At 35.5% G+C, this 72,089-nt stretch overlaps 2 protein-coding genes across 2 annotated transcripts in view; both read left to right on the top strand.

Moving 5' to 3' along the window:
- The first annotated feature begins 9,198 nt into the window (after positions 1 to 9,198).
- LOC141392318 (carbonic anhydrase 9-like) lies at positions 9,199 to 47,090 on the top strand. Its single transcript, XM_073965272.1, has 8 exons — positions 9,199 to 9,322; positions 21,556 to 21,668; positions 22,266 to 22,356; positions 22,414 to 22,676; positions 23,780 to 24,107; positions 42,098 to 42,210; positions 46,394 to 46,669; positions 46,743 to 47,090. The coding sequence occupies exons 1-8, from the start codon at positions 9,247 to 9,249 to the stop codon at positions 47,088 to 47,090; spliced, it is 1,608 nt and encodes a 535-aa protein (XP_073821373.1). The 5' UTR covers positions 9,199 to 9,246.
- Positions 47,091 to 65,293: 18,203 nt separating this feature from the next.
- LOC141392325 (carbonic anhydrase 2-like) overlaps positions 65,294 to 72,089 on the top strand; it is a 19,468-nt gene continuing 12,672 nt past the window's right edge. The window contains exons 1-2 of the mRNA XM_073965278.1: positions 65,294 to 65,330; positions 67,802 to 67,902. Coding sequence (XP_073821379.1) covers positions 65,294 to 65,330; positions 67,802 to 67,902 — 138 coding nt within the window. The remainder of the gene's footprint in view (positions 65,331 to 67,801; positions 67,903 to 72,089) is intronic.

A 72,089-nucleotide genomic window follows, 5' to 3' on the forward strand; every position in this document is an offset into this window, starting at 1 on the left:
TTTAGCATGTTTTACAAAGCATGCATCATTTAAGTTGTCAATTCCATACAATATCTGTTAGATAAATGACGTAAACTTCCAAAACACATGTTTAAAGCGCATGTGTGAAATGCGTTTAAAAATTCGTTGGAAAACATACAGTTTCTCAAAAAATTGCTTTCGAAACATGTAAAACAACATTTCTTTTGTATGTATGAAAAACTAATAAATTATCCTTGTGTTTTGCCGACGGAGATATACATACCTCCAACTGTGGCATAACGAAAAGAATCAAACCCAGTATGGGCTGTTTTTCCAAAAAAATACTATACTCCTAATATACATATAAGCGTGAATTTATACACGAAAATGTCTCAACCTGCTTTTAAACCTAATTTTTGAACTATCCATCTTTGAATATGGCGTAAGTTTGGAAGAACCGTTGTGATGTGCAAAGTTTGGACCAAATCTGGTTCTCCCTTCTGGCGAAAGTACTTTATTAGTATGAGTACAATACAGATGCCACTGCCATACAAGAAATACGACGTACAAAGTAAAAAAAAAAAAAACAATACCAAAGACCAGACTCGAATTTGGCTGTGGATTTATGTGGATTTATTCTCTAAATCCACTCCGGTGGATGAAATACTAGCGACTATTCGTGATTTAAATGCAAAAATTGGAAAGGAGTTTTAAGCCGCATTATCCATACGAAATGACTGAAATTTGGTGCTCAGTCTTCAGTCTTTTATATCCAAAACAACCTTAAAAACAGTTTTATAATGGCCGTTAATTTGAATATTCAAATATTTGAAGATAATAAATGTTGTTAATTTTGGAAAAATATGGAGAAAAATGCACATCGCCAACAATTATCCGATTTCAACTCTCATATAGAAAAAAACTACTTGACGTATCAATGCCAAAATTCAAAATCCTTCTAATCGGAATGTTTTCCATCGACTCCCATCAATATATTTGTACTCCGAGGTACTTGGTTTTGACCATTTTAGGCTGATGTCGTGCGATCATTTCGAGGAACAAATATCGACTCGAATCACAACATTGTTGCACCTAAGATACGCACCCGACTGAACGTAGCAAATAAAATACGGTCCAACAGAGCACGAAAGCTGGGCATGGGAAAGATGTAATCTCAGGTGACAGTCAACCAACTAAGCACTCCCTGTCCCGATAACATAACAGCAAAATGGCAAAGAATTACCCATTGCACGCAAACCGTCGCGAGAACATTGCTTAGATTCAAAAAACCTTCCCCACTAAAGAGAAGATTGCACCACACATAGGTACCTAACAATCGGGCAACATAATAATAACAAGAAGCGGAGGAGGAGGACTTGCCTTCCTAATACACTAGTCTGTCCAGTACAGACCTATCTCGCTTGAGCTTGGCTCTAGTGACCCATACATGGAGTGTATGGGGGTAGCAGTAAAGTGTGGTACTGCCGGGGTAGAGCTGCTTAATGTGTACATACCGCCGATGAATAGCTGTGCCCGACGTTATATGCCCAATATTAGTTCGCTGTTAGAGGGCGATAACCGTCTGGTGCTAGGGGACTTCAATGCTCATCATGAGCTTTGGCACTCCGTCCTAGGTAATGACCAGCGGGGTCCAGCGCTGGCAGAGCAAATCGATAGCTCCACGTTTTGCACGGTGAATGAAGACGCTCCTACGAGGATTAGAGGAAACTGCCACAGCTCGCCAGATATCACCATTGTGGCACCAGGTCTGATAAATGACGTAACCTGGCAATCCGTCATTTCCCTTAGTTCGGACCACCTTCCTATCATCGTCTCCGTAAACAGACCACCCGACTTCATAACCTCTGAACGCCGTATTTTCCTGAACCATTGGAAAGCTGATTGGCAAGGTTTCAGAGAATTTACCAATCACCGCTTCAGTCAATTGCCCACCACCTCAGATCCTCGGGTAGCTGAGAGAACTTTCTGAGACATCATCACTAAAGCAGCCGCTCGCTACATACCTGCTGGTCGAATACCCGAAATAAGACCAAATTTCCCAGCAGAGGCGACGGGACTAGCAAATGAACGTGATGAGCTTCGTCGTACGAATCCCGAAGACCCAAGAGTTAGAGAACTTACTCTTGAAGTCAACAGGCTAGTGGGCGAACATAAGCGGAAAAAGTGGCTAGACCATCTGAAGCAGTGCAACATTGGTGCAGGAATAAGTAAATTGTGGGCAACGGTTAAATCACTCTCGAGTCCGGAAAAGAAGGATGACAGAACGGTTGTTACTTTCAACGGCGTGACAGTAACTGACCCAAAGAGGTGCGCGTGTTATTTTAACCGGCAGTTCATAGAGCACCCCGAGAGTGATAGGGCGAAGAGAAGTGTGCTACGCCGTATAAGAAGAACTCTTCCAGCCGAGGAGGTACCACCACAATTTACGATGAGCGATGTTGCAGATGCCATCCGAAACGCTAAATCATCCAAAGCGTTGGGCCCGCACCGAATATCGATGGTAATGCTTAAGCAGCTGGATGAACCTGGAGTTGAGTATTTAACAAGTGTTCTCAACCTATCGTTAGCCACCCATGTTGTACCGGATGCCTGGAAAGTTGGCAGGGTGGTCCCGCTACTGAAGCCTGGCAAGGATGCCAGCGAGGTGAATCGTACAGGCCGATTTCACTCCTGTCGCCAGTAGCAAAGATCCTAGAGGCGCTACTCCTCCCCACGATGAGAAGGTGTTTTCCAGTTGCCCAACATCAACATGGATTTCGGAAAATGCATAGTACTACAACAGCATTAGACGTCATATCCACACATATCAGTAGAGGACTGAACCAGAAAAGGCCGTGCGACCGAACAGTCATGGTGGCTCTTGACCTATCGAAGGCCTTCGATACCGTCAACCATGCCAAGCTGTTCGAGGATATAGAGAAAACTAATCTCCAGCCATGTTTGAAACGTTTTGTAATCAACTATATGTGTGGACGCCAGTCGTTTGTAGAATTCAGAAACAAGAAGTCCAAAACCCGTAGAGTGAAACAGGGAGTTCCCCAAGGAGGGGTGATATCTCCGGAACTGTTTAACCTCTACCTTTCTGAAATTCCACACCCTCCAGACGGCATAGAGATCGTGTTGTATGCGGATGATTGTACGATCTTGGCGTCGGGTCCTATCGTCGATGACATATGTGATAGGTTAAATATCTACATAGCTGACCTAGTGCAGTTCTTCCATCTGAGGAATATGAAAATATCCGCCGCTAAATCCACAGCCACGCTGTTCACCACATGGACGGCTGAGATGAGGCTCCCACTGAACATATTGGTCGATGTTGCACTGATTCCGACCACTAACTACCCTAAAATACTGGGTGTAACGTTCGATAGCATGTTCAAGTCGTCCGCGCATGCCACAGCTATTTACAATAAGATCAGAAGTAGGAACAAGGTTCTCAAGTCGCTGGCCGGCAGCACTTGGGGTGCTGATAAAGAAACCTTGTTGACTACCTACAATGCAATAGGCCGGTCTGTGGTAAGCTATGCGGCGCCAGCGTGGTCCGCAAAGGTTAGCGCATCGCAGTGGAAGAAGATTCAAACCTGCCAGAAAGCCGCCCTGAGGACTGCAACAGGGTGCCTCCTCATGACACCAGTGGACCATCTTCATGAGGAGGCGAAGGTTTTACCGGTGCGTCAGCACAATAAGATGTTGTTGATGCAGTACCTGCTTGGGTGTTACCGCAGTGAGCATCCCTGTCACGATTTAATGGACAGGCGCCCCCCACCCAGGCACGTCAGGAGAGACCTTCATGATCTAGAGAGAGAGGTCCAAAGGTATAAAAGAGAACCGCTAGATCAACGAGCCTATCAGGCAGGCTTGAATCGCATTCACACCAACATGGTTGCGCAAGCAGTACGAAGATACAGTGTGAATGCCGTACTTGGAAACCATCGCCCATCCATCGCAGCAGAAGAACGACAGCTGCCAAGGCAAACACGAGTGGTTTTAGCTCAGTTAAGATCCGGACGATGCAGCCGCCTCAATTCGTATTGGGCCAGAATTGACGCCACGATACCCAACATATGCCCAGCATGTGGATTGGGACCACACGATACTCTGCATTTATTCAACTGCCCAGCTAACCCCACTCACCTGCCTCCTCATTCTTTATGGACGCAACCAGTCCAGGTTGCAGAATTCTTGAGTCTGGATACAGAGGAACTTGATAACTGAAATAATACACGAACGAACATATATGCGTTGCTACAACAACAACAACCTAACAATCGGGAGAAAAGAAGAGAGGAGAACCGTATTTTCTGCAGGAAAAAAGAGGAATCGAAAAGCGTGAATGTGAAGAAATATAGACGTACGGCACACAGTGGTTCAGAATCGTTTTTTCCTGGTCAAAATTCTGTAACTTTTGAGCGGATAGATTGATCTAAATATGAGTGTTTTTGTGTTTTTATACCTGGTGAAATATAAATAAATAATAACAAGTAAAAAGTATTAAGTTTGGCCTAGCCGAACTTTTTATACCCTCCACCATTAAACATTCTGGTCACTAGAAACCTCAACTGTCAAATTTTAGGTAGTTCGGTTAAAAATTGTAGCTAAAATCCTGAAAGTACCGAAAATCGGGAGGTACTGTTATATGGGGGCTATACCAAAACATGGAACTATGCTGACGGATTTTCATGTAGATGTCTGGGAACCCCAATAGTCAAATTACAGCTAGTAAGGTAAAAAAAATGTTGCTAAAATCCCCAAAATCGGAATGTACCGTTATATTGGGGCTATACAAAACGTGGGCTGATATATATATCCTGACCAAGAATATATATTCTTTATAGGGTCGCAAATTTATATTTCAATGCATTACAAAAATAAAAACAAACTTAAAAATCTGCTCAAAAATTAAAAAATACTCCTTAGGTTTTCATAAAACTCATATACCATTGGGGTAATACTCCAGACTTAGAAACAATCAAAACTCATATACTTAAAAAGTCGATTTGTGTAAAAAGCTGTAATTAATATGGAAAACGGTATGGGAAAAATACACATTTTTATCCATATAATTTCAATAAATTTAAAACAAGTTTTAAAAGGACGGAACGGAACGTGTATACATGGCTGAAATAGGACATCTTTCTGTGAATACCAAACCTTGTTCCATGTTGTTTCCTAAAGGTTCTACTCCACTAAATTTAAAATTTCAAAAAATTTAGTATCTGGGGAAAACTAAAATAGCAAGTTCGGTATATAACGTTATTTTTTCGTAAACTAGCGACCAAAAATTCTACCGATAGCAGGAGTTCTGTCAACTTTTATTTGAACTTTTCATTCATAATAGTGCGTTTTAATTTTACCCATGTTTGTCGGTAACTGAAAAAATGAGTTAGAGAATCGCACTACTGAAACTTATTGCTTGGTTGCTTCTGCACTTCTAGACTCAATTGCTTCAATAAAGCGAACGTTGTCGGACTTAAGTATGTTGTAGTCAAATCGACTCGGTTTGTCTACTATTATTTTTCCGACATATTTAATTCCATAATAACACTTTGCAACAAAATTCAATTTTTTTCAAAATGATGGGTAAAACCGAGTACATTATAAAAGTAGAGCTAAAAATATGAGACACGTATATCGGCGTTTTTAAAGTTTACGTCGGAAAGTAACCAAAATAGGCGGGGCAAGTTCCGCCCATTTTTAAATTTTTCGAAATATACGAGCTTAGATATCTTAGAATCCTTACATTTCAGGTATATAGTGTCTTTGGCAACTTTACTTAGGAGGGTGTTGGAAATATTTTTGTTAAAAATTTTAACCCACATGCGGTTCATCAAAGGGGTCTTTTTTCCCTTTTTTCGAAAATCTTTCAAAAACTCATTAAAAATGTGATAGTATCAAATCCGAATATTCTACAAAATTGTTCGCCATAAAATTTTTCTGTAGGTCTCAGAATACACCAAATCTGTAACTCTTGTCTAATCGCCAGGAATCTCTAAAAATGAAAAACACGTTTTAGGGTTAAAGTCGGACTTCATCTGAGTTTATTCAAAATTGTCCCACAAAACATAATTTTAGAGAGATGATGTCAGAGACAAAAATACTTTTCGTCAAATTTAATCATAGGTCACCAAAGAAATGAAATGTCTATTTACATTCTATAGCATGAAAATATCAGTATCAATTTTACTGAAAAAACATGAAAATATTTTCCAATTTTTTTGATGAAAATTTGTTCCTTCTTTTTTCTAGTTGATACATGGAAGTAATATAAAACTTGGTTATAGGTGAAAAGTGTCAAAGGATAAAAAATTCTACACAAAATTTCACTATGAGTTTCAAAATAAACCATAAATCTATGTACACTATTTCCTTAAAAAAATTAGATTACAAATTTATATATATTAGGATGAAATTATATGTTTTAATTTTGGACTGTTAATTTTACATAATTCCATACTGGATCAAAATCTAGCAAAATCCTTTACTTTTTGGGAATATTGTTAAAGAAAGAAATGTTCCAAATAAAATTTCATTATGAGTCTCTGAATAAAAGAAATCTGTAACCATAACATATAACATTCTTAGCAGCACTTGTTTTTGATATGTAAATAACATAAATAGCTGTATCATGAATGGCCATAACGAACCCAGTTTGGATATAGTCATTTATGTCAATTTCTAAGGTTTATTCCCTAAATGCCACCAAAGTAGGAGTGAGCCCCATCATTGCAGTTTTTTTGGACCACACCACATTGTGCATGTGAGAGCCCATATGACACCTATATTTTCACTGGACCATAGCCGTAGACCTATAATGTATTTTCGCATGCAATATAAGTAACCAATGGTTTATCCTAACTACGGAATTTAAGTTGAAAGTATTAAAAATACGCAATTTTAGCAGGTCCGATATGGGTTTTTTATATTTTTCAAATATATATTCACCAAAAATATTTTTAAAGCTGTTCAAATTGAACGCACAACATCTTTTGTATGAATTTATAACGAAAAACCATCAATAAGATATTTATATTTTTCAATCACAACTACAATCTGTATGAAAATTGGAAAATATGGTCCTAAAACCTACATATCAAAAACAAGTGCTGCTAAGAAAGTTATATGTTATGGTTACAGATTTCTTTTATTCAGAGACTCATAATGAAATTTTATTTGGAACATTTCTTTCTTTAACAATATTCCCAAAAAGTAAAGGATTTTGCTAGATTTTGATCCAGTATGGAATTATGTAAAATTAACAGTCCAAAATTAAAACATATAATTTCATCCTAATATATACAAATTTGTAATCTAATTTTTTTAAGGAAATAGTGTACATAGATTTATGGTTTATTTTGAAACTCATAGTGAAATTTTGTGTAGAATTTTTCATCCTTTGACACTTTTCACCTATAACCATGTTTTATATCACTTCCACGTATCAACTAGAAAAAGAAGGAACAAATTTTCATCAAAAAAATTGGGAAATATTTTCATGTTTTTTCAGTAAAATTGATATTTTCATGTTATAGAATGTAAATAGACAATTCATTTCTTTGGTGACCTATGGTGAAATTTGACGAAAAATTTTTGTCTCTGACATCATCTCTCTAAAATTATGTTTTGTGTGACAATTTTGAATAAACTCAGATGAAGTCCGACTGTTTTGTTTTTTCGTGTTTTTCATTTTTAGAGATTCCTGGCGATTAGACAAGAGTTACAGATTTGGTGTATTCTGAGGCCTACAGTAAAATTTTATGGCGAACAATTTTGTAGAATATTCGGATTTGATACGTTCACATTTTTAATGAGTTTTTGAAAGATTTTCGAAAAAAGGGCAAAAAAGACCCCTTTGATGAACCGCATGAGGGTTAAAATTTTTAACAAAAATATTTCCCACACCCTCCTAAGTAAAGTTGCCAAAGACACTATATACCTGAAATGCAAGGATTCCAAGATATCTAAGCTCGAATATTTCGAAAAATTTAAAAATGGGCGGAACTTGCCCCCCTATTTTGGTTACTTTCCGACGTAAACTTTAAAAACGCCGATACACGTGTCTCATATTTTTAGCTCCACTTTCATAATCTACTCGATTTTCCTTGCCATTTTTTTGCTGTCGCACAGTGTAATCGTAGTTAGTGTAGCGCCCCTTTCTTATATTTATTAAATATTTTTTTTATCAAATTTCCAGTATTACATATTACAATTTATTCTTCTGATCCAATTTGAAAAATGCATTTTACATTTATTTACAATCGATTCTACTTTTAATTGTGGAAAATAGAGAAAGTTATAGAACGGAATGTGAAAGCCCACATCGATACCATTCTCATGAAATCGTTAACAAAAAAACACAACATGTCACATTAACTACATACATACATATGTATGTAGATAAAAATAAATGTCTTGTCTAATTGATTCTAGTAATGCATTAAATTATGTCAGTCGGTCACATTAGTCGTTGGATTAATTTCCAAAGAGAGTAAAAGTCAATTAACTACGGCTTAATCATGACCTGAATTGAAAACAAAACAAATAAAACCTTATATATTTGTAACAAATACCAGAAAGCCATGATCAGTACGCACTGTAAATTAACCAATTCAATATGTTTCGGAACAGAAACTTGGAGTTTTATTTTGTTATTGCTGTAATTGCTGGTAAGTGAAATGAAATATTAAAAATAAAGTAAAATATTAAAAATTTCATTAAAATTATCTATTGATATGCATAAATATTTTGTAAGGCATTATGCATAAATAAAATATAAAAAATGCTAATTAAAATGTAAATGTCACTGTTAGATACGTCAAGCGTAAATTTGTGTATTTTCGGAATACAGACAAGCCCGAAATTCATACATTTTTAGATCACAAAAACTTGTTTTTTTTTTCTCTTCCGTATCATCGTAAATTGTCAATGGCCAATCGTAGGTATTATGTAAAGATATGCATTTCAAATACTTTCATATGTCAGTAACGCCTATTACTCGCATCCCATCTCGACATCTCTATGTCTGTCTATCAGCCCATATATCATTTATATATTATATGAAAATTTACATTAAAATCTAATAACTATTTTCAATTTTTGTTTGTTTGGGATGACATCAAAAATTATTGACCTGATCCAAAAATGTATAAAAAATGTAAATGGAGTACCGTTTTGAGTTCAGTCTTTAAAGTGATGTGCCAAGTAACAGTTAATACGGTGAATTTATTAAGAAAATAAAATAGTTTTTGATTTTTTTGCTCCAAAATGGTGTCATCCGGTGACTTACTTCAAAAAATATATTTCTTACTGCCATTTACCTATCCTGCCGTCAATCAAATAGGTAAACTATAACATAATTGAAATTAAAGTGAAAAACAAATATTTAGAAGTATTTGATAAATAGTCCATAAATATAAAGTGAGATTGAACCTCGAGGAATTATGACTAAAGTTTTATTTGGATTCTACGTTTTAGAAGATAACAAATGTTAAAGAAGTAGGCATAAAATCGGAGCAGAACAAAGAGTTCGAGGCTACATGAACCGAAAAATCCATTTTAAAGTAATGTAAACAAGCCATTTCCTGCATTATCAGTATTTGTCAATGGGTTATTAGAAAGCAGTGAGTAACTAACAGTGACAAAGAGTGCGCGTGTCCGCCTGCAAATTCAGAGGTTGGGAATTCGAAATTCTGCGTCGGAAAAAATATAAAAAAACGATAAATTGACTTCAATCCAACCATCGGATAAAACATGTAAAAAGTCGTTAAGTTCGGCCGGTCCCCAACTTTTTGGAATAATTAGTTTCATTTCCTTTTTTATTTTTGCTTTATTAAGGCGAATGTCATTTCATTTCCTTTCAACAATTTTAGGTGCAAGCATGTTTCGACCACGGATACTCCAAATGCCTAAATTATCTAATCTAATCTAAAGAATGTGTGCAATCAGGTGGTACCTTTATATGGCGGCTATATCAATGTGTGGACATATGTTGACAAATTCTGGTGGAAAAGTTTTGTGACTGCAGGGAAATTACGGGTAGCTAAACCCTCAAAATACCAAAAATCGGGTGGTACCATCGGGAACCTCAAATGTCACATTACAGCTAATTCAGTTAAAAAATTTTAGCTAAAACCCTTAAAATACCGAAAATCTGGAGATGGGATCATATTGGGACATACCAAAACATGGACATATGTTTCCAATTTTTGGTTTGGAAGTTTCGTGACTGCAGAGAACCTCAAATGTCGAATTGCGTGCATTTTCGTCAAAAATTGGCAACAAAATACTAGAAAACCGGAGGTACCATTATATGGGGACTATACCAAAACATGAACTATATTGACATCTTTTGCTTTAGCGGTGTTGTGCGCAATAGAAGCAAATTCGGTCATGAAATACAGCTAAAATTTTCAAAATACCGAAAATCGGGAAGTACGTTTAACTGGGGCCTATACCCAAAAGTGGATCTATATTGACAATTTTTGACGAGAAGTTTTTGGGAATCTCAAATGTCAAATTTGGGAATGTCAAATTACGGGTAAATCCGTCAAAAAAACCTCAAAATACCGAAAATTGGGAGGTGCCTAGTACCTATGTGCACGATTTTTGGTAGAGAAGGTTTCTTGGCCACTGGGAACCTCAAATGTCTAATTACATCTAGTTCGGTTAAAAACTATAGCTAAAACCCTCAAAATAGCGAAAATCGGTAGGTACCGGGGCTATACCAAAACTTAGAACTATGTTGACAATTTTTGGTAAAGAAGTTTCAAAAACATTGGGAACCTCAAATGTCAAATTACAACTAGTCCGGTTAAAAATTGTAGCTAAACCCTCAAAATACCGAAAATCGGGAGGTACCGTTATATGGGTGCTATAGCAAAACCGGCTTGGGGATTTTTGGTAGAGAAGTTTCGTGACAATTGATAGCCTAAAATGTCAAATTACAGCAAGTTCGGGTTTATACCAAAATATGGGCCTATTTACTTACTTAGCTGGCCCATTACAGAACATTTGTTCCATAGGCCGAACTAAGAAAAGATCTCCATTTCTCTCTATTTGTTGCTTCACACTCTGTTTGTTGCTTCGCGCCTTTTCATCTTTTCATCCTCTTGTTTGCGCCATCTATTCCTTGGCTTGCCAATTCTGCGTGCACCGACAAGCGGTCCGTATTTATACGCCTTTTTAGCGGGTTCATCTTCGCTCATTCTTATGATATGGCCTAGCCAACGCAATCGCTGCATCTCGATACGTTTAATAATATTGATGTCGTTGTATAGCAGATACAGCTCGTGGTTCATGCGACGTCGATATTCACCGTCAACGCAGATTGGCCCGTAGTTCTTTCGAAGAATTTTTCTCTCAAACACACCAAGCACTGCCATGTCTGCTTGCGCAAGTACCCAGGCTTCGGAGCCATACAACAGCACGGGTAGTATCAGTGTTTTGTAGAGCGTTATTTTTGTTTGACGAGATGTGGCTTTGTTTTTAAACTGCTTGCTTAAACCAAAGTAGCATCTATTGGCCAGTACAATTTTTCTTTTTATTTCACAACAGATGTCGTTTGTTTTGTTTACGGAGGCGCCGAGGTAGACGAAGTCTTTTACTACCTCAAAGTTATAGGAACCAACTTCCACAGTTAGTCCGATCTCAATGGACGCATTGCGCGTCGATTGTGACACTTTTTTGACGTCTCGTCTAGCAGGATGTTGAAAAGATCACACGAAAGGATGTCTCCTTGCCTGAAAGCTCTTTTGGTACAAAACTCTTCCGACAGGTTCTTTCCTATTTTAACTGAAGATCTTGCGTCAGTTAGAGTCATTATACAAAGGCGAATGAGCTTTGCGGGGATACCAAATTCAGACATGGCTTGGAATACCTTTGAACGTAGTGGGCTGTCGAAGACTGCTTTGTAATCGACATATAATTGTCGATCTGCATCTCTTGGGTCTTCTCCAAGATTTATCGCAAGGTAAATATCTGGTCAATGGTCTAAAGCTCGCCAGGTCTAAAGCCGCAATGGTATGGTCCAATTACTTCGTTGACCATGGGCTTAAGTCGTTCGCACAATATCCCTGACACTATCTTGTAGGCGATAGGGAGATGACTTATGCCCCTATAGTTGGAGCATAAAGTCGTATCTCCTTTCTTATGGACGTGACACAGGATGCTCAGGTTCCAATCGTCGGGTACGCGTTCTTCCTGCCAGATGGAGCTAACTAGCTGATGCATACACCTTATCAGCGTGTCGCCTCCGGTTTTAAACAGCTCGGCTGGTAGGAGGCCATCAGCTCCTGCTGCCTTATTATTCTTCAGCCGGTTTATTACTGTCTTTATCTCATCTTGGCCAGGTGGTATCCATTCAATACCATCTTCTGGGATTGGATCTGTGGTATCTTCGTCGACTTCGCTACTTTTGGATACCAACAGTTTGGAAAAATGCTCTTTCCATATCCCCTGCACACTATCTGTATCAGTTACCTTGCTGGTCTCTACAGGAGGATGTGCCAGTTCCAAAGCCATCTGTTTGATGTTTCACTCTTTGGTAGAATCTTCGGAGATCTCGATTTGTTCACACTCCCACTTTTCCATCTCTCTCTTTTTCCTGTGGAAAAGACGTTTCTCCTATCTCCTATTTTTCTCCCGATACCTCTCTCGTGCGCTACGTGTTGCTACTGATTGTAATGTAGCCCTATATGCCGCATTTTTTCTTCGGTAGCAGCACGACACTCCTGGTCATACCATGGATTCCTTGGAGGAGGTCTCTGGTATCCCAGTACTGGTTTTGCGGCTGTTTGCATGGAGTGGGCAATGTTTTCCCATTGTCCTTATATGTTATCAGGATGAGGAGTGCTTTGATTAAGCAATTGGGCTAGTTGAGTGGAATATGCTGTGGCTATCTGTTGTGATTGCAACTTACCGATGTCTAACTTTCGTGTTGGGTCTGTTCGTACTTTATTCGTTACGTTTAACCGGGTGCGTACCTTTGCTGCAACAAGGAAGTGGTCCGAGTCTATGTTTGCTCCTCGGAATGAACGCACATCCAACACGCTCGATAAATGTCTTCCATCTATCACAACGTGATCAATTTGATTTCTTGTTTTCTGATCTGGAGACATCCTGGTGCCCTTATGGATGTCGAGATGTTGAAATCTGGTGCTGCTAACTACCATGTTTTTTGCCGCTGCGAAGTCTATCAGCCTCATTCCATTGTCTGATGTTTCACTGTGGAGACTGAATTTCCCGACTGTTGGGCCAAAGATATTTTCTTTTCCAATTTTGGCATTAAAATCGCCTAGAACAATTTTAATGTCATGGGCAGGACAACGGTCATATATTTCTTCTAAGCGCTCATAAAATATATCTTTGGTCAGTTCGTCCTTGTCTTCAGTGGGTGCATGAACGCAAATAAAGCTGATGTTGAAGAATTTTGCTTTTATTCGAATTGTAGCAAGGCTTTCATTCACTGGTGTGAAGCTGGAGACCAGATGTTTTAACCTCTGACCAACTACAAATCCGCAACCAAACTCATGCTTTTTGTCATGGGAGCTATAATAAAGTGCGTCACCTTTAAGTGTTGTTGTGTCCTTAAAACGGGATTTGTTTTTCTTTTCTTTTGTTTTTTCATAGTATGTTGCTTTTTCTAGGGGAGGGTTACTAACCTTGCGCCCAAACCCGAGTTTTTAACGTTCTTATGGGCGAATGCGCGGCACATTTTAGCTCACTACCTTTAACGGGTGTTAAAGGCAGCTACCCCAGGTGACACCACGGGGAGGTCAGTGTCCACTTGAGATGAGAGAGGGACCAAGATAAATCCTGGACTTTGCCATGTTAAAGCCGATTAGGACCGTTCCTTGGTGTCTTTCATCCCCTACGTCACCCACAAATATGGACCTATGTCCATAATTTTTGGAATATTAATATTTGGGTCCCTAGGAAACCGTAATGTCAAAATATAGAAACCGAAATGTCAAATTATAGATAGTTCGGTCTGAAAATGTGACAGAAAACGTCAAATACCTGAAATCGGGTGGTACTGTTATATGGGGGCTATAACAAAACATTGGTTTATGCCTATAATTTTTGAAATATAAGTTTTTGGGTCACTAGGAACCCTTAATGCCAATTTTAACTAATTCGGTCTGAAAATATGACCAAAAACGTCAAAATACCTGAAATCGGGTGGTACCGTTATATGGGGGACATGGACAAAATATTACGGGAAACCAAATTTTTATTGTGCGTTGCAACCAGCTAGATGGACAGGTGGACGGGTATGGCTACATCGACTCCAATTTTTCTGAAACGGATTTCGTCTAAACATATTTGGCGCCTAAAACCATTCTTTCGATGAGACACAAAGTGTATCATTTCTTTTCGATTTACTTGGTCCACATTGTCCACATTCAAAAAATTCTGGCAGCATGGCCATTATCCATAAATATGGACTTGATACATAAAGAAGCAGGAGACGGGCTAGTGGAATTAGCTGGGCAGTAAAACAGATGGAGTGTATCGTACCAATCCACATCAAGGGCATGTGTTGGGCTTGGTGTTGTCAAAACGGGTCCGAATTAAGGCCGCTGCACAGTCCGGATCTCAATTGAACTAAAACCACTCATGTTTGCTTCCTTTGGCACCTGAAATTCTACTTCTGCGATTTATGGGAGGTGATCTCCGGGTAGGGCATTCACACTATACCTTTGAAATGTCGTTGCAACTGCATCAGTGTGAATGCACGTCGATCTTGAGTTTCTCGTTTGTACCTTTGAACCTGTCTCTCTATATATCGTGAGGGTCACTCCTGACGAGCCTGGGTGAGGGAAACCTGTTCACAGAATTGTGTGAAGGATTCTCACCTGCTTGGGTACTGCATTAAGCACTTCTTCTTTCCGTGTGATCTCCGTGTAAAAAGCCACAACGATTACGTACGTTAAAATTTTCAAAACGGTCCTCAAACAGCCTTTAAACTGCTCGAAGGTGTTGACCGAAATAAAGATTGATGGAACTTTATGTAATAAAGTTTCGGGCATATTCAATTTGTAAGTAATCGTGCTCATCGATATTTTTAGAAGATGCCGGCAGGGTTGTTACGGTGCTTTTGTCCATTATCTCAGGAAATATGGACTTGTCTTCGAAAAAATAGTACCGTTGCTATATGACCCGCGAAGGCAAACTGCTGCAAACAATTCTGCGTGGAAGGTACCCGAAAGAGTGAACCGATATGGTCCATCTTTGAACTCGATTGATGTATGTTTGGAGAAAATCAAACCATTCTTTCAATAAGCCACATTTTCATTGTATCAAAGTGTGTATAACCTCGATATATTACTCGACTCCTCCGCAGTCCACCCAACAGCAGCCGTACACGCAGCACTTAACCCCAGCCGTTGTTGTTTCCATCCCTGAAAATGCATCCTTTTTGCAATTTAATTACAATGAACTCCGAGGTAAGATTGAGGAAGTAGTGGACTTCATGAGTCGGTAGAGTATCATGGTCGTGGAGGTATAGGAAACCAAGTTCAACAACAACTGCTGCTTACAGCGTTGTGAAGGTTACAACGTACTGAGGAAGAATCGCACCAGAAGTGGAGATGGAGGTGATTAGCTTTGGAATGTATGAAGTTAGCAGTCAAGTGTGGAACTGCCGAGGTAGAGTTGCTGAACGTATACATCCCACCGATAAATAGTATATTCACGGTTGTAGGACCAACATAAGCCCACTTTTGGAAGGTCAAAACCGTCTGGTCTTGGGGAACTTTAATCCTCATCATGAGTTGTGGCATTCGGTCTTTGGAAACAACCAGAGGGGTATAGCTCTGTCTGAGTAGATAGATAGCTACACGTTTTGCAAGGTCAATGAGGACACCCCTACCAGAATTAGCGGATAATGTCACAGTTCGCCCTGGTCTGACAAATGACGTTACCTGAGAACTCGTCATTTCTCTTGATCTGGCCATATCCCCATAATTATCTACATCAGCAGACCGCCTTTTCATCACTTCTGAAAGCCGCACATTTGTCAATCATGGACCGTGTTTCACTAATCGCCGCTTCACAGTTCTGCCCAACCCTTCTCATGTTCGGGTAGCAGAACAGACGTTCCGAGACATCATCATCGCTGCAGCCGCTCGCCATATACCTGCTAGTCGAATACCCGATGTGAGACCAAACTGCCCGGCAGAAGCGACGGGATTAGCAAATGAGCATGATGAGTTTCGCCGTGCCAACCCCAGTGAACCCATAGTCAGGTAGCTAACACTGGATGTTAAGAGGTTGGTCGGTGAGAATAAGCGGAACAAGTGGTTAAATTGCAACATTGAAGACGGAATAAGTGAATTGTGGGTGAAGTCACTCGCAAACCCTAGACAATGGAAGACCGGACCTCAGTCACCTTTGGCGACGTTACGCTGACTGAACCGAATAGGTGCGCAAATTATTTCAGTCGACAGCTTGTCGAGCATCCGTGGAGTGACAGGGCGAAGCGAAGAGTAGTACTTCGCATTAGATCTCTCCCTGCCGAGGATGAACGACCACAATTTACAATGGATGATGTTGCGAATATCAAGAACGCTAAGTCATCCAAAGCGAGGTCTCAACCAGAGCAAGCCGAGCGATAGAAAAGTGGTGGTGGTGCTTGATTTATCAAAAGCCTTAGATACTTTTAAGCACTCTACGGTGTTTGAGGATATCGAGCACAGCCTAACCTCCGGCAAAGTTTGAAACGTTGGATAATCAATTATATGTTTGGACGCCAGTCGTACGTGGAATTCAGGAGTAAGAAGCCCAACCCAGTAGAGTGAAACAGGGTGATATCTCCGGAACGGTTTAACCTCTACCTCTCCCGTATTCTGGCACCTCCAGACGACACTGAGATCCTAACGTAACGGGGGCATACATTTTATTTTTTATGGAATAATCCGGCGCTAGATTTTCATCCCTATACTGGTTGTTTGGCTCGCTATCGTCATCATCGATGTTGTGTATATCGTCTGCTCCGTCGGAAAAGGTCGTAAGTCCCTCTCAACAAATTTTTCAGGAGAAAGAAAAAACATTCCAGCGCTTTCTGTATTAAAGATTTTATTATGGTGGTAAAGGCAGAATTCTTCGTTTATTTATTCCGCTTCAATACCTGTACTTTGTGTGATAAAATTGCGTCGCGTTTGGGAGATAATTGGATGTCTTTGGACTTACGACCTTTTCCTTGTACAGTTTTGTATTTTTGTAGGGACTTACGACCTTTTCCTACAATTTACGGACGTTTTTAAAATAAAATATTTATACTTTACAAAACAATGTGGAAAGGGTATTACAAGTTTGTTTTGTCCAATATTCGTGTAATATCGCGAAATATTCGTCGTAGACCCTCTCCCTTTGCCATTTTTTCATATCTTGACGAGATAAAGCGATCTAGCTATGTGCGTCCGTCCATCCATTAACAATTGTAATAATACTCCAGGCCTCAGTTTTGGACCGATCGTCACGAAATGTTGTGGAGAGGTTGGGTTCCGACCAGAAGTGACCCCATTAGATGTTGGTTATGATCGAAAGGTGTGAAATGGACCAAATCCACATTTTTTTCCCGACTTTGTAGTTGTCCTGTAGATCGCAATAATATTCCGATCGAAGTGACATCTTAATTGGTGATGAGATAATTATTAACGGGTTTAATGGACCAAAACTTTTGGGTGAAATCTTATATATAAAAGACAATGTGTGAATGTTTGTATGTTCCGCATAGACTCCAAAACGGCTGAACCTATTTTTTTTTAAATTTCAGAGAATGTACAAGGAACAACCGAGGTGAAAATAGGCTTTATTTTTTTTAATTTCGGAGGGGGCGGGGGCCCTATTTAAAAAAAAGGCTTTTTTGCAAAGGTTATGAAAGTATCGGTCAGAAAATAATTTGCGAGGTAACGATTGTTGAATCTCCGACCCTAAGTACTTATTCCATGTAATTTTTCGATTATGCACAGGGATGTCCCTTGGTGGAAGTAGGCTATATATTTTGATGAAATTCGCAGGAGCGGGTTACACCTGTACCCTATTTTTTAAATGTGCTATATATAAAACTTACGAACTATTCCTTTTCCCCAATCCTGGGTACATATTTTAGCAATAAGACCCGACCACTCCCACTTTCTTAAATATGCTACAAATCAATGGAAATACCAGATGTTATGCATAACGATGCTTTGGTCTTATTGGAAAGCAAGTGTTTAGATTAGAAGGCAACATATCGATAGCTATAGTTTTATCAGGTATATAAGATACATTATAAAAAGATGGACACAGTCGGCATGCCTCAAGTCATCAGTTATTTGGTATGTTAAAATTGCATATCGACCCCAACATTTCTGAAGATTTGTATACCCTCCACCATAAGATGGAGGATATAATTAAATTTGTCATTCAGTTTGTAACATTTCGATATATTCAGCGGAGATCCTATAAATTATATATATTCTTGATCAGAGTAAAATTCTAAGTCGGTACAACCATGACCGTCTGTCGGTCTTTTGAAATTAAGATACAGCTCGCAATTTTAAAGATAGATCTTCGTGATTTGGTATAGAAGTTTCTATTACTTCTAGGATGTTTGGTTTTGACGCCTTCATATAGCCCCCATAGAACGGTATCTCCTGTTTTCCGGTATTTTGAAGATGTGGCCTCAATATTCCTCCGAAATGGCTGAAATTTGGTATTAATTCTTCGTTGGGGTATACAACTTTCTCCCATAAATATATAGGTCCACCCCTTCATATAGCACCATAGAACGGTGCCTCCCGAATTTCGGTATTTTGAAGGTTAGGCACATTGTTTTACCGAAATTGCTGAAATTTGGTATTAAGTCTACTTCATAAACGAAAGGAAACTAATTGAAGTAAAATTTAATACAACTCATGGTGGAGGGTATAACAAGTTCGGCCTGGCCGAATTTAACGACGTTCTTACTTGTTATTGATAGTCACTTCCCAACTAATTTGCGACACAAAAAAATATAATTGACATAAGAAAAGGTAACATAAACTGTTTTAAGTGCCAGCAACGTGGACCGGTTCGGCTAATATTTTTAATATAAAACATGACACGTACTTACGACCTTGTATTTTTGCCTTACGACCTTTTCCTTCAATTAAATTTCATGATTAATTCCGTTAATGTACGTGGTTTCTTGGCTATATTGTAATCCCAAATAGTGTTATTTTTTGTCTTACCAAGTATTTCTGCCCCAAGTCCCTGCATCTTTTGTTTTTGTCTGCAAACCATGTCTGCAAACCATAGGGAACTAGACCCATGACACCATTGTCTAATTCCATTCCAAATTCATACTGCTCTTTGTTAGAAAAAACCATTATGTGTTCTTAGTTTAATAACATTTCAATCAATTGTTATTTTAGAATCATTTAATAATATAAACATTGCACTTACCCGTCCGTTAGAAGGTATTACTTTATTCAATTCAGAATACAAACTAATCTCGTTATGTGAATAAATGTCGCTAGAGAAACCACAAATTACCAGTTGATAAAGTTAAGTAAGATATACGACAGAAAAAACATTAAAAATTTTGATTTTTTTTTAATTGTTCAATATATGAGGTATTTGAACACATACAGCATCCCAACTTGTATCAATGAAAAGGCCAGAAGTCCATCTTTCATAATCAGTTCGCTTATAGGGGACAACAGATTTCAAATGTAAATTTTCGTTGCAATATAGAATTTATCACATTTTTGTTCAAAAGTTTGGTCCACAGGCTCCGCCAAATATCATCCGATTATCATCCAAAGGTGTAGGCTAGTTCTTTACATTGTACCCCAACCATGGATGACGTTAAACATTATATCTGAACTACATTAGCTGTAGTATCCTTTTAAAGTATACATTTTCCTGTGGACTTACGACCTTTTCGTACTCAAATTTGTACGTTTTGTGGACTTACGACCTTTTCCGACAAGGGCAGAGCATATTGAAAAACGCGACATACTACTATTTTCTTTGTATCATACGACGTGTTTTGACTTGTACTATCATCCTGTAACAAAAACGCGATTTCCAAAAAAAGTGGACTTACGACCTTTTCCGACGGAGCAGACGATATGCTTATATGTCGTGTCCCCTGCTTGTGAACGGATTTATGAGTTATTTGTAAGACGTTTCATTATTTTGCAGAGTTCTTTCATGTTGTTTGTCCCTGCTGCTGCTTCTGCGTAGTTCCTTTTGTAATTTCGCGCCGATCGTTTTAACCTTTTCGCGACGGCTTTGTATCGTTCCTTGCTTGAAACATCCTCCAAAGTCTGTTGTTTTAGATTTTTCCGATCCTGGATTAAGTTCCAGGAGTTTTCTGAGATCCTTTCCTTCCGTTCAGTCTTTTTGGTGCATCCAACGTGGATTTTTGCTAATTTTTTTTAAATGTGGGTATAGAACCGCGCTGAAATTATTCTGCCGTTTTTGCATATTTTTGGAGATGATAAAGCCTACTCCGATTTAGCTTTTGTTATTCTTCCCACTACAAATAACAATATTTCTATTGCCAGACATCAGGTCATCATTACCACGCCATCGCATTTCGCTAATGCCTAGGATTTCTATACTGAGTTCACTCATTTGTTTTTCTACTTGCGCGAGCCGTGATGTTTCCTTACGTTCCACTGTGCATAGTTTTCGAGTGCCAAAAAGTGTCAACGGGTTTGGGTTTTTTTTTTTTGGTTTATTTCTTGTGTATGTTTCAGCAATCATTTTAATTTTGGACAAGCGGATGATTGGTTCACTGTGACCTGTGATGGTATTGGGACTGTCAACCTGGCTTTCACTGGGAACGCTTATATAGGGAAGCACTTGATACAAGACAGACGCTCGCTATTGTGTTCATTAGCCGCTTTGTTCAGTATTTGAAACACGTCTCCAGTTTATGGTATATGTCGCTGTTCCGATCCACCTGTAGTGCGATTCTCTAACTCATTTTTTGAGTTACCGACAAAACTCGGTAAAATTAAAATTCTTATAATTTCGGTTATTAACGATATTATTCGGTAAGTTAGCGACCAATAAAAAGTAGTCGTAAACCGATAGCAACAGTGTTGTAAACTTTCATTTGAGCTTTTCATTCATAATTTTGCGTTTTAATGTTACCGATTTTTGTCGGTAAATCAAACAATTAGTTAGAGAATCGCACTACTAATCTCCACCGGTACACAATACGTATTCAGCTGATGCCCTGCATACGACTTGGTTGGTCTTTAGTTGGTATTTTATTTTCCTCCTCCTCTTCGGCTAAACCGAGGGACGCGCCCAATGGGGGTTACAAGTTCCTTACACGGACCTGTTGAGCGTATTTCAAGCTTACAAAAATAGGTAGTGCTGTAAGGTATAACATACTAGCCCCCGTCGCGACTGTAGCTGTTTTTTACATCCTTCTCTATAAATTTTAAAAGCTTTACAAGTTTTTGTGTACTGGAATATCAATACCTAATTTCGGTCATCCTTTTATGTAATGTTATATTTTACGTATTATATTCGAATAGTAAACATTCTTGTATAGAACAAAATAATTTAATTTTTACTTAAATGTAGGTCAATCTGGTACATCGAATGCTGAATGGTCTTATGACGATACGAATTGGGGAACAAATTATTCGCAATGTAACGGTTTACGACAATCTCCCATACATATTCAATCACGATCGGTAAGTTTTTATAGTTTTTATGTTGATTTTTTGATTGATTTTTTTTTTGTCGTTTATGTTATAAATACATTCATTGAAAGATATTTGCATTTACGACTTTTTAATAGAAAGTTATAAATTGGTGTGAATATTTAATGCTTCCATGTGTAAACATTTGGTGAAGGTCAAGGTTGAGGTGGTGGTACTCCGGTGTTGAAGTGATTGATTTTATGCTATGATGATGATGAGCAATTAACTCCGAAATGAAAACTGAGACGCTATCATCGACTTTTAACAGAAACCGACAATAAATAACGGTTAAATTAATGATGGATTGACAGCTTTGTCTGAATATATGGCTTGTTATTTTTTGGTCATAATTTTCTTTTCAATAATAAAATAAATGGTTTTTAAATATAGAACGCGCATAACTCCCAAAAAATTGCGGACATAGGTCCCAAACAATTTTTAGGAAATTTTGCACGCATTGTTTTGTCTGTCCTAGGGTTGAAACCCGCAGGTCTACATCAACTTACAATGCTAAAATAGTTTAATATATAATATTTATTAATATATTTGTATTTTTTATAAACATATATTTTTATCTATCTATTTCAGTCATTTATTTTACCCACACCACCTTTGAGATTTAAAAATTATGATACTCCGCTGCAGGGGCCCATAGAACTCATTAATAATGGTCATTCAGGTGAGTAGAACAATTTATTAGAATCATTACATAACATTAATTTAAACAAAATTGCAGTTGAATTTGCCGTACCGAAAACAGTGGATGGCAACACACCCTCAATTACTGGTGGTATCCTAAAGACAACATATGAAGCCGTTGGTGTTCATTTCCATTGGGGTGGTCCTGGCACCAAAGGTTCAGAGCATATTATCGATGGACGTCAGTTCGATGTTGAAATGCATATTGTCCACAAAAAGAGCACATTTGCAACCGTTGAAGAGGCCACCCAACATCCGTATGGTTTGGCAGTTTTGGGTGTTATGTTCAAGGGAACAACGGTAAGAAGACATAGCATAAGCTTAAATAAAAAACGGTTTATTCACTTTTTTATACTCTCAGCCTTTAGGCTAAAGATCAAAAGGGTGCCTCCTCTAAATAATGGTTTTGGATCCCAATTGCATTTGGACGAAATCACTTTCAGACAATTTGTAGTCGCTTTATTTTGACCAAATTTAGATCATGTTCGAAATTAAGCTGTTAAACCGGGATATTTTTATAAAAACGCCGAATCGTCTTAACATTCACTAAATTAGTAAATCAAAAATTATTCTTAAGACCTAAGTATTCTAATTTGACTTAACCTAACTCAGACTAGTGTGTAAAAGAGAGCGAGTGCAGAACTTTGTACGAACACATCTTCCATGAATCTTATGGAGAGGTCATGAACACACTTAGTTATCTCACATGTGACAAGCAAACATGCTACACATTCTTATTACTCGGCAGTATAGATTACATTATTTTGACCAAACTTAGATCGTGTTCGAAATTAGGCTGTTAAACCGGGATATTTCAATAAAAAACGCCGAAACGTCTTTACAAGCACTTAATTAGTAAATCAAAAACTATTCTTAAGAACAAGGTATTCTAATTTGATTTAACCTAACTCAGACTAGTGGGTAAAAGAGAGCGAGTGCAGAACTGCGTACGAACACATCTTCCATGAATCTTATGGAATCTCACATGTGGCAAGCAAACATGGTACACATTCTTATCACTAACTCATAGAAAAATAGATCCCTGTTTAACAAAAATATCTCTACATACGCAACCCTCGCCAAAACATTCACTATCTTCATTAGAAAATCAGATCAAGGTCGAATATGGCCTATATCGATCTAATAATTTTGCTAGTGTATTTTAAGACCAGGTCTTGGATCGTTTTTATTTGGATCGTTAATAGAATATGAAAAGATTCGAACCGGCTTCAAATCGCTTAATTAAAACAGGTCCAAATTGTCTCCACATTTGTTAATGGCCAAATTTTAGTCATATTTCAGAAGTGTTTATTTGATATACTATTTTATACCATTTATTTCAGTTTAATATTAATAACCATATTTTATAAAATAAAAAAAATTTATCTTTCGTTTTCTCACAGGATCCCGATCGCATTTATCCTGGTTTAAATAAAATCTTTAACAAATTAGCCGATGTTGAAGAATATGACTCATCAACGTTCCTGGATGGTACAATTTCATTGGGCCAAATGTTGGGAGATTTATATACGAAAAATTTCTTCACCTATAAGGGTTCACTAACAACACCCGGTTGCTCGGAAGCCGTTTTATGGCATGTCTTTCCGGATCCACTGCCAATTGCCCAGAAACACATAGAGAAATTTTGGTCTATCTTAGATAAAAATGGTGATCCATTGACAAATAATTTCAGGCCAGTACAAAATCTTAATGGCCGGAAGGTTTATTATCGTATAGGATTTAAGCTTTTTTAATTAAAAACTTTGTAATCTTAGGCTAAAATTTCATGATCATATATTTATTTTTCATAAGCTCTTCATCCAAAAAATTAACATATTGTAGTTAAGTATTTATTTATTTATTTAAGAAAATAAAAACAGATTGTAATGTTTAAAAATATTGCCGCTTTTATGTATGTGCCTAAAGGGAAAAGAAACATCAAAATGCTGGCTTTTGCTATCGAACCTGAATTTCAATGGTATTTCAAGCATTATTGAGTATAAACTATGCTTGAAGAGAGTCCCCGAACTTTTACAACAAATGAAGGCCACCAGCCAAAGGATGGTGATCACACAAAGATTGTGGAACACCGTGTGTAGAGAAGTTTTACAAGGCTGAAATTCTAACGAAATTTCGCCAAAATTGGGATGGAAAATTGCTTTGTTACAACAAATTTCCTTCGGTTGTTAGGTTGGCTAGCGGGGGTCTAAAGTCTGACATAGAAATTTGTAAGTGGAAAGACCGATGTGAGAGTGATACACGGATTTTTGTTGGTTTTTAAAAGGTGGCTCGTTCGAGGTGACCTGGCTAAGTTCACCTAACAGATTCTCGTTGCAGGTTTAGTCTTGACGGGACCGGGTAGATTTTCCGTGTATGGGCTGCGTGGGAGACCTGGATAAGATCTCGACCTATAATGACCTATCGGGCGAACGGGATAACGTCACCCCTACCGTCCTGGTCCTCCGGGGAGACCTGGATAAGTTCTCCGAATGTAAGTGAGAAGATCTGGATGAGTTCTCCTTAGGCTTTAGGAATATCTGGATAAGCTCGGTGTTGGCTTCGTGGGAGACGTGGATAAGTTCTCCGTTTACATTGGCTAACTGGGCGACCCTAAGGTTTCGGACACTTCAAGGAGTCTGACATGGTTTACACGACGAAGATGGTCCATGTGTTGGGGATACGGCAAAGTGTCGGGAAAGGATTGCACAAGGGAGAAGCTCCACGAGTTGCGAATACTTTAATGGAGTCTGGGCAAGAATAAGATAAGGGGAAGACCCAAGAGCTCCGAACATGTCAAAGAATCTGGGCACGAGTACGCGAAGGAGAATACCCAAGAGTTGCGAACACTTCAAGGAGACTGGGAACGTGTACACTAAGGAGAAGACCCAAGAGTTGCGAACACTTCAAGGAGTCTGGGAAAAAGTACGCGAAGGGGTTCCATGAGTTGTGAACATTTGAAGGAGCCTACATGGAATTGTAAGGAATTCAATAACACCACTCTGACTCACCTGGTTATCTGCAACTGATTCCTCTTGCTTAACTTCACACGGTTAAATTCGCACACTGGTACTCCTTTTTCTTTTGAACACTGACTGATCCCCTCTCAATTTTCTTTAGTCCATTTATAGGAAAAGCCACTTGGTACCTATTACCCAAAAAAATAATTTAACAAAATTTATTGGAGAAACCATGTGTTTTTGTGGTACCTCTTATCCATTGTAACACTATAGTAATTCAATTATATAATTCAACATAATTCAAAATATATAATTAAAAATACAAGAACAATAAATATGGAGGACAAAAACCAACGCAAAGAGTTTTGCCATCACAGCTTTACCTATCTGGCGATGACGCTACAATCATCGTATGCCGGTCTCTAGACTTATACCGGCTAAAAGTCCACCCCCTTTCAACCCGGTTATTGACTCCACCTCGGCATCGCTTTCGCATTACTTTGAGATGGATCCACTAATTGGCCATTTCGACTAGGTAAAAACCTGTGTCGAGGCCTCGCATTAACCCTTAAAGGGCGCGCATCAAGATCATTCCACGTTTTCTGCAAAGACCTTTATCGATTCCCAAGTTCTTCAATTTTGCAGAATTTTGGGAACAATATTTGCGCAAGTCAGCACTCCCACCTCTGCTTCCAGTAACCCTTGGCTGGTAGCCCATCATTGGCACTTGAGGAAAGTATGTTCAGCGTCGTCAAACGTTCCTTCTTTTTCGTAGGTGCAGTAGGGGTGTTCTACATTTTCAGAAGTAACCGGGCTCGAGTCTTATACCGTCTAAAAACCCACCTCCTCTCATCCCGGGAATTGACTACACCTCTGCACCGCTTTCGCATTACTTTGAGGTGGATCCCCTAACTGGTGTTCGTGCACCATTTCGTTTAGTTTTAACCTACATCCAGGGTCCGCATTAACTCTTTAATAGCTCGCATCAAGATCTTTCTACCTTTCTCACAGTACATTCTCTGGAAAGACCTTAATCGTTTCCCAACTTCTTTGATCTTGTAGCCTCGTTTACACTTGAGGGAAATGTGTTCAGCCTCATCAAACTCTTCTTCTTTTTTGGTGGATACAGTACGGTGTCTACATTTCTCCATGCGGTACACACACTTTCGAAAGTAACCGTGTCCCGAGAACATCTGTGTTAGGTAATAATTCACCTCGCCTTGTTTTCTGCTAACCAAATTCGGAAGTCAAGACTCAACTTTTGTGTCCATATTCCTTTGTTTCATCTGGTTGAGCTACATTCTGCAATCTTGAGGTGAAAGTCTTTCATCGCTTCATTGCCAGCAGATCGATAGGAATCATACCAGCTATCATAAGAATGGCTTCTGATGATACGGTGCGGTATGCTGATGTCACTCGAAGTGGAGTAGTTCTTTGTACCTAATAATATTTTGGAGTCCGCAGCGTCGGTGTCCAGATTTGACATTCATAAAGGAGTATGCTGTTAATCACCTTCATGAGTAGTATTCTTCTGCGCGGTAGGGGCATCCCAGTATTTGCATTCAACCTATTCATTTGTATACTAAATCTGTTTAGCGTAGGTCAGCTTTGTGTCCAGCCTCATTCCTAAGTATTTGAGGAATAACATGGTAGGAATTATTAAGTCACCAATATGCATACCGACCTGTAGGCATATGTCTCCTCGTTAGATATATAATTTCTTTTTGTATTGTCAGTTCTAGGCCTTGAGAGTCCAGCAAACTCTTTGCATGGATCATAGATTGTCGCAGTTTCCGTTGTACTTTTTCGTCATCGGCATCATCCATATTGCATCCATATTTTTAGGATTTCAATTCTAGCATAGATCCAATTCTAGTATTGATCCTTGTGCCGCTCCTGAAGTGATTTTCAGTTTTTTGGTGCCTTGTTTTGTGTCGTATGTCAATATACGATTTGTGCGGTAGTCGCTTGCTTATACATTTAAATACTTTGGAATGTCGAAGATTTTTTCGACAGCTTTAAGAACATCGACCCATCGGAAGCTATTAAATTTGTTTAATGTCCAGCGTTGCTAGCAAGATAATAGGTCTAGAGTAGTTTTTATATTGCTGTGCAGATACAACAGGACGAAAGTCGTACTGTCATTTTGAGAGTCCTCCTGTGGTGCTAATTTTTTTCTTGTAATCTAAGTTTTAATATACTCTCCAACATTTTTCCGGCTTTGGGATGATACAGTTACGATGTTTTGCATTATTTCCTCATCCATGGTATCAACTGAGCTTCTTCCTCCAAGCTTTTGCCTAACGATTTTGTATCCGAGACCACATGAAAAAAAACAAAAGAAACACCTCTAAAGTTGACGACCCCCGCAAACGTTTAAACGGCCATGATCTGCGAATCTGCACCTGGAATGTTCGCACTCTTTATAGAGAAGGTGCAGTTTACGCATTGGCAGATGTACTTGAAAATTACAAGCCCGACCTTACTGCCATACATGAAATACAATGGAATGGGAAAGGCGTTACAACAACACTTAAAGGTGACGCACTGTATTATATCTGTCATGACATAAAGCATGAGTTGCGGATTTGTAGTTGGTCGGAGGTTAAAACACCTGGTCTCCAGCTTCACACCAGTGAATGAAAGATATGTTACAATTCGAATAAAAGCAAAATTCTTAAACATCGGCTTTATTTGCGCTCACGCTCCCACTGAAGGACGAACTGACAAAAGATATAATTTATAGAAGAAATATATGACCGTTGTCCTGCCTATGACATTAAAATTATTCTAGGCGATTTTAATGCCAAAAATGGCGCAACGGTCGGAAAATTCAGTCTCCACAGTGAAACATCTAACAATGGTATGAGGCTAATAGTCTTCGCAGCGGCAAAAAACATGGTAGTTAGCAGCACCAGATTTCAACATCTCAACATCTGCCTCCAGATCAGAAAACAAGAAATCAAATTGATCACGTTGTGATAGATGGAAGACATTCATCGAGCGTGTTGGATGTGCGTTCGTTCCGAAGAGCAAACATAGACTCGGACCGCTACCTTGCTGCAGCATAGGTACGCACCCGGTTAAACGTAGCAAACAAAGTACGAACAGTCACAACACGAAAGTTAGACAGCGGTAAGCTGCAATCACAATAGATAGCTACAGCATGCTCCACTCAACTAGCCCAATTGCTTAATAAAAGCACTCCTCATACCGATAATATATCAGGATTGGGCACAATGCAAACAGCCGCAAAATCCATACTTGGATACCAAAGACCTTCACCAAGGAATCCATGGAATGATCAGGAGTGTCGTGCTGCTACCGAAGAGAAAAATGCGGCATATGGGGCTACTTTACAATCCGTAGCAACGCGTAGCGCACGAGAGAGATATCGGGAGAAAAGAAGAGAGGAGAAACGTCTTTTCCGCAGGAAAGAGAGATGGAAAAGCGGGAGTGTGAAAAAATGAGATGTACAGGAACCAAAATGAAGTCCGAAAATTCTACTAAAGAGTCAAGCATCATGCTGATGGTTTTGGTACAGGCACATCCTCCTGTAGAGACCAGCAAGGTAATTTGGTAACTGATACAGTGTGATTTCTTCAACATCCTACTAGAAAAGGTTATACGAGAGGCAAACGTTATGCTGATGATATAGACATCATGGGACGATCAGTAAAAGAAGTAACCGATACCTTTATGAAAGTTGAAGGAGAATCTGCTAAATTGGGTCTGGCGGTAAACGGTGAGAAGACCAAGTTGATGGTGTCGACGCGCAATGCGTCCAATGCGAGCTCGTCAATCAAAAATAACGCTCAGGATATGTAAAGAACATTTGTCAAAACTGTTGGTATCCAATAGTAGCGAAGACGACGAAGATACCACAGATCCAATACCAGAAGATGGTATTGAATGTATACCGCCCAGCCAAGATGAGGTAAAGACAGCAATAAATCGGTTGAAGAATAATAAGGTAGCAGGAGCCGATGGCTTACCAGCCGAGCTGTTCAAAACCGGGGGCGACACGCTGATAAGGTGTATTCATCAGCTAGTTAGCATCATCTGACAGGAAGAACGAGTACCCGACGATTGGAACCTGAGTATCCTGTGCCCCCGTCCACAAGAAAGGAGATAAGACAGTATGCTCTAACTATAGGGCATAAGTCTACTCCCTATTGCCTACAAGATCGTGTCAGGAATACTGTGCGAACGACTAAAGCCTATGGTCCTATATCCCAAGCCATGTCTGAATCTGGTATCCCCGCAAAGCTCATTCGGCTTTGTAAAATGACTTTAACCGACACCAGATCCTCAATTAAAATAGGAAAGAACCTCTCCGAACAGTTTTGTACCAAAAGAGATTTCAGGCAAGAAGACAGCCTGCCGTGTGATTTCTTTAACATCCTGCTTGAGGCAAACGTCAAAGGAAGTGGCACAATCTACACCAATATCCACATTACTTGCTTATGCTGATGATATGGATATCATTGGACTATCAGTAAAAGAAGTAACCGATACCTTTATGAAGATTGAAGGAGAATCTGCTAAAGTGAGTCTGGCGGTAAACGGTAAGAAGACCAAGTTGATGGTGTCGACGCGCAATGCGTCCAATGCGAGCTCATCAAACAAAAATAACGCTCTTCAAAACACTGATACTACCCGTGCTGATGTATGGTTCCGAAGCCTGTGTACTTGCGCAAGCAGACATAACAGTGCTTGGTGTGTTTGAGAGAAAAATTCTTCGAAAGATCTACGGACCAATCTGCGTTGACGGTGAATATCGACGTCGCATGAACCACGAGCTGTATCTGCTATACAGCGACATCAATATAGATAAACGTGTCGAGATGCAACGAAGCTCTGCGTTGGCCAATCTAGTTCACTGAACGGTTCGATCTTTCTCGTTCCTAAAATCAAAAGGAACTTAATATCGTTCCTTAGTTCCATATAGTTCCTTCTTTCATTTGACGTTGAAACTCAATCGTTTTTGGTTAAATCGCTCCTTTTGTTCAATCGTCCGTTCACAGGCAATTTTGTGCAAAACTCCGACGTTCTCTTACAGCCTGTTCATGTATGTCGAACGAAAACTTGTATGAAAGGAAAGCAGCCACTCACTTCCGTCTAAAAAGGCGTTCGTGTATTTCGCAAACTATCGTGCGACTACCGTTACGTATGCGAAATGTGAATGTACATTTGTACAACTATGTTCCATAAATGAGAGCCAAATGAGAAATAAAAACAAAATCCACATATACATACAAACATGTTGTTTTGTTTTTTCAGAAAATAAAATGTGTCGGTATTTTGAATTATTTTATTTGATTGATTTCTTCAAAATAATGAATGAAACCGCCATTAAAAAGTGTCTACAAAATTGTTATTTTGTTTCAAGAATGTGTTGCATAAATTTGTTTCATGATTTTCGGTGTTATTCGCGAGTTTACGTTCTACTCGACAGCTACAAAGAAAGTAAGTGATTTTGACATTCTCTTTCTACAAAAGACAGTCCTTTCGAAATACATAAACCCAAATTTACATGGAAAGGTGTACGTTTACGTGTTATTTCGTATGGCTTGTCGGTCGCATAGATTTTCGTTTCGAATGTGTTTACGTGAACAGAAAATGATTTTTTTTCCATTTCGGAAGCGCAAGAAACCTTTCGGTCGACATACATGAACAGGGGGTTAATTTTAAATGAATAAATACACTTTTATACATTATTTTTAATTTATAAAATTTATGCGCTTAATTAATGTATATTTTTGTACATTTTTATAATTAATAATATATGAAGAAATTTATGATCTATTCAGAACCCCTTAAGTATTTTTTACCATTTTACGTTTAAAAGATTTGCATTTTTTTTTTTTGGGAATGCGCACTTTATTTTAATTGAAAATCTTTTGTCGATATATCGACCATGGTTAAACGCACACCCTTTCATGTACACACAAACACATTGGTAATAACAAAGGAAACATATTGACAATACCCAGCAAACCAATCGTAACGAAATCGGAACAAATTTCGGACGATAAGTCCGATTTTTGATCCAAAATCTTTACTATATCTTAACGAAAGTTGTATGAAGTGGTTGACATAATTTCGGAACGAAATGTCGAAGCGAAATCGGAAGAAAATTCTTGGGAAATTCGGAATGCGAATTTTTCCCTCCGAATTTTCGTACAGATTTCTGAACGATTTCGGAATAATGTCGTATGAAAATCTGAGGTACCTTCCGAATCATCGTAAAGATTTCTTAACGATTTTGGAATAATGTCGTATGAATACACTGTGCAACATTTTTAAGGTGATCTTGTGCAAACAATTCGAACTGAGAATTTTTTGAAAGTACAGACCCAAACGACGAGAAACCCTAGTTGGGTTTTGTTGTGTCAGATCCAGCTCGGATTTTATGGCCCCATCTAAACATGGTTAAATATTGAGTTTTTAAAGAAATTCGGGGCTATATCTCTGAAACCAATGCGAATCATCTTCTGACCTCTGAAGCTAATTTGTAGATAAGAACAAGAATACAATATTTGGAGAAATAATGAACTCGAAAAACTACATTTATTGCCTCACATTTCAAAATATATGAAAAAATTCCACAATTTTTATACATTTCGCACCGTAGGTTTTTGCAAAAGGTTACTTGGTTCAACTCCCAATAGTTTAGCCGATACTGACCAGAATTTCAGAAATTATGTAAAATTTGATATATTTTATAGATTTTGATGCCCTAGATGGAGTTTTTCTTATGTGGTTTCTTCAAAAGATAAGTTCTACTAGTTTAGGGCCACAATATTGCTAAAGACAGCAAGACCAAATTCCTATTCGTTTCTGAGATAAAGGCCTGATAAATGCAAAAAAGTGAAGATTTAGCCCGGTTTAGATGAGGCCATAAAATCCGAACTGGATCTGACAGGACAAAACCCAACTAGGGTTTTTGTAGTCTAAATATGTACTTTCAAAAAATCCATGCTAAGGTTGTTTGCATTTTCAGTGTTGCTTCGATATATATCGAAGGAAAAAAAATGTTCTGACGCCTCTTTTTTATTGATAAATTTTTCTTTGTTATGTTTTTTATTGGAAGGTTGTAATTTCAAACGCATTTAATGATTTTCACTGTTGTTATTATTTTGTAGTTATAGTAGAACAATGTAAACATTGTGTACCAATATGTTGAATCTATCAGCACTAGGTTGAATTTTTATATGTTGCATTTATATTTAAAATATTTAAAAATTGTATATGCGAATTTTAAGACCAAGCCTTTTTTTCGACAACAAACTAAAATGTTGCTTGTTAGATATATACAAAAGGTGGTTGTTGTGCGAAGGGAAATTTGTTTCCGACATATCGATCCGAAATCGTATCGAAATCGAAAGAAAAACAGTAGCATAATTCGAAGGGAAATTTACTTCCGACATTCTCTCCGAAATCGAAAAGAAGTCTGAACGAATTCCCCTACGAAAAATCGTATAGAAATCGGAACGAAATCTGAACGATTTTGATTCCGAAATTATTCCGATGTGTCGGACATCAGACATTTGGTTTGCTGGGTAACCACGACAAGAACGTATGATTCTGTTGAACAAAAAGAGCGAAATGAGCGAATAGAACAACGTGAACAAAAATGAACTAGTTTATTCCCTTACTACACAACTCTAGAAAATTCCTTTTCTTGCCATCTGGAATTTGGGGACGCTCTACAAATTGTCTGCAGAAGGCTGCTGAATGCATTTTTGGGTGTTCGGTCTGCAAATGATATGGCTTTGTTGTCAGTGGTTTTGGGATTTGGGAGGTTTTTGATTGGATCAGAGATCTGCGCCATAGATCTATCTTATGGGTTGACACGAGTGTATCGATCTCTTTTTTAAGGATTTTGACCCTGGGGTTTCCATATTATATCACCCGTTTGATCCGACAGATTAGAAGCTTCTGTTGGCAAGTAAGACCAATTTGTTGAACCCTGCCGCATTTGTACACTTTTTTCAGGCGCGTACCTACGATACTTGGACAAGCATCTATTTCTTACGATTCTGTCTATAAGATAGCAGAAAAGTCGGAGTCAATGACAGCAGGACAACTGTGTGTTGTGTGATTTCTGAAACTCCAGATCATGGAAAGACACTCACAAAACCCTAACCGACATAGCCGATGAAGAAATCAGATTCAAACAAAAATTAAATAAAAACGAAAGATCTGCATAACAAACTATGCCCATGTGTTTAGAAGCCTACCAGGTGACTAAGTATCTTATTGTACTCCCGGATTCAAAAATGTATAATTCATCATGAATACAGAATATTGACACTGTTCACACATTGTTTTTTTTAGATTTATTTAGTTTTCCAAGGTCAGCAATATGAAGCATAGGTTACTGAACTATCTAACAATATTTGAAAATTCCAAAGTTCATAATGAATGACTCAGGTTTAATCATAGATTTTTTCCAAACCAGAAAGATTTTTTCCATTTTTAAAACCACAATATTGAGATAAAGCTAATTTTAGGTTTGTCACTTAGTTTTAATAATTTCTTTTTTAGTTATGTATTATAGAATGGAATATATCGAAAGTGATTTTAAAATTAACCCATTAATTATATTCAGTATTAACATTTGTTACGTGAATGATATAATAAATTAATAGTTCAAATATATCTTAAAATATAAGCGTGAGTTGGATTAGATTTATTTCGTTTTCGTCTTGTTTAGATAATTTATTTTCTAAATATTAAGTCTTATAATTGTTGTATATTAACTGCATTATCTAATCGAATAGTTGAAATACCGCTTTATTTAGCAACTCTTTTGTGATTCTTAACAAGCCGGTTTTATTATACATATTTTATTATTGTTATAATATTTATTGTTCTATTTAACAAGGAGTATGACATGTTAGCCTCTGCTAAACTTTTGACCATTGTTATTTAATTTTATATAAAAATTCCCAAAAAAAATCCCGTCATGATAAAATTCAATAATTGCTAATAACCGTAAATAAGATAAAAAACTATTACAAAAAACCCTAATGGGTGTAGACTATGCAACTCATTTTATTTTTTAGATTTCAGTATTTACACAAATGGACCATTTATTTATGCTCGCGTTGTTGTTATGCCGAATATTTGTGATGAGCAACAGCAAATTAAAATTCCAGTTTGTCAAATGTTTTATTTTACGGATTTTGTTTTATATCGATTTATGCTAATGTAATTGGAACTTTACCACATTGATTTGGCTTCCTATTGGTTGCACATTAAAATAAATGTTTATATTATTTCTTGTATTATATTATGTCTTTCAGTATAACATCGAGCGCGATCACATAAACAACTTTGAACGATAATAGTTAAAATTAAAATCTATTTTATATTTATGTTCGGAATAATACCAAATAAAAGGACATTAGAAATCAAATTAAACAAAGTGTTTTAACGAACGAATAATATAAGAAATAATAAAAATTCCATAAAAGTTTAAATTGTGCGTTAAAATTGTGATATAAGTTTTAAACTGGAAGCGTTATATAAATTAATCAAACAGAGTATGGTGGCTGCCCAAGACTTCTTAAATCGACTGTATATTATACTACCTTTGGCCTATCCGTATACTATACCATCAAAAGGTAAACGGAGAAAATGCATCTTGAGGACATTCAAATTGAAAATCATCTAAATTAAAAATTCTAAAGGAAACATGACTGAAAAACACAAACTCAATGAAAGTTTTGGAACATCTGTAGAGGAAATAATTATTTTATAATTTGTTTAAAACTTTTTCAAAAGCAAAAAAAAATACAATATTATATTGATATTGATATCTCCATTAAATAAATGAGAACAGGTACAATTCCATTCGGTTTCTACATTTCAAAACAGAACGTCTGCTGTTTATCATTAATTCTTTACTCATATAAAGAAAAAAGACAATAGCAAATCTTGTATATAATTGTTCAGAACTACACGTGCTGAAATATAACACGATAGATAGCAAATAAATGAATATTAATGATAATAATTATAGCATATATATTGGACTCTGGACCTACAAGACCTTCAAAGTATCCTAAATCTGGAGGTCATACAACTATGGCTAAATATTTAAAATCGATATTTTTGGTCAAAAGTCATAAAATAAAATATAAAAAATATAAAATAAAAATATAACAAGTAAAAAGTCGTTAAGTTTGGCCGGGCCGAACTTTTTATACCCTCCACCATAAAATAGTCTTAATTTAAATGGAATAATTAGGGTCCTTTTACAATTTTAAGTGGAACAACTTTTCGACAATGGATAGACTCCTACTGTCTCCCACTATTGCTTAAATTACACTGTGAACACAAATGTTGGGGCAGAGATAATTCCTTTTGGTGTGTGTATATTAAAAACCCCGAAGGACAGATGCGCCGTGAGTCGAACTTCCGCGTTATGGCGTGATAAAGTTTTTGCAAGGGACCCTGTAAGCCATCATGAATTAGCATTATATCTTTGTTTGTTGTTATTGTAGAGCACTTAAGCAACAGTGAACAAAGCCCACAGGGTCTCTAACAAAAATTTCATCACGCCATAACGTGGAAGTTCGAGGAATTTTCCGTGGAGGGATGACCTATATTGACGATTATTTTTGAATAGACAAAATTGTAACTAAAATTCTCAAAATACCGATCATTACAGCTAGTTCGGTTAAAAATTGCAGCTAAAATTCTCAAAATACCGAAAATCGGGAGATACCGTTATATGGGCGCTATACCAAAACATGGACCTATGTTGACGATATTTCGTTGGAGATGTTTTATGACCACTGAGAACTTCAAATGTCAAATTACAGCTATTTCGGTTAAAAACTGTAGCTAAAATTCTCAAAATACCGAAAATAGGGAGGTACCGTTATATGGGGGCTATACCAAAACGGACCTATGTTGACGATGTTTGGTGGGGATATTTCATGACCACTGAGAGCCTTAAATGGCAAATTACAGCTAGTTCGGTTAAAAATTGTAACTAAAATTCTCAAAATACCGAAAATCGGGAGGTACCGTTATATGGGGGCTATACCAAAACATGGACCTATGTCGACGATGTTTGGTGGAGATGTTTCATGACCACTGAGAACCTCAAATGTCAAATTGCAGATAGTTCGGTTACAAATTGTGGCTAAAATTTTCTAAATACCGAAAATCGGGAGGTACCGTTATATGGGGGCTATACCAAACCATGGACCTATGCCCATATCCTTTAGGATATAAGTTTGTTGGTCACTAGGAACCCAAAGTACCAAATTATAGCTAATTCGGTCTGCAAATGTGGCGAAGAACGTCAAAATACCTAAAATCCGGAGGTACCGTTATATGGTGGCTATACCAAAGAGTGCACCGATATAGCCCATCTTCGAACTTGACCTGCCTATGGAAAAAAGACCCTCGCGTGCAAAATGTCAGCACTCTATCTCAATTATTGCGAACGCTAGAGTGATTACAACAGACGGACATGGACATCGTCTTAGAATTTTATCCTGATCAAGAATATATATACTTTATAGGGTCGCAAATGATTAGTTCGATGTGTTACAAACAGAATGACAAACTTAATATACCCTCCATACTATGGTGGAGGGTATAAAAAATAAAATATAAAAGAAAATTATGCAAAATAAAAAATATATATCATAAAATGTAAAATATAAAATGTAAAATATAAAATAATTAAATATATAAAAATTAAATATATATAAAAATTAAAAAAAATTAAAAAATATATAAAAATTAAATATATAATAAAAAAATATAGAATATTAAAACAAAATATAAAACTTAAAATATAAAATAAACATATAAAGCATAAAATGTGAAATCTTTATATATAAAAATCAAATGTCGTTCGTTGGTAATGGTATCAGTTGAGAATGGCTGGACCGATTTGAATAATTCTTTTTGTGAAATGCTCTCCATAACGCGACTTAGGATTTTATGCAAAGAAAATTTGGCAACGCCCACTTTTTTCAATTTTTATTTATTTTTTCTGAAATTGTCAGGGAATGTACAGGGGTCAGGGTACTTCTCGTATACCCTATTTCTTTACAAACAAAAATCAAATGTCGTTCGTTGGTAATGGGCTACAAATTTGTTTTGAATTTCGGAGGGGGCGAGGTACTTCCCGTATACCCTATTTCTCTAAAAACGCTTTATCTTATAAATTTGAAATGTTCGTTATAACCCCCAAATTAGGTTTTTATGCAAAGAAATTTGACCATACCCACTTTTTTAAATTTTTAATTTGAATATTTTCCACAAAAACTACTAAACTGATTTTCCTGAATTTTTCAGGGAATGCACAGGGATGTCCCACGGTGAAAATAGGCTACAAATTTAGTTTCGGTCGGGGCGGGGTACCTTCCCTATACCCTATATAAAATATAAAATAAAAATATAAAAAATAAAATCTATATAAATAAAAATCAAATGTTGTTCGTTGGTAATGGCATGTGTTGAGAACGGCTGAACCGATTTCGATAATTTTTTCTGTAAAATGTGCGCGGTAACCCGACTTGGGTTTTTATGCAAAAAAATTTTTGACCACGCCCACTTTTTTCAATTTAAAATTTTTTCTCATTTCTACAAAAGCTACTAAACCGATTTTTCTGAAATTGCCAGGGAATGTAGACGGATGGCCCTCTGTTAAAATAGGCTAAAAATTTTGTTGAATTTCGGAATGGACGCGGTACTTCCCCTATACCCTATTTCTTTAAAAATGCTATATCTATGGTAAAAATAGGCTATATATGGTAACATGGGGCGCCTTCGCCACGTTTTTGTTCAAAATGTTATCAAACCGACACCGTTAAAGTTTTTTCAAATATTATTTTTGGTACAAATATTAGCATATCTTGACTATAACTTTTGATATATAAATGGTTATAATTTTGTTTTTAAAATATTATTTTTGAGAATTTACAAAATGTGTAAAAAGTGGCGAAGCCTCCCCACCCATGGGGCAGCTTCGCCATCGATATTGAACATTCTCCAACGGACTCTAAAACTTAATTTACCATACTTCTTCCTTAAATATCAACATTATGCAAAAAAGGAACATGTTTTCTATTGAATAATCAAAAATTATTTTAAAATTCACAAAAAATAACCGTTTCTAGCGGTTAATTGAAATAGGTGCCTTGAATTTAGGTACAAAAATCATGATATAACTAAAACAAGATACATTTAGGATAATATTTGATTTTAACTTCATATTATAGTGTGGTATATCTATGGTATAAAGAATTTAAGTTAAACATGACAAATTTCTAACATTAACCCACCACGCCCCTATCATGGCGTAGGCGCCCCACCCCTTACATATTTCATAATATTAATATATTGACATTTGCATTTGCTTTTTTCATGCGAATTATTGGGATTTATATTCTTCAGCAGTTGTCTTCTAACGGTATAAAATGTGTTTTTGATATCACAAAAGGTAAAGAAGATATCACAAAAAATAACTACCATAATTATTTTTCCCAATACCCTGAAAACACAAAACCGCGTGCGTCCGCTATCATACCTATGACACAACTGCCAACTTTTGGGAGATGATAGATCTTCATTAAAATCACAATTTTGCTTTTAACGAATTTTTTCTAGCACTTGTATTTTGCGAGAAAATCGGCGCTGGCGAAGCCGCCCCAGTGGCGAAGGCGCCCCATGTTACCATATATTTTATTTAATTTCGGAGAGGGCGGGGTACCTCCCCCATGCCCTATTTTTATAAAAACCCTATTTTATCACGCCCACTTTTTAAATACGTTACATACCAAAAACTACTGAACCGATTTTCCTGAAATTTTCGGAGAATGTACAGGGACGACCCGTGGTTGAAATAGGCTATACATTGTGTTGAATTTCGGAGGGGTTTGGTACCTCCACTATGTCTGATTTAATAAAACCGCTATTTTAACAAAAATGAAACGAGTTATTGAATTAATTCTTCCGAACAACCACCCCTTCCGAACCACCCTGCTGCGGACTTGCACTCACCGAACCACCCCGCCCCAAACTTCCACCTTGCTTCGACCTTCCACCCTGCTGCGGACTTCCACCCTCCGATTCACCATGTTTCGAACTTCCACCCTCGGAACCAACCCGCATTGAACTTCCACCCTCCGATCCACCTCGCTCCGAACTTCTACATATCGAACCACTCTGCAACGAACCACCCTGCTCCGAACATCCACCCTTCGATTCTCCAACCCTAGGTACTCATTTTGGAACCTTAAGACCCGACCACGCCCAATTTCTATCTGTGAAACTTCTGAGCCGATTTTCCTACAAATTTCAGGGAATGTACAGGGATAATGTACCCTGGTAAAAATAAACTATATATTTTGTGGAATTTCGGCGGAGCGTGGTTTGAAAATTAATTCGATAGACAATGGTGGTTGTGTCTCCGACCCGAGGGACTTATTTGTGGCTATAAGACCCGGCCACGCTCACTTTTTTACGTTATACGTTATATCTTCAAAACTTCTAAACCGATTTCCATGTAATTTTCAGATGATGTACAGGGATGGATGGTCCTTGGTGGAAAAATGCTATAAATTTTGTTAAATTTCGGAGGTGCTGGTTATACCCTGCATCCTATTTTTTTAAATGCGCTATATATGTAAAATGTACAAGCCAAAAGACCCGACCACTCCTACTTTCTTAAATATGTTACAAATCAATGGAAATACCAGATGTTATGCATAGCGAAGTTTTAGTCTTAATGGAAAGCAAGTATTTAAATTAGAAGGCAACATATCGATAGCTATAGCTTCATCAGGTATATAAGATGTACATTATAAGAAGGTGGAAGGACGAAACAGTTGGCCCTTAAGCCACTGAACATTCATGTGAATGAAGGGCACATATGCAATATTAAATATAAGTTATCACCTGGAACGAATTTACAACGGCACATAATAATTTAAGAAGCAATTCACCTTTAGATTTCACACAAACACTTCCAGTTATACTATTCCAGCAGATGAAATAAATGCATGCCTCAAGTCATCAGCTTTTTGGCGGTATGTTAAAATTACATATCGACACAAACAAATATGAAGATTTTTTATTTATAATCACTAGCCACGGTGCGCCTTAACTAATTTTAAATGGAAGGTGCTTACACCTGGGAAGTTTTTGCAGATTCTGAAACTACAATGCTCATAGATGAGAAATATCAAGAAACAAAAAAAATCGCCGGAGGGATTTTCAAATAAATCGCGATTTAAGTTCACATTTTTAGGGGTTCTTTAGGTTTTCACGATTTTGCTTGGAAAACGCTAGTCCTATGTAAATTGGCCTAAAGAAAATGTTGTAGCTGTGAAAATTCTCCATAAGATTGACCTTTATGCTATTTTCGTAGGTTTTACCCTTTTTGAGATATAGAAGTTCAAATTGAGACAATGCCCTGACTGTATCGCCTCCTTATTAAAAAATGTCATTACTGCAATTTCACAAATTAAACTTAAATATCTGGAAAATAGTACAACCTAGGAAAAAATAAATCACATAATCTTGTAGAGAATTTTCATAGCTTCAACATTTTCTTTAGTCCCATTTTGATATGACTTGCGGTTTCCAAGCAAAATCTTGAAGACTTAAGATAAAAACCTAAAAATTTGAACTGAACCTCTATATCTCAAAAATGGTAGAACCTACAAAAAAACCTAAAGGACAGTCTTGTAGAGAATTTTCACAGCTACAACATTGTTTTAGACTCATTTCGATGTTTTATAAGGAGGCGATACAGTAGTGCATTGTCTCAATTTGAACTTCTATATCTCCAAAACGGTAAAACCTATGAAAATATCATAAAGGTCAATCTTGTGGAGAATTTTCACAGCTACAACATTTTCTTTAGGCCAATTTACATAGGACTAGCGTTTCCAAGCAAAATCGTGAAAACCTAAAGAACCCCTAAAAATATGAAGTTAAATCGCGATTTATTTGAAAATCCCTCCGGCGATTTTTTTGTTTCTTGATATTTCTCATCTATGAGCATTGTAGTTCCAGAATCTGCAAAAACTTCCCAGGTGTAAGCACCTTCCATTTAAATTTGGTTAAGACACACCGTGTAGCAGATCCCGACTAATTAGCGATGCAATAAAAATACAATCGCTGACTTAAGGTAACATAAAATTGCTTCAAGGACCAGCAACGCGGACCGGGTCGGCTAGTACAAAATATAAATTATAAAATATAAAACAAAAAATATACAATATTAAACAAAAAATCTAATATAACGAAGTGTACCTTTACAAAAATAAATTTTAAAAATATATTAATTTTTACAAATTTAAATAATAATTACAATAGGTATAGTACTGTAAAATGTTTAGTGCTCAAAAAAAAAAAAAATAATAATAATAATAATATTAAACCCCTAAGTTGTGTTTTGGATCAATAGCTCAATGTACTACGAACATTTCACTCAATTTGACGGTTAGTTAACATAATAAACCAATGAATTATGTCTTAATAAATATTGTCTAGGTTAGTTATGTTGATGTATAACCCCATATGTATATTATGGATATACATACATACATATGTATGCTAATATTCGCATTAATAATGAACTATTTAAATATTCATAATTCTGTTGTCACAATGATGACTGACTACCAGTTCTTAAGTCCATACAACAATAACAAAAACTCATAAAACAATAACAACAGCAAAATCAATAAAAAAATTTTCTATTTATTTTTATTATAGATCTCAGAGGAGCTACTACTGACTGGACCTACGACAATGCACCAAATTGGTCGAGAGATCATCCAAACTGTGCTGGCAATCGACAATCTCCAATACACATTAAAACATCAACGGTGAGTTGTTAACGGACAAGTTCAAATGCCGACTTAATTCGAGTACGTTCCTCTACTGATGTTGTTGTTGCGGTTATTGTTAATACAGTTTTATTTGTTTATGACGTTTAATTTAATACGTCTGTTGTTGGCTGATTTTAAATAAAAACGTGTGATGTTTTGCTTTCGTCTCTAACTGAACAAGGTTAGTAGGTTGTTAAGAGCAGTTCGTATTTATTGTGTTAGGCATTAAGAAAGAATCGATGGATAATTTGTTAGACAAAATGTTTAATTGATAAGGTCAATGAACATCAGATTAATTAATTAGTTAATTGTCACCTATAATTTTAACTAGTTTTGTTAGAGAATATCACATTCATTAGGAAGGTGATGTATCAGTTACATTAAACCGGATTCCATAGAAAATCGTAAGATGTCTTCTGTACTTTTCCGCTAAAATAAACCTTTTGGCGTGTCCTAAGACACCACTTGTAGAGAAGTTTTACATGGCTGAAATACTCAAAAAATGTCGCCAACATTACATTTAATATTTAATATTTAATATTTAATATTTAATATTTAATATTTAATATTTACTATTTAATATTTAATATTTAATATTTAATATTTAATATTTAATATTTAATATTTAATATTTAATATTTAATATTTAATATTTAATATTTAATATTTAATATTTAATATTTAATATTTAATATTTAATATTTAATATTTAATATTTAATATTTAATATTTAATATTTAATATTTAATATTTAATATTTAATATTTAATATTTACTATTTAATATTTAATATTTAATATTTAATATTTAATATTTAATATTTAATATTTAATATTTAATATTTAATATTTAATATTTAATATTTAATATTTAATATTTAATATTTAATATTTAATATTTAATATTTAATATTTAATATTTAATATTTAATATTTAATATTTAATATTTAATATTTAATATTTAATATTTAATATTTAATATTTAATATTTAATATTTAATATTTAATATTTAATATTTAATATTTAATATTTAATATTTAATATTTAATATTTAATATTTAATATTTAATATTTAATATTTAATATTTAATATTTAATATTTAATATTTAATATTTAATATTTAATATTTAATATTTAATATTTAATATTTAATATTTAATATTTAATATTTAATATTTAATATTTAATATTTAATATTTAATATTTAATATTTAATATTTAATATTTAATATTTAATATTTAATATTTAATATTTAATATTTAATATTTAATATTTAATATTTAATATTTAATATTTAATATTTAATATTTAATATTTAATATTTAATATTTAATATTTAATATTTAATATTTAATATTTAATATTTAATATTTAATATTTAATATTTAATATTTAATATTTAATATTTAATATTTAATATTTAATATTTAATATTTAATATTTAATATTTAATATTTAATATTTAATATTTAATATTTAATATTTAATATTTAATATTTAATATTTAATATTTAATATTTAATATTTAATATTTAATATTTAATATTTAATATTTAATATTTAATATTTAATATTTAATATTTAATATTTAATATTTAATATTTAATATTTAATATTTAATATTTAATATTTAATATTTAATATTTAATATTTAATATTTAATATTTAATATTTAATATTTAATATTTAATATTTAATATTTAATATTTAATATTTAATATTTAATATTTAATATTTAATATTTAATATTTAATATTTAATATTTAATATTTAATATTTAATATTTAATATTTAATATTTAATATTTAATATTTAATATTTAATATTTAATATTTAATATTTAATATTTAATATTTAATATTTAATATTTAATATTTAATATTTAATATTTAATATTTAATATTTAATATTTAATATTTAATATTTAATATTTAATATTTAATATTTAATATTTAATATTTAATATTTAATATTTAATATTTAATATTTAATATTTAATATTTAATATTTAATATTTAATATTTAATATTTAATATTTAATATTTAATATTTAATATTTAATATTTAATATTTAATATTTAATATTTAATATTTAATATTTAATATTTAATATTTAATATTTAATATTTAATATTTAATATTTAATATTTAATATTTAATATTTAATATTTAATATTTAATATTTAATATTTAATATTTAATATTTAATATTTAATATTTAATATTTAATATTTAATATTTAATATTTAATATTTAATATTTAATATTTAATATTTAATATTTAATATTTAATATTTAATATTTAATATTTAATATTTAATATTTAATATTTAATATTTAATATTTAATATTTAATATTTAATATTTAATATTTAATATTTAATATTTAATATTTAATATTTAATATTTAATATTTAATATTTAATATTTAATATTTAATATTTAATATTTAATATTTAATATTTAATATTTAATATTTAATATTTAATATTTAATATTTAATATTTAATATTTAATATTTAATATTTAATATTTAATATTTAATATTTAATATTTAATATTTAATATTTAATATTTAATATTTAATATTTAATATTTAATATTTAATATTTAATATTTAATATTTAATATTTAATATTTAATATTTAATATTTAATATTTAATATTTAATATTTAATATTTAATATTTAATATTTAATATTTAATATTTAATATTTAATATTTAATATTTAATATTTAATATTTAATATTTAATATTTAATATTTAATATTTAATATTTAATATTTAATATTTAATATTTAATATTTAATATTTAATATTTAATATTTAATATTTAATATTTAATATTTAATATTTAATATTTAATATTTAATATTTAATATTTAATATTTAATATTTAATATTTAATATTTAATATTTAATATTTAATATTTAATATTTAATATTTAATATTTAATATTTAATATTTAATATTTAATATTTAATATTTAATATTTAATATTTAATATTTAATATTTAATATTTAATATTTAATATTTAATATTTAATATTTAATATTTAATATTTAATATTTAATATTTAATATTTAATATTTAATATTTAATATTTAATATTTAATATTTAATATTTAATATTTAATATTTAATATTTAATATTTAATATTTAATATTTAATATTTAATATTTAATATTTAATATTTAATATTTAATATTTAATATTTAATATTTAATATTTAATATTTAATATTTAATATTTAATATTTAATATTTAATATTTAATATTTAATATTTAATATTTAATATTTAATATTTAATATTTAATATTTAATATTTAATATTTAATATTTAATATTTAATATTTAATATTTAATATTTAATATTTAATATTTAATATTTAATATTTAATATTTAATATTTAATATTTAATATTTAATATTTAATATTTAATATTTAATATTTAATATTTAATATTTAATATTTAATATTTAATATTTAATATTTAATATTTAATATTTAATATTTAATATTTTGGGAGGTTTCTTCTATAATAGAAGTTTAGGAGATGTCTAAACAGGAGTTTTCTATCCATAAAAGAGCATAAGAAGCTCTTGAACTTTGATATTTTAGTATTGAATGGAAGTTCATTCACCTGTAGCCTCGCCATTCCGTCATTCACCTATCACGGTACTTCCGAATCAATTATTTCTCATTTTATAGTTTCTTTGACCGACTCGCTGACCCTTTGCTTTGTGTGTCATGTAATCTAATTTGGAGTTCCCAAATTGCCTATAATATGATGATGTTAAAGGTTAAACTGGAAATTTATTTTAATTATAATTATCAGCAGCATGCCACAGTTAAACCTTCTCCCCACAAAGATAATCTCCTACGGTCAAATTTTAATACAGCAATAAATTATAAATCTTGACATTAATAGCGATACATTTCTTGTTGTTTCATTTTTAGTGTTATGCTCCAACAATGCCTCAGCTGAAATTCGGTTACTATGACTTACCGTTAGCAGGAAATATAACCTTAAGAAATAATGGTCATTCCGGTGAGTAGGCCAGACACACATGTGATGTGATGACATTTCATAAATATTGTGCTGTTTGTTGTTGTTGTTTTTCACTTTCAATTCTTATTTCCATTGAAAACATTTTGAATTATTGTTTCTTGGTTGAGTGCAGTTGAGTTCCAAGTACCGCCAACTGTGAACGGTAGACGACCCTTTGTTAGCGGTGGTGTTCTTAAGAGTAAATATGAAGCCATTGCCGTACATTTTCACTGGGGCAGCAAAAGTTCAAAGGGCTCGGAGCACATGATTGACAATCGGCGCTTTGATGTTGAGATGCATATCGTTCATAAAAATGTCATCTATCCCACAATGACAGAGGCAGCCAAACATGTGGATGGGTTGACGGTGTTGGCGGTAATGTTTAAGGCAACTAGGGTAAGTGATTTACATTGCGTTTGATTTTGAACTTTGTTGCAATGTATATTCTGTTTCGTTTTTTCTCCCACAGGTTGTTGATCGCATTTATCCTGGTTTAAACATGATTTTCCACAAATTACCTTACGTAGTGCATATGGGATCATCGACGGTATTGCCACAAAATCGCATCTCATTGGGTCATCTATTGGGTGATTTAAATATCAAGACATTTTTCACCTATACCGGTTCATTAACCACCCCAGATTGTTCGGAAGCCGTAACGTGGCATATCTTTCCCGAACCTTTGCCAATTGCCTATGAAAATATAGAAAAATTTTGGCAAATTAATGATGTCCACGGCCAGAAAATGAATAATAACTTCCGCCCATTACAGCAACGTAATGGTGTTGTTATTCTCTACAGGGCGGGAAGTTATTAAATCAAGTATTAAGTTCTTTATTGTTATTATTAAGAGTTAAGTTTTTAAATCAATGAAATACTGTGTATTTTATTTGTATTCATATTTATTTTTTATATCATATTTCATAAATATATAGAAAAAATTACATTAATTATCCCTTCCATGTATTTGTTTTTTGTTAGAAATATTATTAGAAAATATTCAATAAAAGTTAATAAAATAAAGATTATAATTTATCGAATTATAAGACTGTAGCTTGAACTAAACTCTACTGAAGATCTATAGGAGGTCTTCTATCTATATAAGATTTTTAGAAGGTTTTATTTTCAAAAGAGAACTTTACGATATCTTCTAATTGCATTGCCTTACTAAGGTTCTAAAATTTCCTAACAACAGTTAAAAAAGTATCAATCAGCTGTGCTGACAAATTTTAACACGATCTTCACTTTTTCGAACTTTGTGTGGGAGGTACTCGAAGGACCGATATAGTCCATATTCCAACCTGATACATGACGGGATCACATAATACGATGCGCAAAGTTTGAACCAAACAGAAACTCCCTGCGAAAGTTATCTTGGGGATTTGCCATTTTAGTTGGTGCCGTCGGGGTTACTTTGAGCTTTTAGGACATTATCTCAGGAAGTATGGACCTGCGGCCAAAAAAATTGTACCGTCGTAAAGGGAGCCGCAAGGACAAACTGCTGAAAAAAATTCAAAACGATCCGAGAGGAGCTCTTAAACATAACTTTACCCGAATTTTGTGTGGGAGGTACCCGAAGGAGTGGACCGATATGGTCCATCTTCGGGCTTAAACTAAGTTTGGATAAAATATTACAATACCCAAAATTTGGTTCGAATCGGTTGGTCCAGCCAGGCAGACGGACAGGCATGGCTAAATCGCCTCCAAATTGGCTAAAACAAATTTCGTCCAAACATACTTGGGGTCTAAAGCCGTTATTTCTATAAGGCACATTTTTGGTCGCGTCAAAGTGTATATGGCGAATAACAAAATTCCTTTACAATTCCATTTGAAAAAAATTAAAATTTTTTTTTACGAGCACATCTACGATTTTTGGTACAGAGGTAAAGGAAAAAAATCCGGTTTCAAATCTGCTCGCGTTCACGAAATTGGCCAATGCGCGCAAAAGTTATAGCGGTTTTTATTCTCATATAAAGAAAAAATATTTAAAAATATCTTTTTTGTTGTTATGAGAAAATGTATGCATAAATCGTTAACAGCAGTCCATATCTATTCGTAGATGTTTAAATAGTTATTAAATTTACATCTTTGTGTTTATTTCAGCTTTAGTCCATATTTTGTTGTATTCAAGTATTTGAATAACAACAAAATGTTTTACAGTGGATATGAAATTGATTAGTTGCGGGCGGAGGGTAGGGAATACTATAGTTTCAGTTGTCACCAAACAACTTCATCAGTTCCCTTTTATTAAATTTATTATTATTTTCGCGGAAAGTCAACAAATAATAAAAAAATTTGAAGTAAATCCAAATTATCCTGTCCCAGAATCCGTACAAACCCTCAAAAAATAAATTAAAGAATATATGCGGAATCTAGACAATGCGTAGAAAAATATGATACCAAATTTATAGAGATTGGGTACGTAAATTGCATATTATAGCAACAACAAAAGAGAACAACTTATTGTTGGAAAATATTGTTGCAAATATTTTTTTGGTTTGATTCTAAAAATTAGAAAAAAATATTTGGGAGTTCTCCAATTATTTTGCTAAAATCCCATAGAATAATGAATGTATACAGTTAAAACTTCATCAAAACATATGGTTTACCATCGCGAGAGTTTAACTGATTACTGTGATAACTTATAAGGGTAGGAAATTAAGAGTAATATTGAAATTACAATCATTCAATTAATATTATAATTAAAAAGCCTGTTATTCGCGAATTAGTTAAAGTCGGTTGATGCGCATCCGTTTTTGGATACAGCGAATCAATCTCTGTCAAAATTTATGCATATTTCGATGTTTCACTCAGGGGCCATTGTGTGCCACCAGTTGCATCATACACTGCAAAAAACCTTAAAGTTGGTAAAAGTCGCGCAATGTGCATACGATTTTGATGCGCATCCGGTTTCGTCAGCGCCTATCAAAAATACGTCCAAATATACCAATTTTATTTAGATTCTTCAAGAACCGCGGATGTGCCTCCACATTCTATTTTTGGTGAAAAACCCATATTACACGCGAATCTCTGTAATTTATGACACGCGTTTTCGCAAATATTATAATCGCGTATAAAGGATTCCATTTACGTAAAAAAATTCAAGAAAATCGCGGTTTAGTACGCGGATTTGTCGAAATAATTTTTTGCTGCTTTTCCTATTTTCAGGGTATCTATATCCGCGGTTTTAGTGGATGGATTCGATCGCGGAAGGTCTCATTAAATCCGTCGCGTAAAAAAACTAAATTCACGCGGGGTACAAAAAAATTGAATGGCACTTGTAAATTTTAAACGCAAAAAATAGGTTTTTTTTAAAAAAATCACGCATCAAATATTGTCCTTTAGACTCCAATTACTATGATGCTGTAAGGAGCACACTCATAAGATATGCATTAAACGACGTAGAATCACGAGTTTTATAATCCTAATGTGAGTTTTGAATATTATCTTGTTGCGCGTCCGAATTATTAAAACAATTCGAAAAACCCCGAAATATTAAATATTTTTGGATAAAATGAAATGTTTTTGGACGTGGCAAAAAATATTGGCCTTAAAAGATAATTTGCGATGAAGCTGTGGCTATATTTATGTTAAAAAATTGGTGAAAATGGGTTGAAGCCAACATGTCTTTTTTTGTTATCTCTCTATTTGGGAGTAAACCACACTTCTCTCGAGTTTCTTGTCAAAGTAAAAGCAGAAGCAAACTAAATAAGGATCATCTCACTAATGTATTACTTTTCAAAATTTCGTCTGCTTCTACCATTAAATGATGCTGACATTTTGAAGCCAGATTTACAGTGTTTTTTGAAATTTTCTTCTAATTTCATCCGCAAACAGGTTTTTCAAAAAATTATATATAGGATTGTAGTACTTGCGATTCTGAGTTGTTTGATATGACTAATGTGAATGTAGTCTGCACAGCTTCATAGAAATCTACATACAAATGCGGAAATTTTGTGCGAACATTTTTGTAAAAAACATATTTTTCGGGCCTAATTTTTACAATTGTCATTCGATTTCCTCGTACTTGATTGCACATTTTAGTTTTTTACGTTCCGGATCTAATAAATCATTCCCCGTAAAAATCCATCTACTAAAACGCGAGTTACAAGAAAGTCCAAACTAGAAAAATCACCTAAAATTGTTTTTGGAAATATCGCGTATTTTATCGCGTTTTCTGCGGTTCGTTTCCACTGCAATAAAATAACTAATACAGCATCTTCGTTTTAGCGGAAACAGAGATTTGAAAATTTCACTGATAAGGGAGCTACATTCATTTTATCCCAAAAAATAGTGTGTGATGCTACATCCACGGTTCTTAATTGATCGCCTTGAAATAGATATATATCGAAATCGGATGCGGATAAAAATTGTATGCACTTTGCGCAAATTAGCGATATTTTATGGGTATTTTAATGCTAAGATGCAGCTGATGCTACATCTTAGCCACCGAATTAAATTTCGAAAACTATATTCAAATTAAAAGATACGGTATTTCTGTACATGAGAATCACATGCGGACAAACTGATTTTGATAATTACGCGATTTACACGTATTTTAAAATGCATATAAATAAAAATTGGTTATTTGACCTCTATTTCCATTTCAGAAGCTTTGACATATATCCCCATCAACCCAATTAGCTTCCCTAATGGGAAAGCTTTAATATGAATGTCAATAAAGCAAAATCCTTCTATTTTGTTGGGAGATTTAAGCAAAATGACGGAAGTATTCCTATAAATTTTTACAATATTTTCTACTAAACAAAAAAATATTTTTTTGACCAAAATATGTGCTTATTTTGGCTGTAACATCCAAACTATAACACCAATCTGTATGATTGTAGTCTCATTTGATTTGCCGTGAAGTTTGGATCCACAAGAATTTTTTATGTAATTTTATGACCACTAAATGGGCCTTAATTTTGAAAAAGTAGACATATATTCAATAATTTATCAATTTTATGTACATTCCGCGAATTCTGTGTAACATTTTGCAGGTATTATGCAATCTACTCGCTTAAGTCACTTCAAGGAAACTTTTTTGTAACAATTGTGCTCATTAAAATAATTAGCGTTTTTATAATATTTTCTTTCTTAAAAAGCGAAATAAAAGCGCCATAACTTTTGTCCGCAACAACCAAAAATTGGCTCGCGACCAGATTCGTACTGGGATTTTTTTTCTTAACCTACATATCAAAAATCGTTGATGTAGCGCGAAAAAGATGTATCCTTTTTTCTGAAATGGAATATGAAATAATTGACAATATTCGTGATATACCCTTCTTGGCCTAAAAGCTGAGGGTATAAAAACAAGTGATAAGAAGGGTAGCTATCAATATCATACCTTAAGGAAGTCCTCCATCCTTAGAAAAGACTTTTCGGAGGTCTTCCATCTGTAGAAGATCTACTATATAAAGAAGGATTGTAGAAGGTCTAGTTTTTTTAGAATAACCTAATGAGGTCTATTGTAAATAGAAGACCTTTTAAGTCGTTTTTTTTTTATCTATATAACACCTTTGGGAAGTCTTATATCTTTAGAACACCTTAAGAGGATCTTCTATGTATAGAAGGCCTTGACAAGTGGTTCTATCTGCAGAAAAGAAAGTCTTCTATCTGAAGATAACATTAGGAAGTCTTCTGTTTATCTACAGAACATCTTTAGAGGATCTTCTATATACAGAAGACGTTCAGAAGGTATTCTATCTGCAAAAAGTCTTAAGAAAGTCTTCTATGTAAAGATGAGCTTTAGGAAGCCTTCTGCCGATAGAAGACCTTAGGAGGTCTTCCATCATTAGAAGACCTTTCACTACTACCTTTAAGGGATCTTCTATATACAGAAGAACTTTCTGAAGGTGTTCTAACCATAGAAGACCTTAAGAGGCCTTCTATGGAGGTCTCCTATCTATGGACAACTTTCAGAGAGTTTCCTATCCAAAGTGAACCCTTAGGAGGTCATCTATCTATAGGCTACCTCTTTTAGCCACAGGAGACCTTAAGGAGGCGTGCTCCTTCAGAAGGTGTACTATCCATTGAAGACCCTTAGAAAGCCTTCGATGTATAGAAGACCTTTAGGAGGTCTGCTAGTCATAAAAGACCCTATGGCCTCCCTTGAAGACCCTTAGAATGTATTTTATTTGCAAAAAACCTATAGAAAGTCTACGATCTATAGAATACCTTTAGAATGTCTTCCATCTATAGAAGACTTTTGGAAGGTCTTCTATATTAGGTGGATATTTAGAAGATATTCTATCCATTGAAGACCCTTAAGGGGTCTTCTATCTATAGACGACATTTAGAAAGTATTCGATCTATAGAAGACCTTTAGGAGATCTCCTATCTCAGGAGGACCTTCAGAAGGCGTTTTCTTCATAGAAGACCCTTAGGAGATATATCTATAAACAACCTTTAGAAAGTCGTTGATCTATAGAATACCTTTAGGGGGTTTTTATACCCTCCACCATATGGAGGGTATAATTAAATTTGTTCCGTTTGTTACACATCGAAATATTCGTCGGAGACCCTATAAAGTATATATCTATATATCTATATATATATATATAAAAGGATGATGTTAGTTACTACGCTTATAACTCAAGAACGGCTGAACAGATTTTGACAATTCGCGCCAATTCGGAATGGTCTCATGGCAGAAAAGGATAAAACCTAAAAAAATCGCAAAACTTTGCGAAAAAATTGCAAACGTATTTTTTTAAGAAAGTCAATTTTTCCACAAATTTCTATCGAGCTTCGCGTTTGGAGTATACCTTGACACCTAAAAATGCCTCTGGTTTGTAAATTTTTGAAAGTTGTATAGAATTTGTTAATCACAATCAAATCGATTTTCATTTATTTTCAAGCGTCTTTTTAGGAAATTAACAGCGAAAATTGTTTAAAAGGAGAGGGCTTAGATCATGTTTATGTTATAGCCTTTTGCAGGGTTAACCTTCTCAATGGGGATTTATTTGACGTATACGCCAAGGAATTGACATTTGAAACCCAGTGGGTTTGTTAAATCCGGTTATATATAAACGTACTATTAATTTAGGGTTTGTAAAGATTAGTGCTGGTTTCAGATTCCGATTGAAAAGATGAAGATAACAACGCCGAAAGTGGTTTCCACAGTTTTGAGGAAAAAGGTAAAAATCCACAAAATTGGTGAGTTATTTCAGGTAATTTCATTAGAAGTGAAGTTGTGGCATACATATATGTATACTTTTAAACCGTAAGTAAAAACATCATCGAAAGATCAATTTCCGATTTATATGGTATAAAATTTAACCTATGCCAGACATATATTGATACTGTTTAGATCCTGTCATGATACTTAAAAATGATGTCTTTACTGAAAAGGTGTATAAATTCAATCAGTTTAGTTCCCGCAGAGCTGGAAGATAATTACAAATGGCTAAATACATACATATGTACACTGATACTGTTGATACACTGTACGTATGTACATCGAAAAAGGATGATATTCAAAATTGGAAAGAAAAAAAACAAGAAATCGGTGGTACTGGAAGTACTGACATACATATATGTATTATTTATCGGGCGACATAAGTAGGTAAATACTTATTAAACGTTAGTTTGTGATATTAATTTGACTATGTTATTTACGTCGAGATTAAATATAGGGTGACCAAGTATTCGACAACAGTCACGTGTTAGTGTGACAAGACTTCAAGCATCCGAAACACGCAAAGAAAGGCAACTAATGGAATAGCTCGGCTAACAAGGATCAATGTACCAAGAACTGGATTGTACAGTCCCAGTCAAAATTAAATTACCGTATTTGTCCGTGTTACCAGAGCCATTGCGTCTAATTTGCATTGCAAGCAGAATTCGGGAGATCACGTTAAACAGAGAAGTCAGAAAAAAGTAGACGAACGTGGTTACATGATAACGATCGTATCCCTCTGCTCAAAATAGGTTAACTGATTCAAAAGCAAATTTAATCAAGCACTATATTCAGCATTAAATTCAAATTCCTACGATCGCATTCCTTCCTTCGTATTCAATTGCTTGAGTGAAATATCGTGTTCAGTGGTGAAAACAAGAATTGCAGAAAACCATCGATTATGAAACGAATAGGGCGTTATGATATTATTTTGCTTCAACTGCGCTACCAAATATTTTTATTTACATCGCAAAACGTGTTATTTGTTAAAAAATATATCTTAGTCCCGATTTACAGTTGTGTTCTGTACCTAACAAACTGCGAGACGAAGTTCGCCGGGTCCCCTAGTATATGTATATATATGGTAAATTTCAAATTTCCTTTACAATTACATAGAAAAAAAAATAAAAACTTTTTTTGGCGAGCACATCCGCCATTTGTGGTACATGAGTTACGAAAAAAATCGTGCTTTCAAATCTGTTCGCGTTCAGAAAATTGGATGCTGCACTCAAAAGTTATATGCGGTTTTACTCTCTTGTAAAGAAAAAATATTTAAAAATTCTTATTGTGTTGTAATAAGAACATGTATATACATATGAATCGTTAGCAGCATTTGATATTTATCCGTAGATGCTAAAATAGTTGCTAAATTTATTTTTATTTTCGCGGAATATCAAAAAATATTGAAGAAATCTTGGAATAAACTTTATTTATTCTAAATCAGAGTCCAACAAATCTCTAAAAAAAAATAATTTAACAAGTAAGAAAGTATCAGTCAGCTGAGCCGACAGAGATATACCTTCAGCCACGTACCCGAAGAAAAAAAGTTAACGCAATACTTCTGTAGGTTTTTCAGCTGTTGGGAAAATTTTCCAGGATGAAAAGGGCCGCAAAAAACTACATGTTGCAACAAAATTCAGAAAGATCCAAGACGAGTGCATTTTTCCAAACTTTGGGTAGGGTGTACCCGTAGGAGTGATCCGATGTAGTACATATTCGGACCTAATACAAATCTGTAGGAAATAATTTTTTTTCTTTATTAGTCTATGGATATTTTCCTTACAGACTATATAGTTAAAAATGTTGTACTTAATATTCTGAATTAAAATATATTGCAAGTTTACTTTTCAATTTAAAAAGTTTGAGCTAAATCGATTTCTCTCTTAAAGGGTTATTTTACACATTAGCCAGTTTAGGTGGTGCCGGTAGGACCTTTTTGGGTCATTATCTCAGGAAGTATGGACTTGCCGACGAAAAAAAATTACAACGTCGTAACAGGGGCCGCAAGTGCAACCTGCTGCATCACAAATTAACAAGATCAGAGAGGAGTTGTTAAACTATACTTTTTCCAAATTTTGTGTGGGAGGTACATAAATGAGTGGACCAATATAGTCCATATTAGAACCCGATCTATGCCTGTAAGTAATATTACCAATAGCAAAGTTTGGCTCAATTCGGTTACTCCCTCCTAGAGTTATCATGCCCACAATCTTGGCGAAAAATTTTGAACCTTTGTGGGGGAGGTACCGGAAGAAGTGGACCGATATGGTCTATCTTCGAACTTAAACTAAGTTTGGACAAAATATGGAAAGACTCAAAATTGAACCAAATATGTTGATCCGTTCGAGAGTTATTGTGCGCTCCAACTATTATATGGGTTGTTTGCTGATTTCTGAGGAAGTATGGACTTGCTCCTGAAGAGTTATCGTGCGGACAATTTTTTCGAACATTTTTAACTTTTGTGGGGGAGGTACCTGAAGTAGTGGACCGATATGGCCCATCTTCGAACTTAAATCAAATCTGGACAAAATATTTTGATACCCAAAATTTGAACCGAATCGATTGATCCGTTCGAGAGTTATCGTGCGCACCAGCCAGACACGCAGACAGACAGACGGACGGACATTGCTAGATCGACTCAAAATTGTCTGAAACGGATATCGTACAAAAATACTTGGGGTCTAGAACCATTATTTCGATGAGGCACATTTTTGGTCGTATCAAAGTGTAAATACCCTCTTTAGCCTAAAGGCTGAGGGTATAAAAATACGTACAGAATCTAGACAACGCGTAAAAAAATGTGAGACCAAAATTATAAAGATCGCGTTTATAACTTGCATATTACAGCGACAACAAAGAACGGAAACTTATTGTTGGAAATTATTTCAAATATATATTTTTGGTTATATACGAAAAATTTGAAAAATAAATGTTGGGAGTTATTCTATTATTTCGCTAAATTTCGATGCAAATCCTGAAGTATTTTGCTTAAACTTCTACGAGAAAAGTAATTATTCATCGTGAAAGTATATTTGCTTAGTGTGATTAGCAATAGAATTAAGAAGTACAGAGTAATATTGAAATTACAATCAAAGAAAAAACATAGAAGTTAAAAACCGTATAATTCGCGAATTGGTTTAAATCGGTTGAGGTGCATGTGCTTTTCGGATACAGGGAGTCCATGTCTATCAATATGCATGGATTTTCCCATGTTTCATCCAGCGGCCAAAGTGTGCCATCAGTTGCATCTTACTATTCAAAAAACCTTCAAGTGGGCAAAAATTACGCGATATGCATATGATGATAAGGTGCATCCGATTTCAATGGCCGCCTATTAAAAATACGTCAATATAAATTATTTTAGACAGCTTCGTCAAGAACTGCGGATGTGCCACCACATTCTATTTTGGGATAAATAGGGATATTACTCCCAAATCTTTGTAATTTGTGACACACGTTTTTGGCAAGTATTATAATCGCGTATAAAGGATTACATTTATGCAAAAATAATCAAAGAAAATCGCGGTTCAATTCACGGAATTGTCAAAATATATTTCTGCAGATTTTCCTACTTTCAAGGTATCTATATCCGGCGTTTTAGTAGATGGATTCGACCGCGGAAGAGCTCATTAGATCCGGCACGTAAAAAAACTAAAATCACGCGGGGTTCAGGGGTACCTGTACGACAGTTGTACATTTTAAAGCCAAAAAATAGGTTTTTTCAGAAAATTTACGCACCAAATTTTCGCCTCTGGACTCCTATTACTAGGAAGCTGTACGGAGCACACTCATGAGATATACATCGAACGACGTGGAATCGCGAGTTCTACAATCCTATTTCCTAGTTTGGATTATTATCTAGTTGCACTCTCTAATTATAAGAAAAATTCGAAAAACACTGAAATCAAAACTTCAAAATGTCAGCATCGATTTTAGGGGGATGCAGTGTATATATCCAGAAGTCATACACTAGAACCATGTTGCCCAAGGGGTATTCTTTAGTTCTCTCTTTGAGCACAGGTTTGAGTTTTGCGTGGTTTGGCCAGAAATCAAAAAAGAACACAAAAAAACATGTTTACTTCAACACATTTTTTCCATTTTTTTATATTACCAACAACGCAGCTTCCACGAAAATTATTTGTTATGGTCCATATTATGAGATCGTGGCTAAAACACTTCAATTAATATAAATATATTCATATTTTATAAAATATATTAACAGTTCGCGACTTATTAAATGGTGAACCTCAACTTCAACGATTGAAAAACTTTTTTGAATATTACCATATATTATTGATCAGCATAAAATTCTATGTCGATTTAACCACATCCGTTCCTCTGTCTGTATGAAATCAAGATACAGCTCGCAATTTTAAAGATAGAGAGTCAATATTCGGTACATACGTTTTTATTACTTGCAGGATGGTTGGTATTGAAAATGGGATATATCGGTCCACGTTTTGATATAGCCCCCATAGAACGGTACCTCCCGATTTTCGGTATTTTTAAAGTTTTAGCTTCACTATCCTACCAAAATGGCTGACATTTGGTACGAAGTCTTCTTTAGGGGTATTAGACTTTCCCCCACGAATTTTGTCGGTATCGGTCCACGCCTTCATATAGTCCCCATAGAACCGTACCTCCCGATTTTCGGTATTTTAAAGGGTTTGGCTTCATTATCACACCGAAATGGCTGAAATTTGGTACTTAGTCTACGTTGGTGGTATAAAACTTTCCCCCAGAACTTTGTCGGTATCGGTCCATGCCTTCATATAGCCCCCCATAGATCGGTACCTCCCGATTTTCGGTATTTTGAACGTTGTGGCCTCAATATTCTTCTTCTATCTATAGAAGACCTTTTGGTCTTTTTGACCTTCCCTGAAATTTAGTATTAAGTCTTATTCATACACGAAAGGAAACTAATTATTCCATTTTACTTCAATACAACTAGTGGTGGAGGGTATAACAAGTTCGGCGCGGCCGAACTTAACGCCGTTCTTACTTGTTTGGCCATAGAAGACATTTAAGAAGATTTCTATCCAAAGTGGACCTTCAGAAGATCCATTTATCATAGAAGACTTTCAGAAGGCCCTTAGGACGAAATCTATCCCTAGAAGACTTTTGGAAAATCTCCTACCTATAGAATACTTTTAGATAGTCCTCTACCTACGAGGCGGTTCGGAAACTTCTTAGCCTATCAATGAAAGAGAATACATAGTTAGTTTTTCAAAAATATTTTTATTTTTCAATATAATCTCCTGAAACTTCAATACACTTAGTCCAACGCAATTCTATCCCTTGATTAAAATTGGTTTACTCATGGTCTTCAAAATAGTGGTTTACAACTGTAATTGCATCTTCATTTGAGGTAAAACGCTTGCCAGCAAGGAATTTTTTTACATTTGGGAGCAAGTAAAAGTCACTGGGAGCTAAATCAGGAGAATAATGTGGGTAGTCAAGCAACTCGTACTTTAGTTCGTTGATTTTAGCCATTGTTAAAACACTCTTGTGCGCTGGTGCGTTGTCTTAATGAAAAATTATTTTTTGGTGTTGTAAGCCAGGACGTTTTTCTCGAATTTGTACAATTAATTGATCCAAAAGGTTGCAATAGTACTCTGAATTTATTGTTTTACCCTTTTGCAGATAGTCCATCAATAAAATACCTCTGAAGTCCCAAAAAACCGTTGCCATAACCTTACCAGCCGATTGAATTGTTTTTGCCTTCTTTGGGGCACTTCTTCCAGCTTCAGTCCATTGTTTGGATTGTTCTTTTGTCTCTGGAGTATAGTGGTGGATCCATGTCTCATCAACAGTTATGAAACGACGCTTAAAATCCATTTTATTTCGCTTAAAACGATCCAAACAAGCTTGAGAAATGTTCATTCTTATGCGTTTTTGATCGACTGTTAACAAATGCGGCACCCATCTTGCAGAAAGCTTTTTCATCTGTAGTTCTTCATGCAAAATTAAATGGACTCGATCATTTGAGATGCCCATGATATTAGCAATTTCACGCACTTTTATTCGTCGATCATTTAATACCATATCATGCACTTTGGCTCCAATTTCTGTTGTTGTTGCTGTTTTTGGACGTACACTACGTCGTTCATCTTCAATGCTTGTACGACCACGTTTAAATTCAGCAACCCAATTTTTTACTGTTGCATATGAAGGAGCACTTTCACCTAACACATTCAACATTTCATTATGAATTTCTTGCCCCGATAAACCTTTTTTACGTAAATATTTAATGACAGCACTCATTTCTAATTTTTCCATTGTAAAAAAATTGCGGAAGTTTGACCACCTGTTTCTATATGAAGGAGTTGCCAGATCGAAACAAAATTTAACATGTGTTCATAACAGAGATGGAAGTTTCCAAAACACTTAACTTTTTTCTGTTTATACCGCGCTTTTTGTGCTAGGCTAAGAAGTTTCCGAACTGCCCTCGTACAGAAGCCCTTTTAGGGGTCATCTGTCTATAGAAGTCCTTTTGGGGATCTTTTATCTATAGAACACCTTCAGTAGGTTAGGAGTTAGGAGTTTTATTATATATAGAAGACATTCTTCTTCTTCTGTCTAAAGAGGATATTCAGAAAGTGTTCTATCCATAGAAGACTCTTAAAGGCTATTATGTCTACAGAAGACCTTTAGGAGGTATTTTTATATCTTCAGCCTCTCGGTTAACGAAGTATCTCCGGGCACTGCCGGCATTTGAGAAGAACCCGACACAAAAATCCCACAATCATTCATAGGAGAGGAAGAGGTTAAACTATACCGGATATCACTCCACCTTGGGGAACTCCCTGTTTTACTCTACGGGGCTTGGACTTCTTGTTCCTAAATTCCACGTATGAATGGCGTCAACACATATAATTGATTATGCAACGTTCCACACTTGGTCGGAGGATTGTCTGCTCAATGTCCTCATACAGTGTGGAGTCCTTGACGGAATCAGATGCTTCCATAAGTCAAGCTCCTCCATCACAGTTCTATAGCATGGATTGTACTGGTTGAGTTCTCGCCAAGCGGAGGATGGCATGCAGCGCTACTGTCGTGCTGTGCTGCTTACGGTACACATGTTGATGTTCGACCTATCCATAGCTATTTCTGACGCTGGGGATTAGTAAAGCCTCAAAAGTCTTTGCCACGGACGACAATAGCAAAATCGGTCTGTACGGGAGGGACCACCCTGCCTATTTTCCCGACTTCGGGAAAGATGTAGGTCGCTAGCGACAAGTTGAGAATTTTAGTGAGATACTCGACACGCCGCCTTTGGTGGGAAGTTTGGTCTCCCATCGGGTATTCGACCAGCAAATATATGGCAGTGATGATGTTTCAGAACGTCTGTGGCATTCTTCACTTATTTCGGTGGGGGCGTCCTCATTGGCCTTGTAAAACGTAGAGCTATCTATCTGCTCAACCTGCGATATATAGGAACAAGTTCCTCAAGTCGCAGCACTTGGGATGGAGATAAAAACCTTCTTGACCACATATAACGCGATAGTTCGGTATGATAACGCCGCGCTCCGAACTGCAAAAAAGTGTCTCCTCATGCCATTAGTTGGTCACGTGCTTGAGGAGACGAAGATTCTTCCAATACGGCAACGCAATGAGACAATCCCGTTGCAGTACTTGCTCCGGTGTTATTGATTAGGATGACTCTCATCCTAATCAGAATATGGGGCCGGAGTGAAAACATATACATAGATAGATCAGCAAGCTTATCAGGTAGTGTTAAATATCATTCACACAGATGCAGCCGTAGATATCATAATCAATTATTGTATGAATGTGGTCATAGGAATACATCCCGCATTTATCGCAGCCACGACAAAACAGAGTAGTTTTGGCTCAACAACATTGAGAATGGTACAGCCGCCTCAATTGCTATAGGACAGCATTGATAACACCGTTCAAAACATCTGTCCACCATGCGGCACAGACCCGCACGACGTACTCAACTATTTCACGTAGTATTGTGGCTACAACCCATTTATGCACCCACACCTCTAGCTAGACCTGCGGGCAGAGCCAGATTGAACAGAAAAGCAAACACACAAAAATATCGTATGCTGGTTTTTGCTTCACTTAAATTTTGTGGTCTCTATTACAAGGCTATAATTTTTTTCTCCATACTTCCCAAGGCAATGGACCGAAAATACCAAAAATCCCGATAAAGTGATGCTCTTGCAATATATGAGGAATTTGGATTAGACTTTTGCTCGTGTAGACTATATTTATTGTGGTACGTAACAGTATTCTACAACTGGAAACTTTCTGAACTTGTTTTGTCGTCTACAAACGTGGTATTTGTTTTTAAAATTAGGGAGGGACCTGTAGTGATTTATTTTTTCTTCATAGACTGAGGGGGTTCATGATTCACTTTTTACTGGGTTTTTGGTTTAAAAAGTTATAGAGTCCAACATTTTGTTGTAGATGTGCGGATTAACTTTTGCGATAGACCGTATACATGCTGCATTCTTTCTAAAGAACATTAAAAAGCAACCGTCTTTCACCCTCAATTTGAAAACCCCACACCAAAAAAACACGTTTTAATTAAAAATTCTCTAATAAATTAATTTATGGCTAACTTTCGGTGTTCGTTAAAAAAATGATTCAGTTCTTTAAGGTAATTTAAATCATTGCTTTATAATGTTAATTAATTCAAAGGCGAAACAATATGAGATGTTTGAAATTTATATCGTTGTTCCTAAATCAGTTCTTCCTAAATACTGCAACAAAAAAGTCGTGGAATCAATTCAAAACGAACGTGCTTGAAAATGGTGTTTTTGCGAAAAGTTCTAATAAACGTTTTGCCGTTATTCCTTACACAACGGCCTCCAATTCGCATACCAGGTAGAGTTTTTTGCGTTTTTAACTTAAGCGGTTTTTGTCAATTTTTATAAATCTGAATTTTGTTCAAAGTTACAAAAGTTGTAAAGGTGGTGAACGCCTTTCATATAAATTGTGTGTAAGGGAACGAAAAATTTGCAGAAGTGGTAAAAAATTAAAAAAAAATAGTTATGGAATAGAGCTATGTTGTGAAGCATAAAAAATTTCAGTATTATAGTGATACGGCAGTCCATTTGCAATTTTTACGAATAGAGCGCGGTCTATTTTCATATGTAGAACGAAAGAAAGACAGCTGTTTTTTTGTTTGTAATATTAATAACGAAAATAACGGAAAAAGAATGAAAAATAAAAAATTTCCGCGTAGAAAGAATTACATATTGCTAAAAAAGTAACAGTTGCTATGCATACCATGTATAATTCCTATTGGAAAAAAACGCATTAGTTTAATATGATAATGAACTGGAAAGTAGCCGTGCGGGTTTTATGCACATGGTATTTAATATTTTAAAATTTAAATGATTGTTATATGGAGAAATGGATGTGATAAAATAACCAAGAAACAAGTAAATAAAATCAGTCGGTTTTGCCACGACTGGATAAAAAAAAATACAGGATTGGTGCACCAAAATGGACTACGAACATGAAAGTTTTATAACTCTAACGAAGACTAAGTACCAAATTTCAACCATTTCGCTTCAAAATTTGGCTAAAATGTGACAAAATACCGAAAATTGAGTGGTACCTTCTATGGGAGCTATATGAAGACGTGGACCTATACCGACAAATTTCAGGTGGAAAGTTTTATACCCCCAATGAAGAGTAAATATCAAATTCCTGCCATTTCGGTAGGATATTGAGGTTACAACTTTCTATATATCAAAAATCGGGAAGTTCACTTTTTTGAGGGCTATATGAGGACGTGGACCTATACCGATAAATTTCAGGTGGAAAGTTGCATCCCCACAACGAAGAATAAATACCAAATTTCAGTCATTTCAATGGGAGATTGAGACCACAACCTTCAAAATACAAAAAAACACGGGAGGTACCGTACTATGGGGGCTATATGAAGGCGTGGACCTATTGGGACAAATATCAGATGGAAAGTTGGATTCCCACAACGAAGGCTAAATACCAAATTTCACCCATCTATATGGAATAAATACTCAATTTCAGCTATTTCCGTGCCATAATGAGGCTAAAATCTTCAAAATACCGAAAATGGGAAGAGGGCTATATAAATTTCAGGTGGAAAGTGGGTTCTTCGATATCGGATAGACCCGACCCGGAACTCCACTACATCAGCGTTCCGACCAGTGGCTGCCACCTCAGTATACATGTGTTTGTATTTGTATCGTTTTTTCGTGTTGAGAGCAGCACATCCTGGAATCCCTGCTCCGGAACGGTTGGTGCAAGGACGCAGGAAAACATAGGACCAACATCGATGTGCTCAGTTTGTCATATCCGCATCAACCATACTCAAACTTCATGGGATGCAGCATATGCAGGGAGTGGGTGCATCTCAGGGGTTGCGAAAGGACTACGAAAGGGACTATGTTGCTGCAGTGAGTCGTCGTCATCAGAATACGAAATTCCCCCGCAGAACCCAAACAACAGCAGTTGCTGTTCCAATCCCTGAAAATGCTTCCTTTCTGAAGTCTAATTGCAACGCCGAGGTAAGGTAGAAGAAATATTGAGTTTCAAGATTCGGAAGAATATCGTTGTCGCGGCGGAGAACGAAACCAAGCTCAACAACAACTGCAGCTTAAAGCGTTGTGATGTGGAGGTTGGGGATTAGCTTTCCTATTGCACCAGTCTGTTCAATACAGACCTATCTCGATTGAACCTGGCTCTAATGAACCGTACATTGAATATATGGTGGTAGCAGTCAAGTGTGGAACTACCAAGGTAGAGTTGCTGAACGTATACATAAATAAATAGCTGTACGCCATGCCCAACATTAGCCAGCTTTTGGATGGTCTTAACCTTCTGTTCTTATGGGACTTTAATGCTCATCATGAGTTGTGTCATTCGGTTCTCGGAAACGACCAGAGGGGTATAGTGATGGCCGAGCAGATTGATAGCTTTACGTTTTGTATGATCAATGAGGACGTTCCTACGAGAATTAGTCTAACAAATGATGTCAACTGTCGTTTCTCTTAGGTCAAACCATCTCCCCATAATTGCCTCCATCAGTAGACCGCCCGATTTCATCGCCGCTTAACGCCGCACTTTCAACAATGGTGGGAAAGCTAATTGGATGGGGGTGGTGGGAAAGATTCGGGTAACAGAAGGGAAGAACATCGAATACTCGAATTGAGACCAAAAATTCCCAGCAGAGGCAACGGAATTAGCAAATGAGCACTAGGGAGCTGATACTGCAAGTTAAGAGGTTGGTCGGTGAGCATAAGCGGAACAATTGGGTAAATCATATGAAGAGTTGCAACATTGGAGCCGGAATAAGTGCATTTTGGGCAACGGTTAAGTCACTCTTGAACCCTAGAAAGGAGGAAGATAGGACTTCAGTCACGTTTGGCGACGTTACGCTGACTGATCCAAAGACGTGCGAAAGTTATTTTAATCGACAGTTTGTTGAGAGCCCCTGAATGGCAGGGCGAAGAGAAGAGTAATACTTCGCATTAGATTTCTTCCTGCCGAGGAGGAACCACTCCAATTTACAATGGGTGATGTTGCTAAATCATTCAAACCGTTGGAACCTTGAGGAATTTCCATAGTAATGCTGAAACAGCTGGATGAGCTGGGTGTCGGGTATCTCACCAAAGTTCTCAACCTGTAGCTAGCCACCCACATCGTTCCCGAATTCGGGAAAATGGGCAGGAGGGTCTTGCTACTGAAGCCATGCAAGGATGCCAGCAAAGGTGAATCGTACAGACCGATTTAGCCTTTGTCGCCCATGGCAAAGTGTCTTGAGGCTTTACTCCTCTGCATAGTCAGAAATAACTATCCAGTTGCAAATCATCATCATGGGTTCCGTAAGCAGCACAGCACTACAACAGCGATGCACGTCATCTCTACATGTATTAGTCTAGGACTCAACTAAAGCAAGCCTTGTGATGTTGTTGTTGTGACAGTGTTTGTTATTATGTTTGTATGTTCGTTCTTCTTGTCAATCTGGCTCTAGGTATATCTCCAGTTCCAGGAAAGTGGCTGCTTCGATGGAATGTAACCACAGATCCACTGGAGTTAAATGAGTAGGTTTGGCTGGCCAGTTGAAAAGGTGGGCAGATGTCTTGCACGGCGCGGTCGATTTCCGCCCAATAATAATTTAGGCGACTACAATATCCCGAGCGTAGTTGAGCCAAAACTACTCTAGTATGTCGTGGCAGCTGACGTTCCTCAGCTGCAATAGATTGGGGGATGTGTTTTCGAGGACTTTATTCACACTATAATTGCTTAAGGCCTTGGCAACTGCATCCGTGTGAATACTATTTAAACCTGCTTGATACGCTTGTTGATCTAGGGGTTCTCTCCTGTATCGTTGGACCTATCCCTCTAGAGCATGGCTGTATGTGCCGGGCCTAGCATCCTAACACCCAAGCAGGATTGTGTTGCTTTACTGGAAGAATCTTTGCCTCCTCATGTAGATGGTCCACTGAAGATTTGAGGAGGCACCCTGTTGCTGTTCTCAGGGCGGCATTCTGGCAAGTTTGAATCTTTTTCCAATTCGTATCATATAATCTCGGGGACCAGACTGGCGCCGCATAGCTTACCACAGACCGACCTATGGCGTTATATGTGGTCAACAAGGTTTCTTTATCTGCACCCCAAGTGCTGCCGGCTAGGGACTTGAGGACCTTGTTCCTACTTTCCAGTTTGTCGCAGATAGCTGTGGCGTGCGCGCACGTCGTGAAAGTAGTGTCGAATGTGACCCCCAAAATTTTAGGGCAGTGTGCGTCGACCACGACATTCAACTCACGTCCAAACTGCGCTATCCATGTGGTGAACAGAGTGGCTGTAGAGTTTGTGGCGGAAATCTGCATATTCCTCGAATGGAAAAAGGTGGTAAGATCGGTTAAATAGTTGTTCAGTCTCTCACAGATATCATCAGGATAGGTACCCGATGCCAGGATCGTGCAATCATCCGCATACATTACGATATAACCCCACTTCGGGGAACTCCCTGTTTCACTCTACGGGGTTTGGACTTCTTGTTTCTGAATTCCAAGTACGACTGGCGTCCACACATATAATTGTCTATCCAACGTTTCAAGCTTGGCCGGAGGGTTGTCTGCTCAATGTCCTCAAACAGCGTGGAGTGCCTGACTGGATCAAAGGCTTTTGATAAGTCAAGCGCCACCATCACTGTTCTATCGCACGGCCGTCTCTGGTTGAGTCCTTTACAAATATGTGTGGTAATGGCGTGCAGCGCAGTTGTCGTGCTGTGCTGCTTACGGAATCCATGCTGATCATCCGCAACTTGATAGCTGTTTCTGATACTGGGGAGGACTAAAGCCTCAAGGGTCTTTGCTACGAGCGACAAAAGCGAAATCGGCCTGCACGATTCACTTTTGCTGGCATCCTTGTCGGGCTTCCGTAGTGGGACCACCCTGCCCATTTTGAACATATTGTTTTCATATTTGGTATTAAACCAAGATTGACAAAAATTATTGGTCCAAATTGGTCCAATTGTGTGATCCAGACAGCCAAATTGACGGGTGGATAAAAAACTCGACCAGTTAAGATATTTCAATATGTTTGAAGCTTTGTTTACTAAAATTAATTTTATACAGCTATTTATGTATTAATCAAAATATTTAATGCACTCACAATGGTAAATTCAATGTAAATTGAAATGTTTAAACAACGTTCAATAGCTTGTGATAATAATTCAGTTAAAAAAGTGTTTGGAAATAAATAGAACCTGTTGTCATATTGTCATCAAACATCCCAACTTTCTTTAAAATTCGTTTTAAATAATTTCTTTGTTAAACAGAAAAAATATTAACAATTAAGGAAAATAAAACACACACACAATACAATCACACGGCAGCGGGTTCTTTCGTACCGGATTGACCCGAAACCATAGCGTTTCGGCCAGCGGCTGCCAACCCAACATCAAACCTATGCTGCTACAGCAACAACAATACAATTTTTAAGGAAATTCCATTTCAGTTTTAAAAATTCAGATTAATACCGACAGTTATTGGATTAACTCTTACTGTCTGGTATTCCCCCTCTTTGCAATACCGCAAAATTATTTAAAATTATTTCGTTGTTATTGCCTGCTATTCATTTGTGCATTGAGCTGGGCATGAGGTAAAATACAAGTGATCCGCATGTGGAATTTCCGATATAACTCGAAATTTCATTAAAATAATGTTGATGTACTCAAAAACTTGTAAAACTTTTCAAATATAAAAAGTAAAAAATTGGAAAAAATCGCATACCTTGCAGGTTCTGAAACAGACCAATAATTATATATGGATTCCATTTTGTAATTTTAGTAATTAATTTAATTAATTTAATTTCAGCTCCAAACGAATGGTCCTATGATAATTGTCCAACATGGGGGCAGCGTTTTCCGAAATGTAACGGACAACTTCAATCACCTATTCACCTTCAAACATCAAAAGTGAGTATCTACCACTACTACTTCTTCTATTTAATAATAAGTACCCAGCAAACCAATCGTAGCGACATCTGAAAAAAATCGGAACAAAATTCGGACGATAAGTCCGATGTCTGATCCGAAATCGTAACGATATCTTAACGAAAAGTTGTATGAAGTGGTTGACACAATTTCGGAACGAACTGTCGGAGCGACATTGTATCGATTTCGATCCGATTTCGTAACGAAATCTGAAGAAAATCCTTGGGAAATTCGGAAAGGAAAATTCTTTCCGACATCGGAACGATATCGGTACAATATCTGAACTATTTCCGCTCCGAAAAATCGTTTAGAAGTCGGAACGAAATCTGAACGACGTTGCTTCCGAAATTGTTCAGACGTGTCGGACATCCGACATTTGGTTTGCTGGGTACCCAGTAAAAATTGGATAAACAGATTAGTAATAGTACGTTTATATATAACCGTATTTTAGAAACCCACGTCAAACAATTCCTTATAAGACAAAACCCTAAAATATAAACAGCCTATAACCCACTACAAAGTAATATAAACAAGGTGCCTTCTGCATTACAAGCATGCTGTAAAATAATAGGTTATATCTATAAAAATTTTTCAAGGCAAAACCACTTGTTTTAGTTATTACTAGATAGCGGAATCCTATGCAAATGCATATATGGTTAGGATGGTCGTAGAGAAAATCTAATTAGACAGAAACTAGTTTTATCACAAAATAAAACGAATTAGGCCAAGAAATTTTTGCATATTTTGCATATCGTGCATATTTTGACATATTTGCATAAAATGAGCATATGCAAAATCTTATGCAAAAATATATACAAGGATTTGTGGTCTAAAAATCCCACCGAAATGAATGAAATGTGGTATTAAGTCTTCGTTAGGAGTATGAAACTTAATACCTGAAATGTGTCCGCTTGGGTCCACGTCTTTATATAGCCCCCATAGAACGGTACCTCCCGATTTCCAATATTTTGAACGTTGTGGCCTCAACATCCCACTTAAATGGCTGACATTTTGCATAAAGTCTTCGTTGGGAGTATAAAACTTTCCACCTGAAATTTGTCAGTATATTTCCACGTCTTCATATTGCCCGATAGAACGGTACCTCCGGATTTCTGGTATTTTGAAGGTTGTGGCCTCAACATCATACTGAAATGGTTGAAATTTTGTATTAAGTCTTCGCTGGGGAGATACAACTTTCCACCTGAAATTTGTCGGTATAGGTCCACGTCTTCATATAGCCCCCATAGAACGGTACCTCCCGACTTTCGGTATTTTGAAAGATGTACCCTCAATATCCCACCGAAGTAACTGAAATGTGGTATTTAGTCTTCGTGGGGGGTATAAAGCTTTCCACCTAAAATTTCTCGATATAGGTTCATGTCTTCATATACCTCCATAGAACGGTACCTCCGGATTTCTGGAATTTTGAAGGTTGTGGCCTCAATATCCCTCCGAAATGGCTGAAATTTGATATTAAGTCTTCATTGGGGTATAACACTTTCTACCTGAAATTTGTCGATATAGGTCCACGTCTTCACATAGCCCCCATAGAACGGTACCCGATTTTCGGTATTTTGAAGGTTGTGTCCTCCATATCCCACCGAAATGACTGAAATTTGGTATTTAGTTTTCGTTGGGGGTATAAAACTTTCCACTTGAAATTTGTAGGTGTAGGTCCACGTCTTCATACAGCTCCCCATAGAACGGTACCTCGAGATTTTCAGTATTTTGAAGGTTGTGGCCTCAATATACCACCGAAATTACTGAAATTCGGCATTCATTGGCGTAAACAACTTTCCACCTAAAATGTTTCGCTTTAGGTTCTGACTTTCATATAGCCCCCATAGAAGGAAACCTCCAGATTTTCGGTATTTTGAAGGTTGTGTCTGTAGCTATACATTTCTGTATTTTATTGACTTGTCTGAAGAGAATTTTAAACAGAACAAGTAAAAAAGTATCAGTCGGCTTTTCCGACAGCGATATACCCTCAGCCTGTGTGGATTGAAATACTTTTTTTCTCAAAAAAAAAAAACTTATGGATTTAGAGGGTTTTTCAAAATTTTGGGCGTATGAACCGACAAAAGTATGGATAAGATTAAAGCTCAAAAATTTGCAGGGATATAGAAAGATAGGGCTTTTTTTATTACACTATCCTATGAAAAACATAATAACGCTGTAAACAGGGCAACTAGAAAACCCTTCGGTAAAAATGTCCAAAGGATCCTCGATCAGACCCTTAACTACACAAAACTGTTGAAGGATTGGACAGATAGGGCTTAAATTTGAACATAAACTAAGTTTCGACAATATTTAAAGATCCAAAGTTTGGACCAAATCGGTTGCTGCGTCTATGAGAAATCGCGCGTACCATTTTAGCGAATATTTTCGAACTTTTGTGTGGGAGGTACCGGAAGGAGTGGACCTATAAGCACCACCTTCGAAGAAATATCATCTTATATTCGAAGAAATATTACAATATCCAAAGGGTGGACGAACGCAGTATTCGGTTCAAGCTCTCCAGCCACTACATATGGTGCCATAGGGGTTTTTTACAACTTTCGGGTTGTTTTCTCAAGAAGTATGGACTTGCCTCTGAAAAAACATTTACTGCCGTATGTGTATGAACTTTTGTGGTGGAGGAACCCTTAGGAGTGGACCGATGTAGTCAATATTCGAACTTTATCTAAGATGCACAAAAATATTACGATTTGCAATGTATGGACCATTTTAACCAAAACTGTTGCATTTTCACTCAAAATTCTCTAAAGGTCGCAAATAGTATTCATTCGATGAAAAAACTTTACCAGTTCATTGTTGTGGCTAAAAAACGATTTCTACAAAAATGTATGGCAATCGGTTAACAATGACCCCTGACCGAGCCTTGTTTGCACAGTACTTTGTTTGGGTTCCAAAAGCAAATTTTCAGCAAATCGACGAAATAATGTTACCTGTTCATTGCTGTGGCTAAAAAACGAAACCAACAAATATTTATGAAAATCGGGTCAGATTTTTGATATTGCTCCGATATGTATATTTGGGAACTATAAATATAGCTAATATCTGGTCCGATTTTCATAAAGTTTTGTAGAATTCGTTTTTTAGTCACATCAATGAACTGGTGAATTTATTCTATGCTTTATCGTGTTACTGTGTTCACAGACGAAAATGAATCGTGTTTACACTCACACTCACATGTTATTATTAGCAATCCAGTAAACATTTTTTGAAATTTCGGAAGATTGATTGATCAGATTACCCTTCTGTTATCATTTTCGGCAATCTTTTAGCGAATTTTTATTATTTTGTACAAAAAGAAACTAATAAAAAATTAAAATAAATTAAAAAAGCGATAGTACAGGCGATTAATATTCTTCCGAAAGCCGATCAAGCTTTTTTAGAACATGTATTACTAATTCAACCGGTAACGGTAAATCATTCTTGCTAAAACCACAAAAAAATCCAAATTAATCATTTTAGTTTTGTCAGGTAATAGTGGCTGGTTATCATCAACAAGTTAAATAAACAATTGAAAATTAAAAAAAATGTATGATTTTGTTAAATAAAAAGTATTTTATAATGTCGTAAAACAAATCAATAAGATTAATAGTGCGCTTGCATATAACCGGATTTAATAAATCTCTGCATTTCAAATAAATCCTCATAAACAAGGTTAACCCAGAAAAAAGCTCTAATGCAAACGGCGTGTATGGAGTAGGCGAATCAGTAAGATTTATGGAGTAAGAGAAATATTAAAAATTGACATAAATAATGAAAAGTGGTAGAAAAATGATTTTGTTGTTGCCCAACCCTACAACGTTAACGAAAATAAAAATAAAACTTCTTCGTAAGAAAAATACGGTAACGCATATTTAGAATACAATTAATTTGTTTTCCTTATATTTGTATACCCTACTAGCAGACCCCGGTCTGCATTGCTGGGCTGTCGTAAAGAGTTTCAATGACAACCTTTTATGGACTTAATGCTTGACAATTGAAAAATAGGTATTTTCTACCTCAATTTTTCAGTCAATTGTCAAACCGAGGGGAATTTTAAATTTATCAAAAGATTTTGTCTGTAACCTTTCTTTTCTCTTGCGGCCTTGGTCGGATTTGTCACCCATTGGTGCTGTTTAGGATTTATTATCGTCCATGTCCCCGGTTGTTATTCT

Source organism: Musca autumnalis, unplaced genomic scaffold (genome assembly GCF_047663935.1).
Source record: "Musca autumnalis isolate F117 unplaced genomic scaffold, ASM4766393v1 scaffold_1, whole genome shotgun sequence".
NCBI classification, from domain to species: Eukaryota; Metazoa; Arthropoda; class Insecta; order Diptera; family Muscidae; genus Musca; species Musca autumnalis.

Excerpts from the sequence above, each read along its gene's own strand:
- LOC141392318 (XM_073965272.1), top strand. The coding sequence starts at position 9,247 with ATGGTGTCATCCGGTGACTTACTTCAAAAAATATATTTCTTACTGCCA. Across the intron at positions 21,669-22,265 it reads TACATATTCAATCACGATCG|TCATTTATTTTACCCACACC; the intron begins GTAAGTTTTTAT and ends TATCTATTTCAG. Across the intron at positions 22,677-23,779 it reads TTATGTTCAAGGGAACAACG|GATCCCGATCGCATTTATCC; the intron begins GTAAGAAGACAT and ends GTTTTCTCACAG.